Raw genomic sequence first — 60948 nt, forward strand, 5'->3', positions numbered from 1 at the left:
AACCGAAGAAGGCATTAAATCATTTAATATACTGACAGCTCACTTAATTTATTTAAGCACAGGAGTCTAATTCAAAAGAGGAGACCTTACACAGAGCCCTGTCTTTACAGTCCTGGCATACAAGGTCCTATTAATTTCAGAGCAGAGTGTTAGATGAATGTAGTTTAAGATCCCCCTACCTGCTCTCCTTTAGGGCAGCAACCTGCTGCATTGCTGCACTGGGCAGAGCTACATTTAGGAATCTGTCCCAGTTCACACCAGCCCAGCTCCACACCTTTTGCTTCTACTAATGGTTGTGGGCATCTATTCCTTTGCATTTGGCATCTGGCTTTGCTTGATCCTTGATGGACCACAGAGCAACTAGCGTGGCTGAAGCAGCAGAGATCAGCAGGGTAACAGTGACAAATGAAGCAAGCCCTGGGGTCCTCAATGAAGTCTTCAATTTAACTCTTACTAATTGGTGTTCCTGGCTCTGGAGCACTTGGTAAAGTCTGAGATATCCACTGCAATACATTTCTGTCTCAGTTTGTATTGACTTAGCCAGCAACACTCAATTCTTCAGCTCTGGGGTGATGTGTGGCAAGGCACCAGCAGCCCTGCCCTGGGAGGTGCTGAGCAGCATCAGGACTGACCACAATTGTCACAACAAAGCTGTCACATCTTGCCTGGAGCAAATCCTCCACTTGGTATTCTGGATGCTTGGCTCCTTGGACAATCAAGTCCTTGTGGCTTATTACTGATGTTCCCAGATCTGCCATAATAAATGGTGGAGAAGAAAATTGTCACCTGTGACAAAGCTCTGGGTGATATTGGGGTCCTCGATGGCTCCTGGTCTGGCTGCTTCCCAAGCCTGGTGTTGAAGCAGGACCTCAGAAACAATAGCACATTGTCAACAGGGACATCATTAATAAACATTAGGGAGCTTGATATGATCTGGCAAAAGCAGTGCAATGAAATGAGGCACCAAAGGCAAGATGGAGAGAGGTGGAAGAGACCTGAACAGGGTGTTTAATGACTCACCGGACTGTGAAATGCAGCAGGGAGCAAGGCTGGGATAGAAAACCTGTTAATGAATTCAACATGTGTGCACCCTTTGAAGGCTTAGCTCCTCATTCCCCAGTAATGTTTGACCCACCTGAAGATATTGATCATATAGCAAATAATAACCCCTAAGTAATAATAATAATAGCAATAATAGGGAGAGCAGGACCCTCATCTCCAATTCATATTTATAATCCAGCAAATATCTCACCTAAAGCCAGAAGATTTATAGGTTTGCATCTATAATTAATAACCTTCTGTAAGCAAGAAAGGGTATATTTTCATACTAATAAATCTGGTGCTCTAGACCTGGATTTTGAAGACTAATATTTAAATCCCCAGCAAGACAGGGTTATTGATCCTGTAAATGTGCATACAACAGAGACACGCCATGCACATAGAGAGAGAGACAGAACTGGGCATGTAGGTTTAAATTACAGAGAGGGGTTCATTTTTAAATGCAGTAGGTGGAGGAAAAGGGAGAAAGATGGGGAGCTTGGCTTGATGTCTGCTTCAGGCTCTCCCCGTTGCCCAAAGATCCATTTTGCATCAGTCCAGGGCTGCTCCCGGGCGCCAAGACACATAAAGGGCTTTGAGACAAAGACAATCGATCCAGGTTTAGTTTTATGGGGAAAATCAACAGTTAGGCTGATATAACAGTAAAAGGTCCAAGCAGGGTCAGGGCTAATGAAGTGACTTACAGCAGGTTAAAATCAAAACAGCTCTCCTGTTCTCTGTCCTCCCTTGCATACCTCTGCTCCAGGAGTGACTCCTGAATCTGCCCAAAATCACACGCATGGACAACAGCAAAGCTCCAACTCGTTGGAAGCTGGGGGCAGGACTTGCCTTGGATGAAGGTCTCCATCTCCAGCAGCATCCACTGAATGATGGAAACCTCTGGTCAAGGCAAGCATTGCCCTTGAGCTCTTCCTCAAGACCATGGCATGGATCGCAGCTACTGCACACTGCCAGTGAGGCTCAAAGGTGCCCAAAATCGCCCCTCCAGGGCTGAATTGGCTGCTGGTGGTTTGAGGCTTCCTTCAAGGAGATGTGTTGTGGGCTTAGAAGCTTTGTAAGTGTGGGGCTTGGTCAAAACTGTTGGTGTAAGCCCCTTGCTAGCACACAGCTGTTCAAGACCAGCTCATTCAGCATCTGCAGTCTCTGGTCTGCATTCCAGGGGAGTCTCTCCGCTCTGTGAATAGTCTCTTCAATAAGGTTTCAAAAGGTTTATTTGCCCTCTTTATTTTCTCAAGGTTTCTTTTCGCTTTCCTGAGTTGTAGCTATCAGACTGGGGATGTGCTGGGTAAGCAGTCAGACCACAACCAGGGAAGGGCAGCTTCTCTGCTGCAAGCAGGGCTTTACCCGAAAAATACTGAGAATTACTGGAAATTTAAACCTAGGCACTGTTCCAAGGTCAAGGCCCCAACCATCACCTCACTTAGTGGTGCACTTACCAACAGAGGTAAAGTACTTCTGCTGTTCTGGATCCTAAGAGTAAAGACATGGACAGAGCCCAGCCCCTTGTGTTTATGTTGTCCTAAGCTGTAGAACATCCACATTTCACTGGGACTTTACTTATTTATGTCTAAATAATATTCATTATGCAGTTGGCTCCTTAAAGGAGCTTATTGGTGATCATGTGCCACTGCAAGAGCCCTGTTCAAACCTCATGGCACTGGCTGCCTTGAGCAGGGAAGGAGCTTCTTCCCCTAAAATTACAAGCTCCCAGAGGAGACATGGGAAGGAGAGAAGTGGCAGCAGTAATGGTGCAATGCAGCAAAGTGGTGGCAAGCCCTCAGACACCCTCTCTTGAGGTGTCAGCTCCATCACCCCTGGGCTTCATGGGTAGGCAGATGTTTTTCCTCCAAACATTACTTTCCAGTGTCAGGAAGCCTCTGTGGATGGAGGAAACCTTCTGGCAAGCACACAAAGGAGCTGTGCTGCTCCAAAACCCAGTCACCATGGAAAACCTTTTCTTGTAGACATGTTGCTCACTGCACTCCCGATATGGTTTTGCCCCCATGAAGAACATGGGCTGTGAGTGTCCAGACTTGCACCTGAGGCTGTGAAATGGCAGACAAAATCATGGCTGGTGCTCTGCAAGGCCAAGCACAAATAATACAGGGACTGGGGAAGCTGCAACCAGCACGGGGTACTTAGCCAAGGCAGAGCTTTGCTGCAACTTCATTTTCATGATTTAGCATTCCTGCTGTAAATAATTGATACTAATGTAAGTGAGATAAGAGACAGGCTGTCTGTGGGCCAGGAGGAAGTAGATCCTGGTGACATCCACCCGAAAATGCACTTGTGGATTTATCTGAAATAAGAAGGGTGAAAAGCCAAACACAAAGTCTGAGAGGTGGGGAGGGAGGAAGGATAAGGAAGGTGATCTGTGGATCAGCTCTGAGGCCTCTCATCTCTTTAAGAAAAAGCTACTGATATTAATTTCCTTAACAAGAGAATTCCTGCACTAACAAGCACTTTTTAGCTCCCCCTAAGCATTGCTCTTGCGCTAGTCAATAAGCTGTGGTCATGCATTGCCAGGCAGCTGGGTGGGTATTAGCACGGTCTAAGGAAATGTCATTACAGGGGGTGTGTGGAACAAACTCCTTCTTGTAAGCGACCATGCTGACAGGAGGATGCCAGTGAGCTCAGTATATTTGATGCTTTTGGCTTTGGTTATCTACAAACCAGCTGAGTACCAGGAAGGAGCTCTCCTGCATCTTAGTCTTTGAAATTGGAGAAGGCAAAATTACGTATCTGGTGCTGCGAGGGCAGCTGTGAGACGGGCCATGGAGACGTCTGGGGTGGAGAAGGGGAGATTTCCCCGCTGAGAAATTTAAAGCCAGCCTGTCCCCGAGGCCATTGCACAGTATCTGTTTCTAAATCCCGGGGCTTGAGACTGCTGTTGGCATTTCACATCCTCTGTGCAGTCTGTGCCTGGCAGCAAACAGACATTCACCTCATCCGGCGTGATGTAATGCCTGTGCTCTTCTGCCTAGCGTATATCAGACAAGATAATGTCAGATGAAAAAATTACACACACACCCCCATCAAGCCACCTTAGGGGTCTCCACTTCTCTCCTCTCTGTCTCCACCTTTACAGCCTACCTGGTTGCACATCAAGCCAAAGACTTTCCCGTATCCACTGTAAAAGGTAAGTGTGCCTGATGGTTTGAAATCACTGGAAGATGCCACCCATAGGCAAAATTTGTGTCACACCATATGTGGAATTTGTGTCACCCCATACGTGTCACATGTGGAAGCTGCAGTGGCAACTCCTTCCTTTTAACCTATTTTAAGGCCAGGCTGGATGGGGCTCTGAGCAGCCTGATCTAGTGTGAGGTGTCCCTGCCCATGGCAAGGGTGTTGGAAGTAGATGATCCTCGAGGTCCCTCCCAACCCTGACAATTCTATGATTCTATTTCCTTGTAAACATAATGGAGGGTCCCTGAGATTGTGCATTCCCCGTGCTTAGAGCCAGCAGCTTTGTTGTACTCGTGTCCAAAAGGCCAGGACTTTACACATCCCTCTGGTACACACATGTACAGAGCTATGGATTTGTTCTGAAAACACTTCTTAACAAATAGATTTTGGTGAGGGACTTTTTAGGGTGTCAGGTAGTATAGAATAGAATAGAATAGAATAGAATAGAATAGAATAGAATAGAATAGAATAGAATAGAATAGAATAGAATAGAATAGAATAGAATAGAATAGAATAGAATGGAATAGAATGGAATAGAATAGTATAGTATAGTATAGTATAGTATAGTATAGTATAGTATAGTATAGTATAGTATAGTATGGAATAAACCAGGTTGGAAGAGACCTTCACGATCATCAAGTCCAACCTATCATCCAACACCATCTAATCAAGTAAACCATGGCACCAAGCACCCCATCAAGTCTCCTTCTGAACACCTTCAGTGATGGTGACTCCACCACCTCCTCAGACAGCCCATTCCAATGGGCAATCACTCTCCCTGTGTAAAACTTCCTCCTAACCTCCAGCCTAAACGCCCCCCCGGCACAGCCTGAGCCTGTGTCCTCTTGTTCTGGTACTGGTTGCCTGGGAGAAGAGACAGGAATGGAGCAAAACTATAAGTGGGTAGATTCAGATTGAATGTTAGGAAGTTCTTCCCCATGAGGGTGGTGAGACACTGGAACAGGTTGCCCAGGGAGGTGGTGGAAGCCTCATCCCTGGAAGTTTTTAAGGCCAGGTTGGATGTGGCTCTGAGCAACCTGATGTAGTGTGAGGAGTTCCTGCCCACAGCAGGGAGGATGGAGCTGGATGATCCTTGAGGTCCTTTCCAACCCTGACAATTCTGTGATTTTACCCAGGAAGCCAGATGAGAAGAGCTGCTGGGGAAAGGCTACAGAAGGTGCAGCGCTGACCCACCAGTGATACAGATGGAGAAGAGCTAGCGAGACTTTCTCGTCTCTAATGTGATTTTATGATTGAGTGAATAATGCAGAATTAGCATAATACTAACTAGGGAAAAAAAAATAAAAACTCCCATACTCATAATTTACTATTAATTAGTTATCAACATTATCCTATTATTAATTATTAACATTTACACTATCAATCAACCCCGGGCTGACTGATAGCTTAAAATCTTGCCTAAACACTGCTACAGCAGTAGCTACAGCCCATCACATAATGTGCTTCACAGTCAGGTTGTCATATCCTCATCTATAAAGCTTTTTACTAATGCACTTTGCAACGTATCTTACAGTACATGGATGAAGAATGTGGCTGCACCCAGTAATAATTCCATTAATTATGAATAAAGCGTTTACAAATGACATCCTTATTTAAAATTGGTGATGAACACATTCTGGTTTAATGCAGATGCACTGTGTGATTTGTAATTCCATAAAAAGCACTGCTGGCAGCATGGGTCAGGGAAGAAAGGGGCCAAGATCTTATCATCTTTACAGCAGAAAGGGAAACAAAACAACAAAACAAAACAAAAAGTGGAGAGGAGAGAATAGAATAGAATAGAATAGAATAGAATAGAATAGAATAGAATAGAATAGAATAGAATAGAATAGAATAGAATAGAATAGAATGGAACAGGATAGGGTAGGATAGGATAGAATAGGATAGAATGGAACAGGATAGGATAGGATAGGATAGGATAGGATAGGATAGGATAGGATAGGATAGGATAGAATAGAATAGAATAGAATAGAATAGAATAGAATAGAATAGAATAGAATAGAATAGACCAGACCAGGTTGGAAAAGACCTTTGATATCATTGAGTCCAACCTATCATCCAACACCATCTAATCAACTAAACTATGGCACCAAGCACCCCATCCAGTCTCTTCCTAAACACTTGCAGTGATGGTGACTCCACCACCACCCCAGGCAGCCCATTCCAATGGCCAATCCCTCTTTCTGTGAAAAACTTCTTCCTAACATCCAGCCTAAACCTCCCCCTGGCGCAGCTTGAGACTGTGTCCTCTTGTTCTGCCAAACAAAACATGGGATAAAGCCAACCAAACTCCGAAGTGGCCATAGAAACAGAATTGGTTTGGTTGGAAAAGACCTCTAAGATCATCTAATTCAACCATCAACCTAAGACTACTGATTTCAAACCTTAACCTAAGACCACCATGGACATTAAGCCATATCCCAAAGTGCCATGTCCACATGTTTCTCAAACACCTCCAGGGACAGTGACTCCCTAGAGCATAGAGATTGGAAGGGATGTTTAGAGGTTCCACACAAAGCTGAAAGGCTGAGAGACCTCGTCCAGTGACCTTGCATTGTGGTTGTGCCAATAAAACTCTCTCCTTACATTAACAGTAAGTCTATATTTTCATTGCTTTCTCTCATTTGCAATGTTTTCAGCTGGCTGGCAGCTCCCCAGGACTCGTTATCCACCTAGAGTTTGCCTTTGCAGTACCTTAGTACCACTTTGTCCTATAGGCTTTTGGAGACAGCAGAATATTTATTGCACACAATATTTCAGCCAGGCTACTTGCGTCAAGCGGCTATAAATACACTACTCTTCCTGGTTTACTTAAGGGATAAAAAGTGAGGAGCTAAGTTTACAGACCAGGCTCAGGCTCCATTACTGTGTGGCATGTTCATTTTCATATACATCTCAATTGTCTGAAATTATTTTCCAGATTAATCCTCTGAGTGGTTCTTGACTCGCTGATCATTTCCGAGCGCTGCTGGTCGAGTCGCGCTGCGGTCGTGTTCCGGTTATTCCATGTATTATGCAAGAAAGGTTAATTTCAACTCCTGATGCTTTTTGGTAATAAAGCTGTGAATATTTATGTTGGCTTAGTTTTCAGCTGAGAGCCATGAGCTGAGAGTTGCTTACACCAAGGTTCAACCATTTCAATGTCTGCGGGGATACAAAAATCCCAGCGTCTCGCTCCTGACCGCGTTGGGGGGCAGAAGAATGTCAGCAAATTCCTCCTGATGATTGGTCTCCCGGAGTTCATCAGTGTTTGCAGGAATCAGGATGAACAAGGTGCCTGGATAACCCACAGCCCATGATGTGATGTAGCTGTTAGCACGTAGCCAAAGCTGTGCGTGGTGGTGAATGCTGAGTGTGGTGCAAATTTCTGCGGAGCTGGAGAGTACAGAGGAAAAGAATCACAGAATCCCAGCATGGGTGGGGGGGTGTTGGAAAAGACCTCTGGAAGTCATCTAGTCCAACATCCCTGCTCAAGAAGGGTCATGCACAGCAGATTGCCCAGGATCACAATGTCCAGGTGGGTTTGGAATCTCTCCAGAGAAGGAGAATCCACAACCTCTCTGGGCAGCCTGCTCCTGGGTTTCAGGACCCTTGCAGGAAGGAAGTTTTGCCTTATGTTCAGATGGAACTTCTGGATATGTTCCAGTTTGTGCCCATTGACCTTGTCCTCAAAGAGACCTGGATCCATCATGGAAAGATAAGAAAAAAAGGATTGCCCTGGGAGAGGCCTAGCTTTAGTTTCAGCCAGACCTTTTAGTAGGTGTCCCATGGAGAACAGGCTGCAAACCAGAGTCAAGGCAGGCAGGAACTTCGAGTGAATGATGTCCACACTCTCTTTCAGCTTCCCATTCTTCTGGTGTTCACGGATGACAGTGCAAAGCATGACAGCTGGCATGGGCCTCTCCCCACACTTTCAAGTCAATAAGCATAGGAAAATGTAATTGTTTGAAATTGTTTTGGGGGAAAGGATAAGATCCCTCTGTTTATTGTCAGCACCATCAAAGAGGACATTGTTCAGCCCCTCTCCTCCCCAGCCCAGGGAAAGCCAGGCAGCACTGGAGGAGCTGCTGTAATTCCAGGGCCCGTTGTGCAAGGCTGCTTTGAAATTCCCAATATTTCTCCAAACCACCAGCAAGTTGGTTTCCAGAGCTGGCTGACAGAGGATTTATTTATCAAGGCTTTGGCTGTTTGCAGCAGTGGCTGGGCAGCAGCAGTTCCGCAGAGTTATCAAAAATCTATTTCCTCACAGAGTCACAAGTAAAATATCAAACCCACTCTTGAAAAGCCAAGAGCAACATTTACATTTTAATCTCACAAAACACTTTAGTTTCTGACAAACTGAGTTTTTTGGCCTGTGTGTTATGGAGAGGAAAGGCAGCAGGTTACAGGAAAAAAAAGCTCCAGAGCTCTGGGAGGGAGGGAGGCTGGTTCATATATGTGATAGAGTGGCACAGTGAAGTCCCCATTGCAGTGACAGCAGAGACTGTCACCCTTGAGCACTGCTGGAGCCAGGTGAAAAAGAAAAGCAGCCTGCTCCCAAAAACTAATGGTGTATGTGCATCTTGGTCCAGGTGGCCAAGAAAGCCAACAGCAGCCTTGATTGGCCAGCAGGACCAGGGCAGGGATTGTCCCCCTGTGCTGGGCACTGGTGAGGACACATCTCAAATACTGGGTTCAGTATTGGGCCCTTCAGTAGGTGAAGGGCATTGAAGTGATGGAGCAGGTTCAGCTCAAATGGCAATGAAGCTGGTGAAGAGTCTAGAGCACAAGTCTGATGAGGATAGACTGAGGGAACTGGGATTGCTTAGTCTGGAGAAAAGGAGGCTGAGAGGAGACCTTCTTACTCTCTACAACTCCCTTACAGGAGGCTGGAGCCAGATGAGGGTTGGTCTTCCTTGTAACCAGCAATCAGACATGAGGAAATGGCCTCAAGTTGCACCAGGGGAGGTTTAGGTTGGACACGAGGAACAATTTCTTCCCCAGAAGTGTCCAGGAAAGTGGTGGAGTCTCCATCCCTGGAGGGGTTTCAAAGCTGTGTAGATGTGGTGCTGAGTCATTCCTGACTACAAACAGAGCCAAGACAGGGATTTGAATGTGAGCTCATGTGTGGTTCATGACAGCCATCATCAGCCTTGGCTGCCAGTGACCCAAGGGCAAAGGGCTACCAGGATGCCCCACTCCAAGCTCCTCCTGCATTGTGGAGATTTTTCTAGCACTGCTCAGCAGACTGAGCATGCACTGGCAGCTCATGATTCCCCAAACCCAGCCATAGTCATTATTCCACTGTCTATCAACATTTTTGCCTACAGGGCAATTGGGATAAAGTGGAGGTGCTGGCCGGACCCAGGCTCTACAGTTTGCTGTCTGGTGACAAAAAGCCTCTCTCTCTTTTCCTTGCTATCACCTGTAGTGCCTCCATAGAACTGCTGCAGCAAGATATGAATTATGGATGAAATGAAAAATCCCAGCCCAGTGCACAGAGGGAATATGCAGAGTGCAATGCAATCACCTCTGTGAGCCTGGCTCTGTGCTGCCTTCAGGTGCCTGATGCCCACAAAACCCAGCTCAGCCTGTGACTCCCTCACAGAATCATAGAATCATTTTGGTGGGAAGAGACCTATAAGATCATCAAGTCCAATCATTAACCCAGCACTGCCAGGTCACCACTAAACCATGGCCCTCAGCACCACATCTACACAGCTTTTAAATCCCTCCAGGGATGGGATCTCCTGGGCAGCCTGTGCCAGGGCTCTGCAGCCCTTTAGTGAAGAGGTTTTTGCTAATGTCCACCCTAAACTTCCCCTGGGGCAAGTTGAGGCTGTTTCCTCTTGCCCTATCACTTCTTACTGGTGAGAAAAGTCTGGCTTCCAGGTCAGACCCCCAATAGATTCCCTCCTTCTCCCAAGGTCTTTGGGTTCAAAATGGTCAAATCCATTAATTTCAGAAGCCTTCCTTTGTGCTTTGTGGGATCTTCATGAGAAGTTATATGTATAGACAGGCTTTCCTTTGGATCTGTATGCAGAGCATCTCCAGTGGTGCAGGCAACCCTTAGGATGGGTGTCTGCTCCCATCCTGTGCTCCCATCACACATCCTGTGCTCACCCTGGGGAACTTTGGCGCGGTGCAGACCCCTCCACTCCAGATTTGCTTCTTAGCCCATTAGTGCGGGTTTACAAGAGAGGTAATGCTGAGACCTGTGGGCAGGAGCCCCCAGCCCAGGCTTGTTTGAAGGGGTGAGGATGGCCCAGCCTTGCCACGAGCTGAGGAGCTGCAGAGGCAAGGACTAGTTCCTGCCAGAGCTCCCTTCTGTGAGAAGCAAAGACATGAAATGTTGGACAAGCGCATCAAGGTACTCCCAGAATGACATTAAGGGGCTGTGATTTGGGGAAGCTGAGTCTCTCTGCTCATATCTTCTTGATCAGAGAAGGAAATGCCTTTCAGAAGGCATTTGTTAAATGTCTTTTAATTTTTAAATGCTTTAATTTCTCCCTTGCAAGCACAGCTCTGCTTTCATGCACCACCTAATAGCGCACTGCAAATGCATTTCCACGCAGCCATTTCTGAGTATGCAATATCAACATCTGTGCTAAAACCAAGCAGAAATTTTTCCCTGAAGCAGTGTTTTGCTCAGTATTATTGTTACTTTTTCTTTTTAATGGTTTGCTTGTCATGGGGGCTCTTTAGCCTCAGTTTCAGGAAAGGAAGCTTCCCTGCTCCTCCCTTCTTTTCAAAGCCAGCCCTAGCAGCCTTGTCCTTTCTGCTAAAAGACTTTTACTTAATGATCACTAAAGCTAAGCTTCACTGAAAGCACCTCGTTAAACTAGGGCTTGGCCACCTTCTTCAGCACCACACAGAGCCCAGATTGCATGCCCAGGCATGGGAGAAGGGCCACACACTGCAGCCAGGTCAGACATCCTTCTTCAGAGCTCAGCTTTGCAGCAGATGAAGGTTGGAGACTGAGATGTAGAATAGAATAGAATAGAATAGAATAGAATAGAATAGAATAGAATAGAATAGAATAGAATAGAGTAGAGTAGAATAGAATAGAATAGAATAGAATAGAATAGAATAGAATAGAATAGAATAGAATAGACCAGGTTGGAAGAGACCTTTGAGATCATCAAGCCCAACCTATCATCCAACATTATCTAATAGATAAACAGAGAGGCTGCTGCTACAAAAACATCCATAGGAGTCAATGGTTACCTGAGATGCTGCAGCTGCTGTGCAAGGTCTGCTTTAGTTAATCCCATGCAGTGCTGTTATCCTGTCCTCACCATGAGCAAACAGGATGGTCAGACTTGGTCCTGCTCCAAAAATCAGACTGGGATAACTGCACAAGCACCCATGGAATTACTAGCAGGACCTGTGCTGAAGGTGCTGAGGAAGGTCACAAACAGCTCAGCTGATTTCTGCCTGGGGAACCGCACTTAAGTGCTATTATTTTACCAGGGTTCTCCTGTAGAAGCTTCAATAACCTCCTGTGTTTGCCCTGGCTTGTTGCCTACACCCTTTCCTTTGAGAACTGCTTTTCCAGGGCATTTCATTACTCCTAGTGCCACCATGCCCACCAGAACACATTTCTTCATCAAGGACCATGACTCAAACAGGCTGTGGGATGCTGTACAGATGATAACTGCCTTCCTGAGAATAGGCTGATGAGCAAATGGCTCAAGTCTGGGTAAGGCTCGAGGTGACTGTCAGAGGCGGTCCTGGCTTGGTCTTCTCTGCTGGCAGTTTGCAGATCTGTGGTCAATGCTCTTCTCATAGAATCATAGAATCAATAAGGTTGGAAAATACCTCAATCATCAAGTCCAACCTATCACCCAAGACCTCATAACTGCTAAACCATGGCTTAAGTGCCATATCCAATCCTTTTTTGAACACCTCCAGGGATGGTGACTCCACCACCTCCCTGGGCAGCACATTCCAATGGCTAACAACTCTCTCTGGAAAGAACTTTCTCCTCACCTCCAGCCTAAACTTACTCTAGTGCAGATTGAGACTGTGTCCTCTTGTTCTGGTGCTGCTTGCCTGGGAGAAGAGACCAACCCCCACCTGGCTACAACCTCCCTTCAGGTAGTTGTAGAGAGCAAGAAGGTCTCTCCTGAGCCTCCTCTTCTCTGGGCTAAACAATCACTCATCATCCTGCGGTGTGATACACAGAAGTAGGCTGGCATGATTAATTGGTCTGTGTTTGAAAGTCTCCTTTTCAATGTGCTATATAAAAATAATAATATCAATAATTATAGCAATGGTAGCAATAATAATAATAATAATAATAGTAATCATAATAATCTTCTCTATTACTTTCCATCATGAGCACAGCAGCAAACATTCCCCTCTGCTTGTATTTCAGCTCTCCAATGTGGGCCACTTTGTTCTTAATTCTGATTATTTTAGGAAGTCCTTTAGCACCTCAAACAGTCTCTGTAGATGAGGATTTATAGGAAGGTCTTGAGAGCTGTCAGAGTAATGTTTTTTCCAGCAGTGAGAACTTAACCTCCTCTTAGATCTTCATTTCTGCTTTGTCCTGGCTTTGCCATGTGATGGTGTAGCTGCGGCAAGCGCTCAGTTACAGCTATCAGGATGAAGGGGATGTGTTGTCAGTTGTTTTATTTTTGATCCCATTTGAATGTGTCAATCAAGTGCCTGGAATCAAACAAAGGGAGAAGGAGCCTTTAATACTTCTGATTTGAAAACTTCAAGCTCACCTTTTCCCTTTGTTTCTTAACAGACACTAAGTAAATGGTTGTTGGGCTCTCGTAAATCATGGCATTATTAAATATCTCTGAGGCTCTCTGCCAAGCTGCTGGTGAAAACAGTGTCTGCTCTCCTGGACTTTTTTTTTTTTCTCCCTCTTCAGCTCACTTCTGCATTGGATAATTTCAAATCATAATGCAAGGAAAAAAAAATAACAATCAGGGACTTAACGAGAGCAGCTAACGTTGTGATTAATGGAAGCGTAATGCGAGCTACTGTACAGCCATTAGGAGCCAGTTAGCTAATTAGTGTAATCACAGAGGTGGAAATAATTAAAAGACCATAAAATAAGAGGTAGCCCAATAACAGCATTTTCTTCTGACCCAGAACTGGTGGGAAAAGGAAAAAAAAAAAAAAAAAGGATGGCTTTTTGGGTTAGGAACAAAGAAGAGCAGAGACCGGAGGGTCTGGGAGTTAATCACCGTCAATGAGGTCTCGGGGTTGAATCAGACAAGTATAAACAGAGAAGATTTTACAGCAACATGATCCAGACTGCAGCAGAGTCCTCTGGCAGCGATGCTTCACTTAGCAGCATCCCTCTTCCATCTTTATCCATTGCCACAAGTTTTGTGGCAAACGTCAAGCCACAGGTGCTTGTGGTGAGGCAGGTTCTGGCAGGCTGTTTGTTTTGGTCCCTTTCCTCTTTTCCAGGTATTCAAACCTCACTCGCCTTGCAGTCCTGAGCCCCCCAGCTTTGTTTTCAGGAAATGGAGAAATCAAAGCCCTAAGGTGCTTAAGATGAAAATCCTGTTAGAGGATTCCCTATGTTTATGTAGCTAGTGGTGTATTTGTGTGTGTTACTCACCATGAATTTCACAGGACTGTAACAGCTGGTTGAAAAATGACTTGCTAAGAGGGAAAAGTCTCTCTGGGCTAAGGAAAGCAGTGTAGTGACTGGTGAGGGTGGCAGAGCTCCTCCCAGGAGCCAGGTGCCAAGCAGATTTGCCCACCTTGTTCAGTCCTCGCCCACAGCCTTTGCACCCATTTTGGAGCAGGCAACCACAAGTTCTTTAGACTAGACTAGACTACACTAGACCAGACCAGGTTGGAAGAGACCTTCAAGATCATTGCGTCCAACTCATCATCCAACACCATCTAATCAACTAAACCATGGCACCAAGCACCCCATCCAGTCTCTTCCTAAACACCTCCAGTGATGGTGACTCCACCACCTCCCTGGGCAGCACATTCCAATGGCAAATCACTCTCTCTATGAAGAATTTCTTCCTAACATCTAGTTTAAACCTCCCCTGGCACAGCTGTGTCCTCTTGTTCTGGTACTGGTTGCCTGGGAGAAGAGACTAGCCCCTGCCTGTCTACAACCTCCTGTCAGGTAGTTGTAAAGAGCAAGAAGGTCTCCCCTGAGCCTCCTCTTCTCTAGGCTAAGCAACCCCAGCTCCCTCAGGCCAACACCAGCACGTTAGTAGTGTGGTGATGAATCCCAAACAAGCCCCAAAATGTCTGTGTGGTTCTTCTCCAAGGGTTCTCCCAGTGGGATTGTTCAGCTTCATCTCTTGTTAATGAGAGATGCTGGATGGTGTGATGAGCTGGATCTCACCCCTCATGATTAGATGTGACCCTCCTCCTGCTGATAGATGAAACAGCCCCCTGTAACAGGCTAGGAAAAAAAGCCTAACAGGTAATTTTCCAGTTGGAATGGGTCACCCCCATGGCCACCTTCATCGGCCCTTATCGTTTCTGCCACGGTTTGTGTGTGTTTCATTTGACCTGGGTGTAATGAGCAAAGAGGAATAAAGTAGCTGCAGACACACAATCAGTGATCATCTGCTGAAGCTGATGAATATGCCGAGACTGTTAAGTGGGGCTTCATTAGCTATTCACACGCCAAGAGCCATCCTTATGTATTCTTCTCTCCTAGGTGAGTCTATTTTTGAATGTCTTTTGTACTCCTCTTGTCTGAGGGGTGGGAGGTTGGGCAGAGGGTATCACCACTGCCAGGTACCCAGATGAGTTTCAGGAGAAAATAGATCACGGCACCAAGCTGGCAGCAAGCTGAAAAGAAGAAACAATGTGATGCCATTTACAGAAGGAAGGAATAATTTTCCCTGGTGACACCTCTAGTGGGAGGCAGAACTTTATCTCCTCTTTGCAGCTCAAATGAAGCATCACAGCAGAAGCATTAACTGTGCTTTCACGTTTCCAGTGTGTCTTTTCATTAACTTCTTTCTTTTTTTTATTGCTGTAGCAGTGAACACTCTTTCCAGGGAGGGTTTGCAGGGCCCTTGCTGGAGATGCAAGTCCAGGATGCCCCACTGGGTCCCCAGGCTGTGGCACATGTGGGGCAGTTACAGCCAAACAGATGAGCCTGGTGGTTTCTGCTGCATGTAGATGAGCTTGCAGTGAAGGGGAAATCTGATATATATCTAGCAGCCTCCTGGAAAGGGGCTCTTGGAGCAGCAGGTCATGGCCAGCATTGCTCCCTTTTGCTCTATCCAAACCCATTCAAGTGAATCTCATCTTGGGACGTCCTCAAAGGAAGCAGATGGGAAAGTGCTGAACCGCTGTCAACAACAGTGACTCCATGAGATGAAGGTGCCTTTTTCATCTGCACAATCCCCCTTTCCACACTGGGATCACTTAAACTTTCTGAGTAAAGCCTTTCTAGAAAGGCACAGATGCTGCTGTGCGGGGGCTGCTGGGCTGCAGATGCTTCTCACCCTCCCAGCCACATCCATCTGCGGTGAAGGCTGCCCTCTCCCGTCACACCGAGTGCCTGAGGGATGAGCTGGCTGAGCTGCACCCCAACAGTGCAAGGTGCTCAGCACCCTCAGCCAGCACCCACCCTAGTTGCAGCTGCAGCATGCACAGCTCAGTAATGTCCCAGTCCAGTAAGCACAGCCCAACATGAGCTCAGTGCAAACCCCAAGGTGGCCTGGCCCCATCATTGTCTCCTGTTGATAGTGGTCTAACCTGCATCCCTCCTCCAGCAACTGCTTAAGAAATCACCCAGAGTGCTGCATTCCCTCTGCAGGAGGAATTTTGCTTGACCAATTCCTGCCCTTCCAATCCTCCCCAACATGTTTTACTTTGTTGTTGTTGCTGGGCTTTATAATTTCACCATGAGGGAGTGGCTACCACACTCAGATCAAAGTTCTCTTCCCAGCTGAATCTATCCATCCTGCAGACTATGTGGGCGACACCCTGGAAAGGCCACATTTGACAGCCTCCTGCTCCAGGGAAGTGTTTCTATATGAGCAACAACGTGAGTCAAGCACTCCTACCTCCGGGGTTTGTAAACAGCTCATCTACGAGGGATGACTTGGTTCCCCCGCATCCCATCCTCTCACCCCTCACCCCCCACCCCCCTTGTGCTTGAAAATGAGACAACATCTAACCTTCCAGGAGACACCATGGTCCTTCCATCTGATGTGAGAACATAAACCTCCTGTAAAAGTGTATGCACTCTGCATCTCGGGGCTCTGGAACTGAGTTCTGGACACTGGAGTGAGAATTGCGGCCTCCTGAATGCCAGATTCAGAGCCTTGCAAGTCTCCAGTCTGGAAAATGGCATCCTCATGGAGCTAGTCACATTTTCCCATGGGGAAAAAAAATGGCATTTCTTAGGCCTGGATCACCTTGGGTATCTTAAAGTTTTATAGGAGAGCTAAAACCCTTCCCATCCAGCTCTGTGGGTCTAGCTGAAATCAAACACAGCTCAGAGCAACTCACCTTGCCCTGCTGCAGCCTCCCCTCACCATCTCCTAGGAGAGGTCTTAGAGGCTGTTGCATGGCTGAAATGTGGGGCTCTGCACACGATGCTGAGCGAGCACAGCCCCCAGCTCACACTTCCGACAGCACATTTCCTGAGCAGGATGCTTGTGGGTACCTAATCTTGTCTGTACAATCAGCCTTTGCAGGTTGGCCCTTCCCCCTCTGCTATTTGGGGGGACCACAGAGGCCTCTTCAGGAAGGCAATGGGGTGGCTGTGAGGCTCACTTACAGTGTGGCTGGTAGGGAGAGCTGCAAAGCCATGTCTGTACCAGGGCTGGAGCAGCAGAAAGGGTTCTTGGAAGGTATGAGGCTATTTGTGGGAAGACCTGGCTCTTGTGCTGCTCTGCAGCTTTCCACCTCCCATCCACCCTGAGTGCTTTAGAAGACATTATTTTCCTGAAGAACTCTGTGCTTTCAAAATCAGACTGCTTTGCCTGGGCTGTGTCCACCAGTGTGCAGATGATCTCCCTGTGGCTCATCCCCAGAGCAGGGACACCGCCTCCCAGACTCTGTTGCACCCAGCCACTTATGCATTTTGCTGTGTTTCCCTCTAGATCAGGCTGGTGACATTCCCAGTCCCAGTGCTGGGGAAGATGGCTTTAACTGAACCCACAATGATATGCCCTCCAAAAGCCTAAGAAAGCTAAAATTTCTTTCTGCCCGGACCTTCTTTCCTTGTTTTACCACTAGATGGGAGAGTGAGACTGGGCTAACTCAGCTGCTCCCTCCCTATTCATCCCAGTAGGAATTCCCAGAGGAGAAGAAGAACGCCTGCAGGTCGTCCTGCAGATCTTCTCACCTCTGGAAGGGAGACTAACCCCCCAAAACGCCGTGTTATTGCTAACCCCAACAGTGCGTGGCCAGGAGGCACTAATGCTTGCCTGGTGCTTTGCAACGATGCTGGTACGCCAGTGATAGCCCCCCTACCCTCCTGCAATGGAGAGACACAACACAAAGACTTGGGGTGAAATACTTCATTTTTGTGCATATCCACCCATCCCAGAGCAGAAGGAAGTGGGGAAAGTGCTTGCATTAATTTCTCTCATCCACACCCCCAATCCTTCTTCCCAGGAATTTGGGTGACCCCAAGAATTGCTTGGGGAGGTAAAGAATAAAACAGCTTTTTCTCCTCCTTTCCTTCTCTCCTTCCAGAAGGAGAATTCATGCCCTGGTCTAAGGCTGCTCACCCTAGGAGCAGCTGCAGACAAGGGAGGGGAGAGCATCTGCTTCATTAATGTCTTATTAAATTTACTTTGACTGCAGCACTTCCCTTCTCCTGAGACACCTCCCATGGCTTTACTGGGACTGGGTATGTTTGGGAAATAAATAGTTGCAGAAGCACTTTCTTAACCAAATCAGATTTCCCAGTACAACTACTTTTATTATTGCAAGATCTGAGGCTTTTAAAAATAAATGTTTCTTCCTTCCTGGAATTCACAGATTCTGAAAGAAATCTCAGAGCAGCCAAACTGTCTGCCTGCCAGTGTGACTATGGCAGAATATGACACCCCTGTAACTTGGAAATTCTCTTTTAGGATGTTTTGGTTTTTGCAGTTTGCCCAACCTTCCTAACTTGCAGACTTTCAGAGAAGTGACTCAACTGATTTGTTTAATGCCTGCCACAGTTGTGCAATCAGGTGAAATAATTCTAGTAGCCTCCCTAACTTCAGTGCCCTGCTGGAGCCTTCTGGCTTTGCCAGCACAGAAAATGTGTCATTCTCCTGTCAGAGAGAACTAACAGCTTCTTTGGTAAAGGAAGTTTGGTTTTCATGGCTCATAACTGCTCCTGTTTTCCATAAGCCACAGCCACCCCACCCTGTATGTGCAACGAAGCCACTGAGTCACCAGCGTGAAGAAATGATCAGCTTGAGCACCCCTCTGAGGACCCAAAATCCTCAACAGAAAGGGGAGAAAGGAAAAAAAAAGAAGAGCCAAAAGAAGAGGAGACCTCTTTCTGCAGCTGATAAGTACAGATGAAGAAATGTTGCCTGGAATCAATAAAGAATATAGACATTCCAGCCTGGCAGGTCTAGGGCATGTTTGTGCCAATGCAGGTTCTAGCTGCTGGGGAGAGCCTGGGGTGACAGCAGCAAACTGGAGAGCTGGGGGGTGAGCATCTCCTGCCACAAGGGGCCAGGGCTGGGGCCCATCCTGCTCTCTGTGCAAAGAAGGTTAGAGCAGCCTTAAGATGTCTCTAATTCACATGTCTGCTTCTGGCCATGGATGCCTTTGGAAGAAGATACTACCCTTGGCCAACTACCTGCTGCTCCCTGTGCTCCCCAGATGGCAAACACTGGGTAAGCAAGGGGGAAAACAGATCTCAAATGCTCAGGACCACTGCAGTCACTCTGAACTGCTTTGCACATCCAGCCTTAATATTCCTTTCCTCTAATCTTCCTCTCACCCTCCTAGAGGAAAATTAAAACCCAGAAAAAGCACTAAGAGAAGTAGCCACAAAGCACCCGGTGGCAAGGTGCACTCTCTGATGACACAGAGCATAGGAGGAGGGATGAGGACCCCACAGAGAACAACTGCAGGAGATGCTGCAGCCAGGGAGGTGCTGGAGTCACCATCCCTGGAGCTGTTCAAGAGGGGATTAGACGTGGCACTTGGTGCTGTGTTTTAGCAGTCATGAGGTCTTGGGTGACAGGTTAGACTTGATGATCTTGAGGCCTCTTCCAACCTTATTGATTCTATGATTCTGTGTTGCTGGCTAATGTCTTTCAGCATGCCAAGAGCAAAGCCAGACCTATGTCAGCAAGAAGTTGGACTGATTAAGTTTCTCTTTAATTAAAACAAGGAAATGTCACATGCAAGTGTGCTCAGGTGAGGAACGTGTGGTGATCACCAAGTTAAAGCTGTATCCTGCAAACCTTTCCAGTTTGTGAGGCTGAGTCTTGACTTCCTGCTGCTCCAGGGCCTGGGGAAGGGGAGGACAAAGGATGTAAGTGTGGCCCAAGCTGTGGTCCATGGGACTTGTTTGAGGAAGGCTCAGATACCTGTGAAATTTGAGCACTGATGAAAGGCTGGGGCAAGGTCTGGCACGTGTGTGCACACAAGGCATTCATTGCACTAGCAGGCAGCTCCAGCAGCAACAGAGAGTGTAAAGGTCAAACCTATAAAGCATCAATGCAGAGACCAGGATGGAGCAGGGGATTGGGAAATGTTGTATCCCTCTAGGTTGCTGCCAGATCTCTTTGGTGGCATTGTGGCATTATGGCATCTGCATGGACCCTCATGATGGGGGTCCATGAATTTGGGAAGGGGGCAGAGGGCTCTACCTCTTCTTTATGGTCATTTTGAGCTCCCAGTTAAGCTCAGAGGGGTGCCTGTACTGGTGAAATACATGGGATGTGTTCCATGGGGCTGGGATTTCTTTGGGTGCCCAAGAGGCAGATGCATGGCAGGAAGCACAGAGCCCAAATAAAGTGAAAACTATTATGAGGGTGAAAATCAGACCCAGGACATCAGAGCATCCCTGATCGCCCCACAGGGGCTGGCTGATGCTCACCCTGATCCTGACCCAGCTGAGATACAAGCCAGCCTTGCAGATTCAGAGTCCAAGCTTTCCTCTAGGCCTTGATTCTGCACGAGGAACTACAGAGATGGATTCTCAAAATCAACCAGAACTGGTAGGATCTAGGCCTTATCTGAAAGAGCAGCAGAATTAGCCACGTGCTTTCTTCCCTATGTTTACAGCAGCAATATTTTGCCAGAGTTCAAAGTCTTTCTCTGCAGGAAGCACATGGTGTGCTTCACAGTCAGACATACTTCTGGTGCTATGAACAATTAAAAAAATCAATCTCTGGAGCAATATTTTCTCTGTTTGTGATCTCTGAACTAATTACAGGGCTGGAAAATCAATCACTATCTGGAAATCTTTCCAATAGGGCTCACCAAGCATGCTGCACAACAGGCTGGAATATACTCCTCACAATGCCATGATGCTCATGACCATCTCCCTGATCACAGGGCCAGATGCTATCACTGTCAATAAATGGCTGTACTTCCTTACACTGCAGTGGCAGCATTAACCCAAATCTGCAGGGGGGATTGGGCAGGGCAAAGGGCAGAGTGTGTGAGATCAGGAGCCACACTCATGCCAGCATTTTAAGCCCACAACAAAAAGAGCTGAAAGCCATGGGTTAGTTCAACAGCAACCTTCAGGAAGATTATGAAACAAAGTCATTAAAAGTTCATGCCTTGCTTGTAATGGTGTGGTTTTGAGCAGGCTTCATTATCCAACAGAAAAAAAAAAGAAAAGGTAAACTCTGGTGACTGAAAAGAACCTCTTGAGTCTCCTAGCAAGAGAGGAGCCGTGTTAAATGGGTAGTTCAATAGCCATTATGCTTGAGAAACACATCGAGAGGAAGGGTGTTGCTCTGATAATGATCTCCTCTTGCTGTACAAACATGCTGTGTTGACCATGGCAACTCGCTTGGAGCCAGAGCCCAAACTCTTGTGCTGATGATCTGCACTGCTTCCTATACACTGTGGGCATTGCTGGGATCTCATTTGAGATGTTGGTGACTTACTTGCTCATGCCCTGCAAGACCTCAGCAAGTTCTTCCTTGGTACAGAAGAGTTTGTGCTGCTGCTAAACAAAGAGCTCCCATCAGACACGGTGCCCAAAGCACAGTGAGCCTGCAGGAAGCAGAGATCACAGCACAGGTGATTTCCCTAGCACCAACAGGTGGCTGAATTTTGAGCTGCCATGACACCACAACATATTTGCTCTTTCTTATTTGTTTTTATCTGATTATTCTTCATAGCTTTTTCCCTGCAGTGAATTGAGCAGAGGAGTAGTGGGACTGCTGTGCCTCCCTGCCCTCAATCCCTCCCCATGGCTGCACCCTCACCCGCAGCACTCCAAGGTGCTGAACCTCATTCAAGAGTGGAGCAATCCATGAAGGTAAGGTTCAGAGTGTGCCTTGTTCCAGTACTCATCTTAGGAGATAGGCCACAATTTATAGTCCCACTTAAGTAAGAGCTTAGCCGGTTAGTTATGCTCATAGAACTTAGATTTTGGAGCGTGAAATGAACTGGGTTATAATTATTGCTCTTATTAATTACTGTTTGTGTTTCTGCAGGATTCTCACATCCAGCTCAGAAGCTCCTGTGCATGCTGCAGCACATGGATGCAGAAAAAGGAGCCCCTGTAGCTCCTGCCAGCCTGCCCAAAGCAGCAGAGCCAGCCCAGAGCACGGCCAGGGGTGTTTATGGTAACAACTCTGCCTCGCCCCTACCAGGAACATGCACTCCCTTGGGGTGGCCTTGCTAAGCCGGGCTGCTTTCTGCCAAAAAGCAACAGTTACAAAAGAACTGCCCAGACTACAGAGCCAAAATGTCCCTCTTCCTAAGGCTGAAGTGACCTTGATGCTAACAGGGAGCCGCTGGTTGCCATGGACTGTTCAGACTCTGTGGGAACATACCTACAGCTGCAGCACTGAACTTCAATGTGTCTTCTCCCTGGATTATGGCATTTTGGGATTTTTCCATGATTCTTCCCAGTGTAATATTTCATTCAAATAAAGCTTGGAGAGCAAGACAATTCTCTTGGAGGAGCACAACAATGATGGGAGGGCTGGAAGCCCTCTGCTGTGAAGACAGGCTGAGAGAGTTGGGGTAGTTCAGCCTGGAAAAGAAAAGGCTCCAGGGAGACCTTCTGGTGGTATTTGGGTGCCTAAAGGGGCTGATAAAAAAAGGTGAGGACTGACTTTTTTAACAGGGCCTGTTGTGACAGGGCAAGGGGTGATGGCTTTAAACTCAAAATGTGGAAATTTAGACTGCAGAGAAGGAAGAAATTCTTTACAATGAGGGTCATGAGACACTGGCCCAGGCTGCCAGGACAGGTGGGATCTGCCCCATTCCTGGAACCATTCCAGGTCAGGTTGGCTGGGGCTCAGAACCACCTGCTCTACTTGAAGATGTCCCTGCTGACTGCAAGAGAAGTGGACCAGGTTGCTTTCCAACCCAAACCATTCTATGATTCTATGAAACCACTTCCATTTCCGCCCTAGGAAAGGCGTCAATGTCTATCACTTCATGGGAAAGACCTGAGAAAAAAGAGCTCAGACCCTTCAGAGATATTTCAAAGAGAAGATACAGCTCTCCCTCATCCCTTTCAAAACAAATACACTTTGTACATGCTCAGCAGCAAACTTCCTATTGTTGTTTCCCAATAACTCAGAGGTACAGCACAGCAATGCAGTTGCAAGAAGGGTGGGAGCAGGATAAGCAGGGAGGAAACCATCAGCCAACAGCACCTCAGGGACATCCTGAACTAGAGATTTACATGGAGGTTGTTGCTCTTAACAGCCACCAGAGCATGTGTCACACATGAATTTGTCTAATCCATCCTTCAATGTGGTTACACTTTGGGCTCTGCAATGCCCTCTGGCAGTGGTTGGCACTCAATAACCAGAAGCCGTGCAAGGGTTTGCTTTAAACCTCCCCCTTCATCCTTTCCTTTGCAGCATCCTTTGCTCTCACAGTAACAAATGCAGCTCTCAGTGTTGGGCAGGATGGACTGTGATGCACAAGAACAAGAGGACAGAGTCTCAAGCTGCACCAGGGGAGGTTTAGGCTGGATGTTAGGAAGAAGTTCTTCACAGAAAGAGAGATTGGCCATCGGAATGTGCTGCCCAGGGAGGTGGTGGAGTCACCATCACTGGAGGTGTTTAGGAGGAGACTTGATGGGGTGCTTGGTGCCATGGTTTAGTTGATTAGATGGTGTTGAATGATGGGTTGGATACAATGATTTCAAAAGTCTCTTCCAACCTGGTCTATTCTATTCTATTCTATTCTATCCAGAGATTTGTTGCTTGTTCTGCAACAGGAGATGTGAATCAGGGAAGTATTTGTAACAGTGATATTAGGGCATGATCATTCAGGCACCAGAAATCTCTATTAGACTTTATGTCTTTCAATAAATTGCTCATTACTATCTTAACCTAATCCTGTAAATACATGCACACTTAACTATATTAAAAATGTTCCCAGGACCAGACTTCACATGATGAATACATAACAACTCCTCTTCTTCCCTAGTCAGCTCTGTGGGTCTTGGAAAAATGAGGATGGGATGGGATGGGATGGGATGGGATGGGATGGGATGGGATGGGATGGGATGGGATGGGATGGGATGGAATAGAATAGAATAGAATAGAATAGAATAGAATAGAATAGAATAGAATAGAATAGAATAGAATAGAATAGAATAGAATAGAATAGAATAGAACTAACCAGGTTGGAAAAGACCTCCGAGATAGAATAGAATAGAATAGAATAGAATAGAATAGAATAGAATAGAATAGAATAGAATAGAATAGAATGGAATAGAATGGAATAGAATAGAATAAACCAGGTTGGAAATGACCTTTGAGATCATCAAGTCCAACCTATCATCCAACACCACCTAATCAACTAAACCATGGCACCAAGCAACCCATCCAGTCTCTTCCTAAACGCCTCCAGTGCTGGTGACTCCACCACCTCCCTGGGCAGCACATTCCAGTGGCCAATCTCTCTTTCAATGGATAGTTCCATTTGATGGGCATTAATAAGGTTTCAGGCTGCACAGCCCAGAGATTGTCAGGATCATCTCAGGTCCCATGTGGTTTACAGGAGTGAACTTGAAGAAATATCTTTCAACAGCCGCTAGTGATGGAGCAATTCCAGCTCTGGAATGCCTCCAGCCAATTGACTTGCCTTCTGTGGCACTACATTTGCATTCATTAAAACCAGAGTTTTAATGATTTATGGAGATTTATTTAAAAAAAAAATAAAATAATTAAACTGGCAGCCTGGAGCTCCTGACACTCCCAAAGCTTCTGACAGAGGTATGGCACATCATAAATCCACCCCGGCATGAAATACTGGCTGAAAACCACCGCAGGGATAGCTGCAAGTGTTAACATGAGTAATAAAATCAGGGTTTAGTCAAACTGGAGTGCTCAGGGCTTCCCAAACCTGAGGAGATAGTAATCTCTGGAGTAACAATACTATAATGATTATACTGTTGGTGATGATACAACTAATATGATTACCAGTCTCCTCGTCATTGTTTATTACCATCACTGCCCTGATAATTCTCAGCTGTAAGGACAGATGGGGCGGAGATGGCTCCATCCTTATCAGAATCCACCCATGTGCCCAACACCGAGCCCCAGCCAAGCAGAAACTTTCCCCCTCCTTCAATTTTAAGAGAAAAGCCACCAGCAGTGCCAGCCACCAGCAGAGCTCTGTATCCAGTCTGTCTGAGCCTGACATCAAGTGATCAAAAGGAGGTGGTCCTGAGATGACAGATCAGCAGATGTGAGGAATATCTAGGCCAGATGCTGTCAAGCAAAGCTGGTGCATGTTCCCAGCAGTACAGGGGACAGGGCACAGGTGTCTGTGGATCACAGCAGGTCAAGGACTATGCTCTAGCAAGTACTTTTCTAATTCTTCTGCAATACACAGAGTCATGGAATCATAGAGTTGGAAAGGACCTTTCAAGGTCATCTAGTCCAACCTCCTGCAGAGAGGAGGATTATCTTCAACTAGAGCAGCTTGCTCAGAGCCCTGTCCAAACTGACCTGGAAGGTTTCCAAGGATGGGGCATCTCCCACATGTCTGGGCAGCCTGGGCCAGTGTCTCAGCACTCCCAGTCTAAAAAAATATCTTCCTTAGATTGAGCCAAAATCCCCCTCTTTTAGTTTCAAACCATTGCCCCATCATACCTTTCCCTTCACTCCTGTTGCATACTTCTCCTTCACAGGTTTGCAGAGCCAGGAGAGAAGCAGAGCAAGGCACAATCTGAGTCCACGCCAAGCCTCAATACCCTCATGCCCAGGTCCCTGCCACCCTGCTCATGCTCCCTTCTGTGCTCATCAAGTCTCTGCCCAAATCTCACCCATCCTTTCCAAGCCTGCCTTCACCAGCTTTCTTTGCATCACACACTCTTCTTGACTTTCTAGAATGTGGGTATATGAATTTATCTTCTCCAATCCCTTAAAACAGCTACAAAAGTCTTCAGGATAAGCCAAGTCCAGGGCTCCAGAGAAGCTTTGTGCCACTCATGCAGCAAAGTGAGCATTTGCTCATGAAGGCTGAGCCCTGGGGGCCTTAAAACAGAGTTTGAAATTAAACTTGCCCCTGGGACAGACTCCTTTGCATTTACAAGTGAATCAGCAAAGATGGCAAGACTGATTTACCATGCCACTGCCCAGCAACTTTTACAGGCTTTTGCAGGAGATTTCTTTCAGGTGACCTCTGCCCTTCCTTGCCACACCTTCTCCCTTTGACACATTATCACTATTATCATTAGCTTATGCAAATCCATAGGACAAGCTCCATTTCCTTACATCTCCCTCCCCCAAGAGGTAACATATTTTGAGACGGTGAATGAAAAAAACACCACAAATAAAGTAACAAAATTGCTCTGCACCTGTGAGGACAACCTCAGCAAAGGCAGGAAGGACCAAAATGTATGTGGAAAAAGTGAGGAGAGCTGAGGAGCAGGGAAGCATCACCCTGAAGCTGGAGGCAGTGATGAGTGCAGCTTGGCCTTCAGCTGAACAGGAAACACGAAGGGGTTTCCCCAGCTCGGATGCTCTTGACACACCACCACCTCTGCACAGCTGTTCTTCTTTCCACCCTGTTTATTTCAAATATAAACAGCTTGAAACAGGGCCTTACTCATCAATGCTTGTACAGCACCAGCCAAAACAGTGTCCTAACATCACTGTACAGGGAACCAGTCTCATCAAGATCAGTGTGTGTCCATGGAGTAAAAGCTTCCTGGGTTTCCTAAGCACAACATGTCGCAAACAGCAGGCTCTCCCACGTGTGAGTTTGCACTAAAAGCTCCCAGTTTAGACCAGTGAGTGAAAGCAAAACCTGCAAGAAGCTCGTTCAGCTCCAATGGGCACAACAAGGATGAGACAAAAAGGCACCACTTTCCAGCTCCATCCCAAAGCCCTTACTTCAGAGAACAATTGGGAGGCAGCAGTGCAAGCAGCACACTGCCACAGCTTGGACACCTGCTGGTGGTCAGCAAGTTCACCATAAACCAGCAAGGTGTCCTTGTGACCAAGAAGGGCAATGGTATTCTGGGGTGCATTAGGATGAGTGTGGCCAGCAGGCTGAAGGAGGTTCTCCTGCCTCTCTATTCCTCCCTAGTGAGGCCACACCTGGAGTATTGTGTCCAGTTTTGGGCTCCCCAGTTCAAGAGGGACAGGAAACTATTGGAGAGAGTCCAGTTGAGGACACAAATATATTGAGGGAACTGGAGCATCTCTGGGAGGAGGAAAGGCTGAGAGACTTGGCACTCTTCAGCCTGGAAAAGAGCAGACTGAGAGATCTTATAAATGCATATAAATATCTAAAGGGTGAGGCCATGAGAAGGGGTCTGGGCTCTTTTCAGTGGTGGCCAGTGATAGGACAGGGGACAAGGGGTACAAACTACAACACAGGAGGTTTCACTTGAATTTAAGGAGAAATTTCTTTACTTTGAGGGTGATAGAGCCCTGGACCAGGCTGCCCAGAGAGGTTAGTGGAGTGCCCTTCTCTGGAGACTTTTAACATGCACCTAGACTTGTTCCTGCTTTAGTAGGGGGATTGGACTAGATGACCTCCAGAGGTCCCTTCCAACCCCTACCATTCTGTGATTCTCTGAGTCCATTACCCAGGTTATCCTGTGCACTCTGGATAATGAAGAAGTGATTGCACTTTAAAGAGCTGAACACACAGTGCCTGAATTATTTATCTCTGAACGTGCTGAAACAGGCCAGACTCCCAAGTGATGTGAGGCAGATCTCAGAAAAAACTCAAGTAGGCAAGCAAGAGCTGCATGGTTAGACCCTCATGCATGTAGGAGTAACATCTGCTGAGATTCTTCCTGCCCAAGTGATTTATGTCCTGGAGGGTGTGGAGGTCTCAGGCGTGGGTGCTGGCTTCGAGACTCCTCTGTGTTATCACACATGGGCACCCTCTGCTGCCTGTGAACATCCCTCTGTGGCAGCAAATCCCCAAACAGCAGAGAAAAAGGCCCAAACAAATGTGTTTATGCAAATCAAAGGGGAATGGGATGTTTGCACGGATTTCCTGCACAGCTCCACCAGCTCTGGCAGGAGTTGTTCTTCCTCTGCAGCCACGAACCTGGCTGTGCCCAGCCTCAGAATGCCTGGCATTGCACCAATAAAGATAACACCACAGTAGCTCTGTTTGTGCCACAGAAAAAATAATGCCCATGCATCTGCTCTCCAACTTCTTTCCTCCTTTTCTGTGAGCACAGCTCACTGCAGTAGCTGGAGGTAAAGACTTAATTCCTGCTACTACTATCTGCCAACACAGTGACGGATGTGGCTCCTACATAGTTTCTCCCTTCAGTCTGGTGCATGGATGCATCCCAGAACTTCTTCTTGAGCATCTGGGGGTGAGGAGGAGGATGAGAAAACTGTGATAGCCCCCGGGGTGGGGGGCAAGAGGTTAGAGGGACTGCCCAAGTCCTCTGTGGGTGCTGCAAGGCTCCAAATGCACAGTGGGATGGGACACTTGGGCGTTTTTCATATGATGCACCTGCCTCTACCCTGCTCTCTCCTCACTCTGTGTCTTCTCAAAGCTTCATCCCTCTCTTCATCCTCCCCTTGCTTCCCCCCTCTCCCTTTTCTTCCTCCTAACAAAGGATTCTCTCGTTGTCCTTCTCTCCCTCTCCCCTACTCCCATCCATCCCAGTCCCCCTCCCCCTTACCATCCTCTCCCTATCCCGTCCATCCCTCTCCCCACCCTCCCCTTGTTGCCCCTCTCTCCCTTTTATTCCCCAACACAGAACCCTCTCCCTGTCCTTCCTCTTCCTGCTCTTCCTCTTCCTCTCCCTCTCCCCCTGCCGTGCTCTCACCCATTCCTCTCCCCATCCATCCTCTCCCCTCATCCATCCCTCCATCCATCCCTCCATCCATCCATCCATCCCTCTCCCCGCTGCCTTAATCGCACTTTCGCTTTGGCCTCTTTCGCTCTGCCATTTGCCAGTTCCCCACCGGCGTCCATGTCTGATTGGAGGAGTGGCCCGTCCGTCATGGCGGAGTGCCCGCCCTCCCCAGCGGCGGGGGCTCGGTAGCGCGGGGGTGGAGGCGAGAGGGCAGCGGCGGCGACCGGTGGCAGGTACCAGGGCCTGGCGGGGAGATGCGGGAGGGATGCTGGAGGGATGGATGTGACTGCGGGGTGGGGGCTGCCCGAGTGAACACCCCCACAACCACGGCAGGATCCACCGGGCGGTGCCGCACGTGTCTGCAGGAGCGGTGCGGGGAGCCCCGGCAATGGGCGCGGATCGTCCGCCGCTCCTCGCAGCATGGTGAAAAGCCCTGAGATTTGGCTCGCAGCGGCCCTGGGATGGAGGGGTTCGGGTCTGGGGAATGGGGTTAGGTGCCCGGAGACAGTGCTCCAGCCCCGGGCGTGCGGGCTTTTGTGTGGGAACGGTGGTTTGATGGACAGAGCTCCCGCTCCGCGTTGGGCAAATCGCGTTTGATGGCAAGGGAGCCGGGGGAAGTCATCAAAATAGCCAAAGTCACTGAGATTTTTCCATTTGCGAGGCATCTCCGGTGATGCTCCAAAGACGGTATTGCCACCTTGCAACTGAAATTCGTTAGAACTGATTCACCGTGGTCTGTTTGATTTCCTTTTATCAAAGCCTTGCTTTTCTGTGGGGAATGGAACAACAACCGAAAAGAAAGAAAAAAAGGGCAGAGAAGATAAGCGAAGGGACTGTGGTGGCTTGGCAAAGTGATCCATGCAGCAAGTGGAAAGTGTGTGAATGATAAAACGCTCCCTGTTTTGAGAGGGCAATAACTGAAGTTAGGGAAGGAAGAAGCAGGCAGCGTGCTGAGCTGAAATCGGAGTGCTCATCACCTGACCTATATATTGCTTCCACTAACCTATTTGCTCGTGGGATACAAATCAAAAGCATTTTTATAAGAGAAGAGCGGGGTTCAAGTCCTGAGAGCTCACAAGGCACAAGCAGGCATTAACCACATGAGTTTGGTGTATTAATGTTTCATCACTATTTTATTGACTGCCTGATTTTCCCAGGCAACGTGCTGCAAATGTGAAGTTATCCCAGTCTGGCACCTCCTTTTATTTTGGATTTCTGGGCTTCTGCTTTCTCTGGTGCCACTTGGTTGTAAAAACACACAGTTAAAACAGCCTTTGAGGGGGAAGGCACACAAAGATCTTTAGAGGAGAATGGACTTGAGCTGTTGTAAACGTGAGGAAAAGGGTGAAAAGGATGAAGTGGTGGGGAGAGAGTGAGTCAAATAATGAAAAGGGGGGTGGGGGGGAAAGAGAGAAGAGAAGAAAAAAAAAGTAGCTATTTATATGCAAAGATGTCTAGCCTGCAGGCTACAAAAAATGATCAGAAACTGAAGCAGGCTGTGAGGGGCAGACCACATCCACCTGCCATAGAATAACTTGGTCACAACCATGCAGATGTGCAAGGAGCATGTCAATGTGTGACAGCATCATCTGAAGCCCTGTGAAACCTCTGCTGATGATAACCTTAAATCACCCCACACATGTGGATCCAGCCCACAAAGTGATGGTGGCAAAAACATTAAGCAGGATCCTGGGCTGACAAATGAGACAGGAAGCAGCAGTTCCTGTGAGAGTTTGGTATTCTTGGCCAGCAAACCCAGGAGTTACCTGTGCAAGTACTTAATAGAAATCTTTACAGAGATTAGAGATTTTCAGGCAAGAGAGAGGATGGGATCAGCCACTAACAAAAGAAATACCCACCAGCTTAGGGAGATCAGCATCCAGCTGCTCAGTGCCTCATGATTTCCGATTGCTAACTCCTTGAGGCAGCTTTAATCATTTTGTATGTGTGCCTGTACAGCATGGAGTGTGTTAAGGAGCATCCTACTCTCCTCTTTGGGGCTTTATGCCCTGCAGTAGCACAAAAAAGTGAATGGTGGCTTCGCTTTGTGCCACTTATTTTGCTCAGTCCACTCTAACAAGCAGCAGTTCTGCTTTCCTCTATTTAATTGAGTGTCTCAAGTGCATCAAGCCCAGAAACCTGCCTTTGCCTGCAGGGGCAGGCACTTGTTACCAAATTCCCAAGTATTCTGCTTTACCATTTGGGTTTCTTGTCATCCTCACCTGGTTCCTTGAGCTGCTGCCCCTAAGTTGATTCTTCAGAGCCTGGGACATTCTCATCTTGCACAATCCCATTAATGCAAGGCTTTCCCTGCTCCTGCATTTTGGCAGGAGCCCTCTCTAGCCTGGGATGTCCAGATGCAAGAGCTGCTCCTATGCTGGAGCCAGTCTCCTTTCCCTTTTCACAACTGATTTACTGCAAGACCTCCCCATGGTACAATTACTTTTCTTCCATCTTGGCTTTGAGTAACCTCCCAGCATACGAGTGGTGATGCAGAACTGGAGGATTTGAGAACAAAGAGTTTCTGCAAACACTTTGTGAGAAAAAATGCTCTGAGAGAGGTCAAGGACTTAATCTAGTTTATGAATCCTGGGCAAAAGCATCCATCCTCCTTTGATAGCTGTGATGAGCGATTGTAGGCAAGTACTGGGAGACAGCCACTAACTGTAATAGATTCTGTATCAGCCTTCTCGTTAGTACAGTGGAGGGCATGAGATGAGGCAGTGAAGTGTTTAATATTAACAGAGTAATGTTATTCTAACCTTAAACCTCTCTTCAGGCTGAAGTACCCCTAAATCTGGGGTGCAGCTATGTTGCTGCTGTCAGAAACAATGTCATTCCATGTCTAGATTGTAAATGAGTTTGAGCAAGGGGAATATTTTAGCATTGGGAAATGCTCTGCCTGTTCTTGTTCACCTCATTTGGCAGTGCTGAGCCTTTCCAGCAGTTGTGGAAATTCTTGGAGCAGTGGATACACTGGTCCCATTTCTCCTCTTGTGCTTTTCCACTGACATGCATAATTACTGTAAAATTGAATTTGATTGCTATCATTGATGTATACTGCTGTATGGCATCAGTAGTCTTTGCTCATTTGAGTTCTCATATCTTGGTTTGGCCTCTGTGAGAAAGAAAATGAACTGCTGGCAAGCTTTGGGGATGGCACCCAGTGGTTTGAAGACGTTAAGGAGTCATTTCCATGTTGAGAAATCAGGGGCAAACACTTCTCTTCCCAAAAACTACTTTGACTTTGCAATGCTCTGCTGAAAAAAATCCAACAAAAAGTACTTTTTGGCATTTTTGTATAGCTATGGCTTCCTGGTTGTGAACTCAAGTGCTTTGGGTGTGCTCTGAGATAGGAGTTTCATTTTTCTAGATGGCATTAAGAAATAAATGACACTAACCCATGACACCAAAAAGAGTCTCCAAAACATCTGAAGGCTCTGTCAGATTTTCTGTCCCCTCAGAGTCTCTCCTTATAAATTCAATATAAATCAGATTGGAAAACTGAATTAAATATTTGGTTTGCTTTAAAAGTCCCACAGAAAATAGAAGTCCAACTCTTGGCCCAGCAGTGAGGCTCCTCAACCTTGCCTGATCTGGATGGGCTTACTGAAGCCTTCCCTCCATGGCCAATCTGATCCTGCACTATGAATGAGGAGAGGGCAGATGCCATGGAGATATGCTAGCATAAAAATATTTCCCCACAGTGCTTTCAAAGCAGCTGTATGGTGTTTGTATTGCTGCAGCAGATTCAGTCTCATAGAGGGTTTAGATCCTTTGAGCCAGATACAGGTCTAGTTGCAACAGAAACAGTCTTTTTGGGAGTGCCACTACAGCCCTGACCAACCTGTGATCCCTTTAATGTTGAGTATTTTCCTCTTATTTAGTGGAAAACCTTGGAAAGAATATTTTAAGATGATGAAGAAACTGAACTAAGAGGAGTGAAAAGTCACTATCCAGCCTGTGGTACACTGATTAGGCTGGGGTTGGAGTGGCTGGAGAGCAGCCAGACAGAAAGGGACCAGGAGGTACTGATTGATTGCTGGCTGAACATGAGCCAGCAGTGTGCCCAGGTGGCCAAGAGGGCCAACGGCATCCTGGCCTGCATCAGGAATAGTGTGGCCAGCAGGAGCAGGGAGGTCATTCTGCCCCTGTACACTGCACTGGTTAGACCACACCTTGAGTCCTGTGTCCAGTTCTGGGCCCCTCAGTTTAAGAAGGACATTGAGACACTTGAATGTGTCCAGAGAAGGGCAATGATGCTGGGGAGAGGCCTTGAGCACAGCCCTGTGAGGAGAGGCTGAGGGAGCTGGGGTTGCTTAGCCTGGAGAAGAGGAGGCTCAAGGGAGACCTTATTGCTCTCTACAACTACCTGAAGGGAGGTTGTAGCCAAGAGGGGGTTGGTCTCTTCTCCCAGGCAACCAGCACCAGAACAAGAGGACACAGTCTCAAGCTGTGCCAGGGGATGTTTAGGCTTGAGGTGAGGAGAAAGTTCTTCACTGAGAGAGTTGTTAGCTGTTGGAATGTGCTGCTCAGGGAGGTGGTGGAATCATCATCCCTGGAGGTATTCAAGAGGGGATTGGATGTGGCACTTGGTGCCATGGTTTAGTAGTCATGAGGTGTTGGGTGCCAGGTTGGACTTGATGATCTTTGAGGTCTTTTCCAACCTTATTGATTCTATGGTTCTATGATTATCTGTCTCCAGCATTCTTGTTTTAAATTAATGCAAAATTTTAAATACTGCTTTTTTTCCTCCTTTTTTCCCCCTTTTTGTTTTCAAAAGGTGATAAAAAGTCTTCCTTGCCTACCCCTGCAAACCAGCCAAAATTTATTCCCTTTGAGCGCTGTCTGGAGGCAGTCTTGGGAACCCTTCTTGAATTTCTATGTGAGCAAACCTCACTCTTGAGTCAGCAGCAGTGGTAGGATCAGGGAAGTAATTTCTCAGTCCTCAGTGAGGCTGTGAGCACCGTGTCAGAAGTTCTACAGCTACTCATCTTGTCCAAAGTGCTGCATCTGATTTGTGCTGAAAGGGTTAATGTTGTGCCATCTGGCTTTGTGCTTGATCAAATATTGTTTGTGTTGTGGTAGCCAACATGAGGCCAGAGTAAGCTCTGGGTAATATGCTTGGCTAATCCAACAGAAATATGATTATGTGCCTGTTCCTGCTCCAGATGATATCTGCAGTAATGAGTGATTTAGTAACACGCAACATGGTGGTTGTGCAGACGTGGCTTGAGGGCTGTAGACAACCTGAATGTTTTGATTTCCAGCCAGTGGGCAAAGAGACACAATAGAAGTGGATAACTCCAATTAGGTACTTAACTTTAAATCAGTAATTAAGAGAGAGAGAGAGAAATCCCAGTCCTAATGCAGGATGACTTCAGGGAGTCACCTGAGATGTGGAAATTGAGGTTATTTTGCCAGAGTGATTTCCTAGGTGCTAATCTGAGGTTAAGCAAAAAAAAACCCTGGGCAGCTGGAGTTTTACTGTACTTTGCAGAATGGTCCATTTCAAGCAGAGAGTTCATTTAAGTGCTGTGCTGTTCTCCTGCTCGACAGGAATCTCAAGACCAATACCTAAGAGGATTAGAGAACATCACTGAGTGTTAAACAAGATCCAGGCTAAGCGGTGTGCACCAGTGAGCTTCTGCTCCAGGGGCTGTTTGGGGAAGCTATTACTTGCTGATGTGGAAAAAAAGAGTGGGCTCGTGTGGGAAATACTCTTCCCTTGGCTGAATCCTTCCTGAATCCTTCCTGAATCCTTCCCTGGCTGAATCCTGTCATTTGTCTCTTGTACTCACACTTGACGCAGTGTTTCCACCCTCTGCCCATCTCATGGACTTGTGTGCTTGCTGAGGATGATGATGGTTGCAGGGGAAGCTGATGATCAGCAGGTTTTTTTCTCTGTGGTGCATTTAGCAATTCTAAAGGGCTCCCTTCAGCTCTGTCTTGCCTGGTTTGAGAGAGGAATGGGTGAACCTCCAGCCCACCAACATAGGGTTGAGCTGGAGAACTTGTCATAGAAGGCTTGAGCTAAAGACAGTCATTGGCTGGTAGAGCAATATGACCTCATGGTACACAATTTCCCCTAGGGAGTCCACTTACTGTGAAAAAGAGGGGTTGAGAGGCAATCTTTTCTCAGGAAAAAAATGAAGTACAAGGTAGTTTGGATGTTGACCTCCAACCCTTTGTTCCCAGAGTGTAAAAGGGACAAGATGGAGACTACGGCCCATGCAAGATCTCTTAACACCTCAGGACATCACATAGAGTTCTTCCCACACTGCAGCAGAAATCATGGATTTAAGACTGGCATTTCATCTCCAAATATTTGAACTTTTTGATCCATTTGAAAGGAAAAGACATTAAGACCCCATGATGGAATGGTTCTTGAACAGCCAGGGGTCATGTGAAACCCATTTCCAGCAGCTGCTGGCTCACAGTCTGCAGTAGCACAGGCATAGCAAGTGTTCTGGGAGGGGGAATCATGGAAATGTGGGGTTTTTTTGAGCAATTTGCTGTAGAAAGGAGGGTTGTGGTCCGAGTTAGGGCATAAATAGTTCTGGCTTTGAGCCTGATTGTGTTTCTGCTTTTGCTGCTACAATCAAGCCAAAAATAGATTGCCGATAGCCTGCAAGAGGAGTGCAGCTTGGTGTGATGTAGGAATTGATCACTGAGTGGGGGAAAAAAAGACACATAAGGGAAATATCTCAATGAAAAGCTGTTCTGCAGCAGTGATGGAGTTGTTTAGCCTGGAGAAGAGGAGGCTCAGGGGAGGCCTCATTGCTGTCTACAACTACCTGAAGGGAGGTTGTAGCCAGGTGGGGGTTGGTCTCTTCTCCCAGGCAACCAGCAGCAGAACCAGAGGACACAATCTCAAGTTGTGCCAGGGCAGGTTCAGGCTGGATATTAGGAAGAAGTTCTTCGAAGAGAAAGTGATTTACCACTGGAAGGGGCTGCCCAGGGAGGTGGTGGAGTTGCCGTCCCTGAAGATCTTCAAGAAAGGACTGGATGAGGCACTTAGTGCCATGGTCTAGTTGATTGGATAGGGCTGAGTGATAGGCTGGACTGGATGATCTTGGAGGTCTCTTCCAATCTGGTTGATTCTCTGCTTCTATGAAAAGCCTGTGAGCAAAAAGCTTTGCTGTTCCAGCCTGACTGTTGTCCTCTGTTTGCAAGGAGGATCCTGTATACTATCCACCTCCAGCAGAGGGGCCTGGTGTTGTTTGTGCCAAAACTCATCTTCCCCACACCATTTCTTGGTCTCATTTCCTCTTGTTTACCCTTTTTGTTTTTGCTTTCATACCGATGAAACCAGGAGGATGAAGAAGAGCAGGTTTCTGTAAACCATGGTAGATGTCAGTGTTATTTGGTTATATTTATCCTGTGCTCAGCATCCCTGCATTGTGTAACACAGGATATTGCATTTTCTGCATTTTGATTGCTTCTATGTTTAGCAGCAGCAGAGGAGCGTGTCTCGCATTGCTCAGTCGGCTTGTGGTCCTTTCGTTTCGTTTCTTACATCAGAAAGGACTTGCCTGAATCTGCATCCTCTGCATGGAAACAGAGGAGGGGTAGGAACTCACTGGTAATCACTGGAGGAAGCTGACTAATGGCTCAAGCTGAAACATCACCCTGAGTATTGAGAATCCTTAAATGGGCTGTAAAATGATGGGAAATGGGGATCTTAGCAATTCTTATTGATATCTAAAGGCTAAGAGTCCAGAGGATGGGGCCAGACTCTTCTCAGCAGTGCCCAGTGGCAGGAAAAGGGGCAGCAGGCATAAACTAGAACAAAAAGAAGTTCCACTTAAACATCAGGGAGAATTTCTTTTCTGTGAGGGTGCCGGAGCCCTGGAGCAGGCTGCCCAGAGAGGTTGTGGAGTCTCCTTCCCTGGAGAGATTCCAAACCCACATGGACATTGTGATCCAGGGCAACCTGCTGTGGGTGACCCTGCTTTAGCAGGGCTGTTGGACTAGATGATATCCAACCTCCACCATCCTGGGATTCTGTGTGATTCTGTGAAAAGAAGACCATGCTGGGGACAGAGCTAAGGAAAATGCTAAGGTGGTGTGTGTGCAGAGGAAAAGCCATGGAGACACCCAGCTCCATGGCTGGAGAGCTCAGTACTGTGCCAGCGTGGAAACCTTCTCATTACTGACCAAGCTTATGGGTAGGAAAAAGTTCCTAAAGCAAGAGTGACATTAGGGAGAGGGAGTTAGGTCTTAAAGCATAAAAGAACCTTTTGTCTGGCTAATCTTTGCTATGCAAAATATAGTGACTGGGTTCAAACTGCTTTGTGCATTGGCACTGCAAGTTTTTAAGGATGGTCTAAGGCTGCTGCAGCCAATTGTGTTTGCACAGATAAGCTGGAGCAAAGAATTAAGCTCAGAAAATCTGGCTAGGTTTATCTTCAAAGCATTTCCAAGCAGCTAATTGAAAATTATCCAAGCCACCTTCCTGATTTCTTGCATATTATTGCCTTAATTTGCCAGTGAATGGAAAGTGCTTGGAAAACTCACAAAGGATTTGTGAGTGCTAAGCTTTACTCCTTGGAATTTATTTAATTATAATGTGTCCTTGCTCATGTGATAATTTCAAGCCAGTTTGTACTGCTCTCATCCATGCTTCAGACCCCACTGGGACCAACCATGTAAAAACAGGTCTCTGACATGAGCAGTAGGCCAGGATATTCCTGCTGTCATTTGCTTCTAGACCACTCTCTGTGCTTCAGCTGTCCCTGCAGCAGTGATGGTGAGCACAGTGTTGGGTATATGGTCAGCTGGCTGCTCTGTGTGTTTGTCATTCCTGAAACCTTTCCTTGTGTGCAGGACAATGCTATTCCTGTAGGAGTTGTTTGCAAAAGACTCCAAGCTGGCCTTGATGCTGATCCTGGCGATAGTAGTCTCCTTCTTATCAGCATATCAATGATTATCAACATCAGGAGGATGGGCTCAGTCTTTTTTCAGTGGTGCCCAGCAACAAGACAAGAGGTAACTGGCACAAAATTGAACATTGGATATTCTATCTACACATGAGGAGGAACTTCTTTACTGTGAGGGTGGTGGAGCACTGGAATGGGCTGCCCAGAGAGGCGGTAGTCTTCATCTCTGCAGTCGTTCAAAACCCACCTGGATGTCATTCTGTGCAACCTGCTGTGGGTGAACCTGCTCTGGTAGGGGGGTGGAACTTGATGATCTCCAGAGGTCTCTTCCAACCTCTATCATTCTGTGATTCTTACTGCTGAACCAATGGGATGCTTCTTAAAAGCATGCTAAAAAAATATGCAAGTTCCACAGTTGGAGTGAGTTGGGGAAGGTTCCCCAGCTGCCAGGAGAACAATCCAGCATTGTGTGTGAACAACACCATCACTCTGTGCTTTCTTTTATCTCCCTTTAACTGAACCAGTGCCCTGAGGACAAGCCCTATTCACAGGACTGAGATGTGGATTTATCTCACTCCTGGGAGGCTTCCTGGTTCCTAAACCAGCGAGTGGATTACATGTGATCCATATGGCGTTTATCAGCCACAACAGAAGTAATGCTGATAATCCTCTGAAGCCAAACTCTCTGAGAAAAACTCAGTGAGTCTTACCAAGAGAAATTAAATGTACAAACCCAGATGGATTTGTCTCTTTCTGGAGCAACGTGAGCTCGGTACTTGGATGGAGATGTTCACAAATCTGTTTAGTATCTGCTTAGTAAGGTCAGGGTCATCTTGAGCACAGCCCTGTGAGGAGAGGCTGAGGGAGCTGGGATTGTTTAGCCTGGTGAAGAGGAGGCTCAAGGGAGACCTTATTGCTCTTTACAACTGCCTGAAGGGAGGTTCCAGACAGGCGGGGGCCAGTCTCTTCTCCGAGGCAACTAGCACCAGAACAAGAAGACACAGTCCCAAGCTGCACCAGGGGAGGTTTAGACTGGATCTTAGGAAGAAATTCTTCATAGAGTGAGTGATTGCCCATTGGAATGTGCTGCCCAGGGAGGTGGTTGAGTTGCCATCATTGGAGGTGTTTAGGAGGAGACTTGATGGGGTGCTTGGTTGCATGGTTTAGTTGATTAGATGGTGTTGGATGATGGGTTGGACGCGATGATCTTGAAGGTCTCTTCCAACTTGGTCTATTCTATTCTATTCTATTCTATTCTATTCTATTCTATTCTATTCTATTCTATTCCATTCCATTCCATTCCATTCCATTCCATTCCATTCCATTCCATTCCATTCCATTTGTCTGTCAAGGAGAATAACTGAGCCTGCCCAATGCAGCCCCTGAGCATCACCTGGGGCTGCTCCTCCCTGGTTCACAGGACATTTTCTGATCATTTTTAATCTCCCATCCCCGTTCCTCAGCAAATATCTCCAGGTATACCATAGGACTGAAAAAAGAATGATTAAACCTGCTCATAAACCATAAACTGTGCTCAGCTATGGAAAGCAGGAGTTATGAATAGATGTTATTTGCCACAATAATACCCTATAAAAGTCAAACCCCATAGAATGAAAGGGAAGATTAACTATTATTGGGCATGCCTCAGCAAATGGAATTATTTTGCATGTCAGTTACAAGTTAATTTGTAACATTAATCTAATCATAGAGCTCAGCTGAGGCACAAAATGTTTTTAATTAGTCCTGTGACTTTTAAAATCATCACCTGATGGAAAGCTTGCAAGTTTCACTATGATTTAATGCTAAATATTAGGGAGGGGAAATCTTTCCAGATTTCAGCACGAAATACAAATCATATGCTCTTGCTGCCTTGCTGCTTTTGTGGTGTCGAGACTTGGTAATGTTGGCAGCCTGGAAGCAGCTGTACAGCTGGGGGGAAAAAAAATTGAGTTAAAGTCTTGCTGCAAAATGAGCTGCGAGAGATAATAGCATTGGGACTGATTCAATGTAAGCAAGAGATCACCAGCTGAGTCATTAAAAACAGAGATGAATGGGAAGCAATAAATGGATGGCTGGGATGAATAAGAATGATTAGGAAGTGTGTGAAGTTGTTGGTGGGGTGTTTTTTTCCCCCCTGAAGATGATGTTTTGTCCTCTAAAGTGGCATATGGCGGCTATGAAAGCTCATATTCCCAGTGAATGTGTCACTGCCAGTTTATAAATACTTCAAGAGATAAAAAGCAGCTCGGTGGGCAGCACTGAGCAGAAATGGGCATCCTGCCCACAGCACCTGGTTATGAGTCATTAGCCCAGGTCCATCAGAAGATGGCCAGGATGAGGGGTTTGGGTGCAGAGAAGGCTTCTGGGTGGAAGGAAACAGCTGCTTCTAGGAGGGAAGGCTGGTTGATTCCCTGGAACTGCTTCACTCCATGCTTGCTCTGAAGTAGGACTAAGAGTAAGCAAAGTTGAAGGGCAGGATGATGTGGTTATCTGAGGCTGGTGGCCAAGACTCCTGCTACTTTGAGGAAAAGAAAACTTCAATGAAAAGCTGTGATCTCTTTCCTGACTCATGAAACAGCAATATCTAATCAAGAAATATCAAAGGAGACATCCCAGTGCTCACAAAGAGGCAGTAGGAGTGTTTCCTCCAGGGTGAAGGTGTGCCAGTTTGGCAGCTTTTGGCTCCTGCTCACATCAGCTAATTAACAGATGGTCTTTTCCTGTCCACTGAAATCAGTGACAGCAAAATCAGTCCCTGGCCAAGCAACCTTCTTTACAAGTCCAGTCAAAAGTAATACCAGACTTATGCTGGACATGGGGAGCATGCAGCTGAAGTCAGCCAGCTGCTGTTCAGGAGAAATGTTTGATTTATACTGGGGTAACAGGAACAGTTCCTCCCCTTAGAGCTTTATCCAGTACCTAATCATCACTTCTGGCTTTAATGAAGTCAGAGAGCTAAAGCACTCTTATTTATCGTTGCCAATATTGCATCTAAAGATGAGAAAATAGATTTAAAGCTGTAAGAGCCATGAAAAAGTGAAGGAATATAACCTTTCATCCAAGTCATTATTGGATTACCCAGAGGAGTCTGGCACGGACCTGCAAAGCAGTGCCCTCCTTGCTGCCCAGCTCCCAGTGCCCTGCACAATCATCACACTCCTCCTAAAATCTGGACCCCGAAGTATTCTGTACACTCTGCTCCCCAAGCAGGGTAATTAAGATAGAATTACCTGCCAACAAAATGTGGACCTCATTTGTTGAACTGACCTTAAGGACCAGACCTGTTGTAGCACTGCTGACCTGGATATTTAACATTTGTTTGCCTATCTGGTCTATCCTCTGCCCTTCTGGGATGGGAGCAGGACCTGGATGCTGCTCTGATCATCATGTTTTGCCAAGTCCTCCTGCCCTGGTGCCTACAAGAGCTGCCAATACAGGAAAGCAGACGGGTGCTTGTACATACATTAACTACCAACAAATGTCAATAAGTTGTTCCAGCCTAACACAGATGGGTATTAATTTCTTCACCAAAGGCCTCTCTGTTCCCAGTTTACAGTGATCTGAACATGGTTCATTTTCATGGGGAAGCAAAATGCCCTTTTTACCCCGTTCCCTGTTGATGAGGCTGTTGCCATCTCATGAGGAACCTCTCAAACAGATATTGGCAAAAAATATTGGGAAATACAGGATGCTTTGAAGATGCTCTCTGATCAAAGAGCTCTTGCCTAGCACCTGTTGTGTATTTAAGTTCACCATTTAGAGATCTTTTCCAACCTTATTGATTGTATGATTCTATAGTAGTCATGGTAGCGTTGGGTTGATAGTTGGACTTGATGACCTTAGAGGTCTTTTCCAACCTTAATGATTCTATATTGGTCATGGTAGTGTTGGGTTGATGGTTGGACTTGATGACCTTAGAGGCCTTTTACAACCTTAATGATTTTATGCTTCTGTAGTGGTCATGGTAGTGTTTGGTTGACTGTTGGATTTGATGATCTCAGAGGTCTTTTCTAACCTTAATGATTATATGGTTCTGTAGTGGTCATGGGAGCGTTGGGTTGAGGGTTAAACTTTATGATCTCAGAGGTCTTTTCTAAACTTAGTGATTCAATGATTCTATAGTAGTTATGGTAGTGTAGGGCTGATGGCTGGACTTGATGACCTTAGAGGTCTTTTCCAACCTTAATGATTCTATGATTCTATAGCAGTTATGGTAGTGTAGGGCTGATGCTTGGACTTGATGACCTTAGAGGTCTTTTCCAACCTTAATGATTCTATGAATGCATTCTAGGAACCTTAATGTTTCCACCATTTACAATTCAGCCAGGGTATTTAAGAAAAAAATGCTGGTGGCTGCCTCATGATCAGGTGCTGCAGTGCACAGGAAGCAGTTGAAAGGCAGCAGTTTGCATCGGTAATCAGGTTAGAGTCAGCTGCCTGTGCCCTGCAGCTCACTCCCAAGTGGCATGTAGTCTAATTAGTTATAGAAAGGATTTTACTGAATAGCTGTAAACAGATCTGAGGGCTTGGAATCAAATCAATCTGACTGTGGAAACTTTTCAGGATAATTATAAACTGTTGTTGGCAAAGGACTTGTAGCAGTGGGGAAACTTGTAGCTCTGATGCCGTCCTCTGCAGGGGAAGGAGAAGGACAGAGGGTGTGAGGGTCCATGTCTAAGCAGGGTCTTCTTCAGAGCAGGGAGAAGGGGCTGCAGCTGGTAGGGAGATGTTCTCTCCTGAGAGTTTGGGTTTTTTCAATGCTCTTGAATGTGTTGTTCTTTTCTGTAATCATAGAATCACAGGCTCATTTGGGTTGGAAGAGACCACCACGCCCAACTGTTAATCCAGCACTACCAGGTCTAACTAAACTGTGTCCCTCAGTACCATATCTGCATGTCTTTCAAACCCCTCCAGGAGTGAGAACTCCACCTGGGCAGCCTGTTGAAGAGCTTGACAACCATTTGGGGGAAAAAATTGTTCCTAATATCCAAACTAAACTTCCTCTGGTGCAACTTGAGGATGTGTCCTCTTGTCCCATCCCTTGTTAATGGTGTCCCACCACACCACCTTAGCAGTAAAATGCTATACATATCTTAAAAGGAGATGAACAACAGTATTTGAGGGGTTTGAGCATGGTTTTATATAAAGGCATGTGCAAAAATTCTCTCTTCACAGATCAGAATGGTCCTGGCTCAGACCTTTGCCATCTTCCTACTGATGTAAGCACTGAAAATCGCATCTCCTGGATAGGCAAGTCCTCACTACCCCTCGAAGCCACCCTGGCCACCAGCCCCACCTTGATCTGCTACTCAACTCTGTGTTCCTTTTCATGGCAATGCCCCAGAATTCAACTGGAGAAAATGGCTTTTGTTTCACTCAGACACTTGACTTCTCCCACCCATCTCCTTGTCCCAGCGAGGCTGGGCAGACCTTCGATGCACTGAGTGGGCAGGAGGCCTGCAGCGCCTTGCTGAGCAATGGCACAGCATCCTCCGGTATGCCCAGCCCCTCTGACTCCTGTGCCCAGCCCCTCTGCTCCACCGCCCCAGGAGAGGAGGAGACCCAGTTCAGCGAAGGGATTAAATACGTCTCGGCTGAAGGGGAGGACCTGGCATGTGGCTGGGGGGGCTTCACCCCTGGGTGCTTACAGCTCTTTAACACGTCCAAGGGCGTCTTGTTCTTCCTGTGCGTGGCCTCCTTCCTGCAAGGCATGACGGTGAACGGCTTCATCAACACGGTGATCACCTCCATCGAGCGGCGCTTCGACCTGCGCAGCTACCAGAGCGGGCTGATCGCCAGCTCCTACGACATCGCCGCCTGCCTCTGCCTCACCTTCGTCAGCTATTTTGGGGGCAACGGCCACAAGCCTCGCTGGCTGGGCTGGGGCGTGCTGCTCATGGGCTTGGGCTCCCTGCTCTTTGCCTTGCCCCACTTCACCACGGGGCGCTACGAGGCGCGCTCGGCGGCGGAGGTGGGCGTCTGCGGGGGCAACCAGAGCCTGCCCTGTGCCCAGGCTGCCTCCAGCCTTTCCGGCTACCGGTTCGTCTTCATGCTGGGGCAGTTCCTGCATGGAATGGGGGCCACGCCGCTCTACACACTCGGTGTCACCTATTTAGATGAAAATGTCAAGACTAACTACTCCCCTGTGTACATTGGTGAGTTGAGCTGGAGGGCCAGCTCAGCCCCATGGGCTGGGTGATGGGCTGATCCATCTACCTTGGCAGACAACCATCTGCCTTGGCTCAAGGCCACCTTGAGCGGTTCCAAGAGAGGCACTCTCAGTCTTTTGTTGCCTGTAATGGGCAAGGTGGTTCTTGGAGGGATGTGGCAGCTTTGGGGGAGGTTTTGATTGTTTCCAGGCATGAACTGTAGGTGCAGCAGGGTGTTTTCACTCCTGTAGCACATGCCTTGCAGATCAGGAGGTGCCTCCTGCTCCTGGCATGGGGCCAACTCTCCAGCATGCCCCAGCGTGTGTGTGGCATTAGAATCTCTGGCAAACAACCATGAAGTCATACCCTGTCTGTGCAAGGGGACATTGCCCCTTTAGCACTGCAGCTGTCAGAATTGACTAGGATGGATGTGCAAGTTTCCCTGGGACTTAGTGTGAAAGGAAAAACTTGCTAAAACTGGAACTTCTTTCTTATGGGGAAAGACTGAGAGACCTGGGGCTGTTTAGCCTGGTGAATGGCCTGAGAGGGGATCTTAATGTTTCTAAATATCTGAGGGGTGGGTGGCAAGAATGGGCCAGTCTCTTTTCAGTGCCCTGTGACAGAACAAGGAGCATCAGGTCCAAAATACAACTCAGGAAGTTCCACCTCAACATGAGGAAAAACTTCTTTGCTGGGAGGATGCTGGAGCAGGCTGCCCAGAGAGGCTGTGTAGTTTCTCCTTCTCTGGAGAGATTCCAAACCCACCTGGCCACTGAGATCCTGGGCAACCTGCTGTGGGTCACCCTGCTGTAGCAGTGGGGTTGGACTAGATGATATCCAGAGGTCCCTTCCAACTTCCTATCCTATGATTCTATGAGCTGCCTGGCTTTGTTTCTCAGTGGTTCAGGGACAGGGGGGTGAGGTGGATGGAGGCTGAACATCCCCAGGTCCAGGAATGAATTGGGCTGGTGCAGGGGGTGCTGGGCACTGGCAGCACTGGGCAGCACCTCTCCCTGGATTGCTGCTGTTTCTCTAACAAGGCTTGTTTTCCCTTTCAGCCGTGTTCTACACTGCTGCAATCCTGGGGCCTGCAGCGGGTTATCTGGTAGGAGGAATGTTTCTAAATATTTATACTGAAATTGGCAGAGAGTAAGTGGCTGAAAAATCATCTTGTTCCTTTTCCTTTATGTTTTGTGTTGCCTTTGGGGTGAAAAGAAAAAACAACCAACAACCCAAAACCTAATAATGATCTGCAAAAATGACCTGCTGTCTGGAAACGTGCCCACGGTGTTCAGTGATGTTTCTGGGGGTGTGGGGAGGCTGAGGCTGGAAGGGTGGTTTGTGTTAGTGCTGTGGCTGGAAGAAAATTGCTGACAAACCTGTCAGCTTGGATCCCTCCTCACGCTGCACTGCCTGTGCTAATGGGGCTGTGAGCAGCAGGTGAAGTTTCTGAGTGAGTTCCCTGATGAGCTACCCGTAATGCTGCTCAGCCTCCCAGTCATCCAGCCAGGATGCCTAGTCCCCCTCCTTGCCTTGTGGTACTTGGAATTTAGTATCTCCTTACAGGCTCTTTGGTAGATCAGTGGGTTACAAAGTGGGAGAGGGCATGGAATGGGTTATTTCCATCAGTATTCTTGCAAAGGGTGGGTCTGGGGTGGAACAAGGGTTGTAGCAACCTCCAAAGTGCAGATGAAATAGAGAGAGGTGAATGTGCAAGCCAGAGATGAAAGGAGAACTAAATGTTGCAGTGTCCTGGGTTCATTAAGCATTGTGCTCTCTGGTAAGGCAGTGCTGTGGTGTGGCAAGCAGGGATGATGATGGATATGGCATCCCCTGTAGATCATAAAGGGAGAAGCCAGAGCTCCATTTTTCTTCACTGACATCCCTCCTCGTGTCTCCCCAGGCCCTGCCAGCTTCAATGAGAGGCACACTGAGCTGTCCTGCTCCATCTCAAACCACTGCTTCTCTCCCTTGTGTCCTCTTGTTTCTTGCAGGACCGACATGACCCCGGAGAACACGCTGTGGGTGGGGGCTTGGTGGATCGGCTTCCTCGGTGCTGGAGCAGCCTCCCTGCTCATCTCCATCCCCATCCTGGGCTACCCCCAGCGTCTCCCAGGTACACAGCTCGAGGGAATTTGGACAGGGCCTCCTGGTCACCCTGGGACTTAAATCCTTATGCACACATGTAGCTGGGGATGCTGGGGTAAAGCGACAGCTCCTGGCATTTACGTTAGAATTCCTAGATGGAAGAGAAGGCTCCAAGAAGACCTAATTGTGCCCTTCCAGTATCTTAAGGGGGCCTACAAGAAAGCAGGGGAGGCACTTTTCAGGGTGTCAGGGAGTGATAGGACTGGGGGGAAAGGAACAAAACTAGAAATGAGTAGATTCAGATTGGTTGTGAGGAAGAAATTCTTCACCATGGGGATGGTGAGACACTGGAACAGGTTGCCCAGGGAGGCAGTAGAAGCCTCATTGCTGGAGGTTTTTAAAACCAGGCTGGATGTGGCTCTGAGCAACCTGCTCTCATGTGAGGTGTCCTTGCCCATGGCAGGGGGGCTGGAACTAGATGATCCTTGAGGTCCCTTCCAACCCTAACAATTCTGTGATTCTCTGATTCCCTAACAATTCTGTGATTCTATGATTTCATCCCCATGGCTTTCCAGTTGCCTGTTTCCCTGCTCCTCCCTTGCATCTGTTGGCAGAGAGAGGATGTCATGTTGCATTTTCACATGCTCCTTGTTCCCATGTGCCTTTTGTCTTCAGGGTCCCAGCGGTACATCGTGATGAGAGTGTCCGAGGCTCATCAGCTCAAGGATGGGAGCCACAAAAAAGCATCAGATCCAGACTTTGGGAAGACAGTTAAAGATCTACCTCGGTGAGAAAACCACCCTACACCTTAGGTTCAGGGAGCCCTCCCCAAAAGCAAGAGCCATGGGCTCCAACTGAGATTGCTTTCTATGATGCTAGCTAAAAGGTTTGGCCTGTCTCCAAATGTGCTTTCTCATGGGGAAATTGCAGAGTGCCTGCTCCCATCAGTGGCCAGAGGCTCTTAGCAAATGGGCTGAGCTAGAAATTCTGCTGGGGATCATGTGGAAGAGGAGGGGACAAGTGGCTGGTCCTGCCTGTGGTTTTCAGAAGCTCATGTCTGTGTGTGATGGACCATGTGTGATCCACCTGCAGTCACAGGCATCGCAACAAGTTTCACTGAGAGTGGCTTGGTGCCAGCTCCTAGGTGACAGGAGATGCACAGACATTGTCACTTCATTCCCTCTCCCTGGCAGTATCATTTCCTCCTGTCTGCTTGTGTTGGCCTCTCCTGGGCAATTGGGTGTTGTCCAAGGTCTCCTTCTCTCTATGCCCTCGGGGCTTTTCTTCCCTTCCTCTGCTTTTACCTGTGTTAAATTCCTGTTCTGTTCTTTTAATGTGAAAAGAGTGGAAACAAAACCCTCAGCTCTTTCAGCTCCATTCCAAACCCAGGGAACAAGATATCCTGCACTGGAGCTTTCAGTTCCCTTGTTTCCTTTTTTTTGTTGTTCTTCTTTCTTTTGCCTTTTCATCTTGCAGCTACGTTTTATGTGTTACTACTTCTTATCTCTCCTGCAGAGCAGTGACACAGCAGTGTGTTTGATCACAGAGCTGCTGCTTAGCTCTGAGGTGTGGGTGAGGACCAGAAGAGGTTTGGTAGGAAATGGTTTAAAGGGATCCTGGCTAGAAACAAGTGAGGGACCAAAATAAAGTGTAGTCTTTTAAGCTGGAAACATTTGCTTTGAAACTCTTTGATGCTGAGTTGTATTTGAATGAAGGCCAGAGGGAGACAGTCTGCCTTATTTACAGCTTGGGTTTAGCTGTTGTTTAGTCTGGATGCTGCAGAGATCTCTGAGTTGCTTCCAGATCTTGCAATCAATCAGAGGATTTTTCCTGTTTGGCATTTTCTCCCAGGAATGTTAAGGAAGAGTTTGCATCCACGTTTGAGGGCTGCCCCATGCAAAGGCAAGCACTCACAGAATCCCAGCATGGTGGAGGTTGGAAAGGACCTCTGGGAATCATCCAGTCCAACACCCCTGCTAAAGCAGGGTCACCCACAGCAGGCTTCCCAGGATCACAATGCCTAAGCAAATTTGGAATCTGTCCAGAGAAGGAGACTCCACAACCTCTCTGGGCAGTGGGCTCCAAGGCTCCAGCACCCTCACAGCAAAGAAATTTTTACTGCTGCTGAGGTGGAAGTTCTTTTGTTCTAGTTAATGCCAGTTGCCCCTTTTCCTATCACTGGTTACCACTGAAGAGTCTGGCCCCATCCTCTTGCCCCCTTCCCTTTAGCTCTTGCTAAACAGCTCCAGGTCTCTCAGCCTTTCCCCCTCACAGAGATGCTCCAGGCCCCTCAGCATCTTCATGGCCCTTCATTGGACCCTCTCCATTGGTTCCCTCTTTCACTTGAACTGGAGAGTGCAGAACTGGACCCAGGGCACCAGATGAAGCCCCACTAGGGCAGAGTAAAGAGGGAGGAGAAATGTTGCCAAACCCTGTGCCTCTGCCAGCAGTGACTTCTGAACTTCAGTTGTGGTGTTGGCCTTTGTGCTGGCAGAGGAGGTTTGCAGCAGGTGCTCAGCACAGGAGTTTTCAGCAGCAGTCACTCTGTGTTGTGTCAGCATAACTACTCACATTGCTCTGAAAGTCTTAGAGATTTCATAGGAAGTTTCCCAGGGGCTAAGGCAGCTTTATGATGAATATTACATTGAAGAGATTTCAATACTGTTATTAAATGGCATTCTTGACTGGCTGCCATGTTCCCAGGTCATGGCTTATTCTCAGCCAGGAAATTAAATTCAAACCCTGCATTTAAATAATGATAAGGTTATGACTAAACCAAGCAGACACAGGGCAGCAGAGAGGGATGAAATTCAGTGGTTGATGCTTTGCTTGCTTATCTGGAGCAAAACTCTCACCATTTCTTGGGTGAAGGATGGCTGACAGGAGGTACAGAGGCAATCCTTCTCCAGGAGCATCTTCCCTTCACCCTTAAGGGAAAATACTGAAGGTGAGCAACTCATCTCAAACAATTCAGATCAGCCCAGTCCTTGGTGTGGTTATCATTTGAAAGCTGAATCCCAACAGACATTTGTGTTCCCTGCTTTTGATTAATAAAAGGGAAGTGCCTTCAAGGCTTGCTCCCCTGGAAACTTGCACTACAGAGATCACATCTGTGCCTACAGCTCATGGGGACACATGGACCAGGCTGGGGAACAAGGCCAAAGGATACTGTTGCTTTTGTTTCAGTAAGGGATGGGGTGCTACACGTTTTCACACAGTGGGGACAGTTAGAGTCTCACAAAGATAAGCAGATGAAACAAAATACTATCCCGTGCCATCAAGTCCTTTGTAAGCAAGCTTAATGAACTGCTGGATTCGCAGTGCTGCCCAAGGGCAGGAGCTTACAGGAATGCAGCCCCTGCAGCTTAATCCTCTGCCCTCAAGAGGCTTCTGTCTTAATTCTTGGTTTGAAAAGGCCTGATAAAATTGCATTTTCCTTTCTCTGGTTCCATATGATTGCTCTCATGAAATAACCTCTGCTGTCAGTGCAGAGGGATTCGAACAGAAGACATGTGGAGCTGTGCCAGGAGAGGAGGCTTTGTCCTAGTGAGCTGTAGATCAGCATTTGTGAGGATCACTCACTGCTCTGTCAAGCTCTCACTTCAGCATGAGAAGCTACAGTCAGTGTTTCACTCATCCCTCCTGGATTAGTTGGCTTTGCTTTGTCTCATGGCTGTATTGCAGCTTCCTGTGTCGTAAAGTAAGGTTGGTTTATATTCCTGTGGTGCTGTCCTGCCTTCCCTTGGTGGTGGTGCCAGCAGATGTCATTTTGTGCTGGAAAAGATCCCATTCACATGTTCTAAGATTGCATCAATATCTGCCTGTCATTAGTGACTTGATAGCTTGTGGCCACACTCTGGTATGTTTTGGGATGTCCTGGGCATGCAGGTGTTCCTCAAAGGAGCAGGCTCTGGTTACACAGATGGTTCCAGCTCGCTCAGCAGGACCATTGCCTGAGGAAAGATACCCCTATGCACCCATATGAGGATCAGGCTTTTAGAGATGGTGGGATTCTTCTCTTGGCAGTGCTGAGCTTCCTGAAGTCCCTTTGGCTGCGAGAACTGAGACCAGTCAAAGCTATCAAGAGCTAGGTGTTTCTGTCTGGAATTGTGTTGTGTAATTAAGAAGGTGTTGGCTTTGATAAGGTTTTATATGCTGTAGCTCCTCACAACTACACCTTCTGTCTACAAACAGATTAAACTACATGAGTAAATCCTTACTCCTAAGGCTGAAAGGAGTTCCTCTGCATTTTCCTACCTGCAGGTCTAACCTGAAACTTTCAGCCAACAACAGGCATGAAGTCACACTAGTGCCATGGAACAATTCCCCTCTTTTCTCTTGAACTTTAAAAAGGTGAAGGCATTCTACCCTTTCTACATCACAAGAAGTGTTTTCTCTCCGAGGGGCTTGGCTTTGTGCTTCCAAATAAAGCACAATCAAAAAGGTCTTTCCTGGAAAACAGTTCAGCAAATGAAACTAATCCCAACAGCTAGACAGTGGTTGGTGTAAAGCTCCACATAATCCAGAAGTAAGAAGAATGTGTGGCATTTCTGTCTTTCAGCTTCTTTGTCCTTTTGGTACAATGAAATTCTCCACTTTATGTGGATAGAGTTGCATAAACCTGATGCTGAGCCCAGCATGTCTCTCACTCACAGTCCAACTCCCCTGCCAGAGGAGGTTCACCTAAAGCAGCTTGCACAGCATGGTGCCCAGACAGGTTTTAAATGACTTTAGAGATGGAGACTCCACCAGCTCTCTGGGTAGCCTGTGCTTCCAGTGTTCTGCCACCTTCTAAGTAAAGAAGTCCTTCCTCATGTTTAGATGGAACTTTCTGTATTTAAGTTTGTGCTCATTACCTCTTGTCCTGGGCATCACTGAAAAGAGACTGGCCCTATCCTCCTGACACCCACCCTTGAGCTATTTATAAGCACTGATGAGATCCTCCTTCAGTCTTCTCTAGGCTAAAAAGCCCCAAGTCTCTCAGCCTGTCTTCATAAGAGAGATGTTCTAGTGCCCTAACCATCATTGTGGCCCTTTGCTGTACCCTCTCAAGCAGTTCCTCATCGTTCCTGAACTGGGGAGCCCAAAACTGGGCACGGTATTGCAGATGAGGCCTCACCAGGGCAGAGTAGAGGAGAAGAACCTCCCTTGACCTGCTTGCCACACTCTTCTTGATGCCTCCCAGGATACTCAGTCACAATACCACAGCTGACTTCCTCCGAAGCAGTAGGTGTTAAATGCCAGTGCCATTCAACCCAGCAAGCACTCCATGGCATCCCCATTGCTGCAGGATGACAGGGTTGTGCCTGTCTCATAAAGAGGTTGATCTGTGATATTGGTCTGGGCTTGGCTTGGGGAAAGCCACAGCAGCATTTCAAGCTGGTTACCAAGCGCTGCCTGCAGAGCGGTGTCAACACTCTCAGTCCAATATCTGAGAGAGTGGCAGATAATTGAGACCATCCCATGTGCCTGAGGGCCCTTCTGTGTCTCAGAGCTGGAATCATTCCTGCATCATCTTTCTGCACACAAATGACACGTGGCAATTTTTAGCTATATCTCTAAATCCCAATGGGTTGAAAAGAAAATGTATTTACTCAATTTATACACTAAGCTTGAAGTGTGCTGAGACTGTGGGAGAAAGCATGCTGCCTGTTTTCTAGTGGGATAGAAGGTGCCTTGAAGGTGTTTCTTACATGCAGAAAAGCTTGCTTGGCATTTCCCTCGAGCTGCAAAAGATCCATGGTTGTCAGAGATTGTTATTCTCATGAAGATGTGGGTGTGCATGAGTAGTAGGTGTGTATGTGAGGGTATAAGACCGCTTTGGTCCCTGCTCTTGGTTGTTTGAATTGGGAGTCCCAAGATAACTACCATCAGAATCACAGAATCACCAAGCACAGACTGTTTAAGGACAGGCTGTCTCCCCCAGAACACCAGCATCTCCTCCAGGCAGGAGAGATGAGGGTGTCCTCAGCATCCTTCCTTGGCTGGTAGGACATGATAAATATAAGTGGAGAAACTCACTGCTCTTTCAAACTCCAATTAGCAATCTTTGGGTTTTTCCTTCAAAGAGATGCAGCTTTCTCTTGCATATGATCCTTCTGGCTGAATCACAGAATCAACCAGGTGGAAAAGGCCTCAGGCATCATCAAGTCCAACCTATTACCTAACATCTAACACCTTATGACAACTAAACCACAACCCCATGTACCACATCCAATCGGTTTTTGAACACCTCCAGGGTCAGTGACTCCACCACCTCCCTGGGCAGCCCATTCCTGATATGAGGCAGATCTGAAATCAGAATGTGCCACAGTGATTCAATTCCAGTGTGTTTTTCCTTCCCAGCTCAGTACTGCTGCTTCTGAAGAACCCTACCTTCATCTTCCTCTGCTTAGCAGGAGCCACTGAAGCCACCCTCATTGCTGGGATGTCCACGTTTGGACCCAAGTTCTTGGAATCTCAATTTAGTTTAAGTGCCTCTGAAGCTGCTACCTTTTTTGGTAAGGAAACCAGGTTTTAGCAACGTTTTCCCCTTCTGCTTGCCATCAGAAGAGCACCATAGTCTCATTTAGAATGGAGACAAACACTCTTTGCAGTTCATTTACAGAGCAGTTCCCATCTTCAGCTATTAGATACGATCGTTTCCCGTCAGCACATCTGCACCAAGTGCATTTTCAGAGCTGTATCTACTGACATCAGGAAGAAACATGTCACTTCTGTAGCCATCTGTTACCCTCTAGAGGAAGGCAGAATTACTGTAGGCTGCTCCATCACCAGAAAGCATTAATTAGATGTTTTCTTTAATGAGGAATATCCAAACTGGGAGAGTTGTTTGGTCAGCATCCTGAAACTGGGAAGATCCTCACTTAGCTGCTGCATTGTAGACTGAGGAAGTGATATCCATCAAGAATCAGTACTTATGATGTGCTCCTCAAAGAGTCTGGTTTATGAACTCTGGGTAGGAAAAGCAGCCTTACTGGGCTCATAGCCCATTGCATGAGCTGTTATGGAGGACCACCTACTGTAGCAAAGTCCATTGAACTTCCACCAAGAAGTCACACAGCCTCCAGGGGGTTACTCTCATGCCAACTCTTTGCAGCCAGCATATTTAGACATGAAAACTCTTTGCTGACATTTCTAAACTTGCTTGTGGCTTTTTTTTCATTCTGTTTTTGTTTTCCCCCAGGTTACCTGGTGGTTCCAGCTGGAGGAGGAGGCACTTTCCTGGGAGGATTCCTTGTGAATAAATTTAAACTCCGCTGTTCAGGCATCATCAAACTGTGTTTGCTCTGCACAGTGTCCAGTCTGCTGGCTATATTCATTTTCTTTATTCACTGCCCCAACATGCCAATGGCAGGAGTAACTCAGATGTATGAGGGAAGGTAAAAACAGCCATCTTCTTGGTCTTGTGCTGCATGGGCCTGGTCAGAATAAAAGGATAGGTCAACACATGGTGCTGGTGGTAGTCATATGTGGATGTGTTGGTGATGTCTAGTCAGTCTCTCAGGCAGATACTGAGGGTGAGAGACAGAGTATGGATGATAATTTTTCCATCTAGTTATGGAAGAGGTTCCCTCTTTAGTGTGGGAGGGGAGATCATTAGTGTGACATGCTTCACTCTTCAGTGGGATAAACTGGATAAACTAAAAGTGAGTATCTCCTTTGCAAATGGAAGTGTCTCCCTCTGAGCTGATTGCTTGAGTTTCAGTGACCTTGGTAGCTGTGGGAAAGAGACAGCTCCAGGACACAACTCCTGTTCATGGTTAAAATTGAGTAAGATGAAACCCTTCTCAAGGCTGGCTTTATGCTTCTTGGGGATGCACCATATCTCTTACCATCTCACTTTCTCATTCTCTTACTTCTACCCATTTCCTCCTGTAAAATGCTGTTCAGTGTCTTCCCACTGACTGCTCCTGTGTTTCCCTTAGTGCTTTGCCTGGTGGCCACCTAAACCTGACAGCAGCCTGCAACGCCGAGTGTGGCTGTCTACAGGAGACCTACAGCCCTGTCTGTGGGAGCAATGATGTTATGTATTACTCTCCCTGCCATGCTGGGTGCAAAAAGGTGTCTGAAAACCTCAGGAATGGTAAGAAGGTAGGTCTGAAAGCACTGTGTATCAACAAGGTGAAAGTTTTGGCCAGCTCTGCAAGCCTCCACAGGTCTGAGCTTTGCTGCAAATCAATGTAAAAGCATAATGCAGGATGGATGCTCTTAAGCACCACCTGGAATGGAGGCAGAAGCTATCCTGAGGTCACCCTGCTTTGCTTCTCTCAGTGTGTCCAGTGGGTTTTGCTTTGCTGTGGGTTAAACTGGGTTGAAATCTCTGATAGGTCTCACAGGCAAGTGGTGAGGTAATTCTTGCCCCAGGTCTTTTTGGGGTCTTCAATGAGCATGAAGCACCTCGTCATCTTTTTTGCATGTCACTCACAGAGACAGGCAAAGGCTTGAGAAGAGTCATGGTGACATTTAGCATTCAAGGGCAGCCTGGCAAAATTAATTTCTCATATTGAAGAACCTGTTTTGAAACAGAGGTGTGTTGAGAATGCAGCTTGATTTCAGCTTTGCTCTGCTCTGGAGGGAAAACCAGCTGGTTTCTGTCCTCCCTGAGCTTCATTCTGTCTAAAGCTTTTACTTTCTCCATGCTCTGCCTGACAAACCACCCACTGACCTTTCTTTCTCAGGTCTATCACGAGTGTAGCTGCATTGAGAAAACCCTCCTGCCTGGCCCTGGTGATGCAGAAGCAGGGAAATGTGGCTCCTCTTGTGCCAAAAGACCCCTGCTCCTCTTCTTCATGTTTGTGGTGATCCTCTTCACCTTCCTGAGCAGCATTCCTGCCCTGACTGCCACTCTGCGGTAAGAATGGAGTCATCTTATCCTACACCAGTGCTGAAAGAAGCCCAAATATTCACCACTCATAGAATCACAGGAGGGTAGGAATTGGCAGGAACCTCTGGAGATCATCTAGCCCAACCCCTCTGCCAGAGCAGATCAACCTAGGGCACGCCACACAGGAATGCATCCAGGCCAGTTTAGAAAGCTTCCAGAGGAGACTCCACAACCTCTCTGGGCAGCCTGCTCCAGGGCTCTGTCAGCCTCACAGCACAGAAATTTTTCCTGATGTTGAGGTGGAACTTCCTGTGTTCCAGTTTGTATCCATTGCCCCTTGTTCTATCACAGGGAACCACTGAAGAGAGACTGTCCTCTTCTTGACAACCACCCTTCAAATATTTGTAAACATTAATAAGATTCCCTCTTAGTCAGCTCTTCTTTATCCTTCTGGCCCAAGCAGTGGGGAAAGTGTGTTGGGAACCAACTCATTACTGGCAGCTTGAAAACATCAGGACCAACTCCCTTCCTTGTCTAGGTGGGAAAGAAAATTTAGCATTGGCTGCTCTCTCCTCTGATGGGACACAGAGGTGTGCATCCTAGTTTGCAGCAGTGATGGGGGCACACTGCACTGGGATGAACCTCAGTCTCCAAAGGCAAAGCAGGTCTCAAATATGCTGGACCTGAGAGTGTGGCATTGTGGGGTGGTGCCATGCAGTTTGGCAGCATTTTTAAACCATTCCCTTTCTGTTCCCCAGGTGTGTCTCTGACAGGCAAAGGTCATTTGCACTCGGGATCCAGTGGATCGTGGTACGAACACTAGGTAGGGATCAGGGTGAATCTGTGCATCAGCATGGGCCAAGCTGTTACCCAAGACTAAAACACCTTGGGTTGGAAAAGAAGTGAGCAGGACATGAGCTGTTGAATGCTTTCTTTTGTTTGATGTCATTCACAAGAACCTAATTTGCTTTACAAGCTGAATGAAAGGCTCTATGGCATGTCACAGGTGAGGCAGTGGACCAAAGTCCTGGCAATGTGTCCTTATTTTCAGAAAACAAAAAGGGGCAAAGGTGAAGAAGTTCCTGTGTATGTCTTTTGGCTCTTGTAGAATGGGTAGGTCAGGTTGGTCAAAAGACCCATAGGATTCTCAGGTGTATGTGCTCAGCATATTTTGGATACCTTATGGCTCTTGACATTGCAGGATGAGTTTGCTTAGTCCTGGTAGTAGCAGATCTTGATGCTTTTCTCCAAGGCTGGACTGGATGAGGCACTTGGTGCCATGGTTTAATTGATTAGATGGTGTTGGGTGATAGTTTGGACTCCATGATCTCAAAAGTCTCTTCCAGCCTGGTTAATTCTATTCTATTCTGTTCTATTCTATTCTATTCTATTCCATGGATGCTACCCAAACTGAAGGTCCACTCTCTTTTCCCACAGGAGGCATTCCTGGCCCCATTGCCTTTGGGTCCATGATTGATAAATCCTGCCTGCTGTGGCAGGACCAGTGTGGCGAGCAAGGTTCTTGCTACGTGTACCAGAACTCAGCCATGAGCCGGTACACCCTCATCGCTGGACTGGTCTACAAGGTGATGCTGCCTGTTCCCTTCACTCCCTGATAAAGCCAGCAGGTCTTCAGGAGATGTGTGTTTTGCCTTGGGATAGAATGTTACCAAATTAGCTTTTCCTGATCTGTGTCCCCCCACCCCCAGCTCAAATTAGATCTTCCCACCAGAAATGTTCCCAGGGAAGGCATAAGTTCCATTTGGTTTTGGCCAGGTAATGGTGCTCCAGGCACCATCATTCTCTTAAAATTCACATTATTTACTAGGCTTACAGCTTCTGCTGCACCATATGAAAGAGCCTCCTCTTCTCCCAACAGTTGCCAAAGTGATTTTTGCTAGAAATGGAGTAAAATACACAACTGCAGTGTGTTAGTGAGAGTGAGGGATGGCATCGTGGGCAGGCTGTAAATAACCATTCCCCGATCACTGCTAGAAAATAAGAGAGCTTAGCTCTATGTTTCTTATTTATTAGCTGAAAACCATCATTTTAACTGCTCCCAAGCAAGCACTTACCCTAGATAGTGTTGGTTAGCAGTTGCTGTGATAAAAAGGTTTTCAAAAGCCTTTCAGCACATGGCTCAGGTGGCGTCGATCCACAGCTCTGTGCTCTGGGTGGCCGTGGGGCTGAACAGCTTTTGAGGGTCTCACTGTCCCGCTGCTATGGGGCTGGCTAAACTCAGATTCTTGCCCCCTCCAGCATCATCTGAGAGGAAGTGACCTCAAATTGCACCAGTTGCAAATTGGATATGAGGAAAAGTTTCTCCCCTGAAAGGGTTCTTTAACAGTGGGACAGGTCCCTCAGGGAGATGGTTGAATATGCCGTCTCTGGAGGCGTTTAAAAGATGGAGAGATGCTGTGCCGAGGTTTAGCACCAGACCAGATGATTGGACTCAGTGAACTTAGAGGTCTTTTCCAGCTGAAATCATAGAATCACCAAGGTTGGAAGAGACCTCAAAGATCATCAAGTCCAACCTGTCACCACAGACCTCATGACTAAACCATGGCACCAAGTGCCACGTCCAATCTCCTCTTGTACACCTGCAGGGATGGTGACTCCACCACCTCCCTGGGCAGCACATTCCAATGGCTAACAACTCAGTGAAGAACTTTCTCCTCACCTCAAGCCTAAACTTCCCCTGGTGCAGCTTGAGACTATGTCCTCTTGTTCTGGTGCTGCTTGCCAGGGAGAAGAGATTAACCCCCTCCTGTCTACAACCACCCTTCAGGTAGTTGTAGAGAGCAATAAGGTCTCCCCTGAGCCTCTTCTTCTCCAGGCTAAACAACCCCAGCTCCCTCAGCCTCTCCTCATAGGGCTTATGCTCGAGGCCTCTCCCCAGCCTCGTTGCCCTTCTCTGGACAGGTTCAAGAGTCTCACTGTCCTTAAATTGAGAGGTCCAGAACTGGACACAGTGTGTGGCCTAACCGGTGCTGAGCACAGGGGCACAATGACTTCCCTGCTTCTGCTGGCCACACTATTCCTGATGCAAGCAGCAATTTCTTCATCAGCTCCAAATCAACCTGCAAGAGCCCTCTGCTCAAAATGCCATTTAATCCAGCTCTGTGTTAGCCAGCCAACAAGATTTCCATTGATTTCAGCTTTTGGATCAAACCCTACCTGGCTACAACCTCCCTTCAGGTAGTTGTAGAGAGCAAGAAGGTCTCCCCTGAGCCTCCTCGTCTCCAGGCTAAACAATCCCACCTCCCTCAGCCTCTCCTCACAGGGCTGTGCTCAAGGCCTCTCCCCAGCCTCATTGCCCTTCTCTGGACATGGTCAAGTGTCTCAATGTCCTTCTTAAACTGAGGGGCCCAGAACTGGACACAGTACTCAAGGTGTGGCCTAACCAGTGCCGAGTACAGGGGCACAATGTATGATTCTATGATCTCTTCTCCAAAGCCTGGTCAGCAAATCTCAACCCAGGTGAGAGGTAGGCAGCTGGTTGTGGGGAGAGCAGAGAGTAACGGTATGTGTTCATGGCTGCAGGTGCTTGGGACAACCTTCTTTATAGTCGCCTATTTACTCTACAAACCTCCACCAGCAGAATCAGCTCCAGGCAGCTCAGACACCTCTGAAAATGGTAACAGTGACCTCCAGGAACACAAAGCTTCACTGCCAGCTGAAGAGGATATCTAGTGCTGCACGTGTGCAAGTGACTTTCTCAGCCTCAGAAATACAACGAGAGGATGTTATGCAGTAATATTATCACTTATTTCTTTTTTGTAGTTCAAGATAAATAATTTAAATTAGCCACTGGTGTGCTTGTTATTTTCCTAACAGCAGAAGCACCTTCCAAATGGTGTGCTGATGCCATAGGCAGTTATTTAATTTAATTTAAAGAAAGGGCTACCCTAGCTTTACCTCTGTGACAAGCCAGGACCACATTCTCCACTCGTGGAAATAAGCACCAGTAACTCCAATGGAGCACATGGGATTTAAATCAGCAGAGGATCTGGGCTCTAAATATCTCAATTGTAAAGTCAACTGTAGCAAAACTTTTGCTGGGACTTCCTAAGCCTGCAAGGAGCCCTGCTGTCCTGAGGTCTGCACGGCAGAGAGGACAGCTGGCCCTTAAAACTACTGTATGCAAAGCACATGGCCCCGACGTGTCCTCCTCCTTCCTGTGACACAGAACATTCCTCCTTTTGTTCAGGAGCAGGTTATCTAATTATGCAAATTTGTCTTACTGTGTAATGGGAGATGGGTCTGAGAGGGGATTTGTCTACCAAATTCATCAGTACACTACAGGCAGCCAGCCCCCAGAGCTGCTGAGTGCTGCACATCCACTGCCTCACTTCATCGCAGGGTTTACACCGTGGTGACACTTCCGTTTCTTTCATTCCAAGCTGATGCCTTTTGTAATGTACTGTGCAAAACTTGAACTTTCCTCTTGCTGTTTGTTGGGTGTGGGAAGACATGGGGTACAGATCTATGCATGGTGTGGGATGACATGGGATACAGATCTATGCAATGCTTCTCTGTGCTTGCTTCGTGAAGATGTTGAGTTCAGGCAGGTGAGAAAAGTCAGAATGGGTTGGATTTGTCTCTTCACCTCTTGCCTAAAGGCTAGCTTGCCCTAAGGACAAACTGCCTTGAGGACAGGGGATGCTGACTTGTAACTGGCTTGCTTGTGAGTAGAGAGGGCAGTGTTCCCCAAACGACCTTTGAATGTGCACTTGCAATATTGACCAGGACCTTTCTCAGGGGGGAAAGGTGGGATTTGGGTGGGTGTATGTCTGGCTTCCCTCTCAACCTAGCTCAGGTGAGGTTAGTGCTTAGCATGCCTGTGTTTGCACAGCCACTCAATCCAAGTACAGCTCTGAGGGAGGGCTGTGGCCAGCCCCTGGACACCTACACTGTATACATTGTGTTCATGGGGACAGGACCTGAGCTGCAAAACTGTCCCTTCTTTTGTGCCAGCTGCTACTTTGCAGATGTTTTTGTATATTTTGTGTATTTGTGCTTTTGTAAATGGACACAGGATGGGCATTTGTTTCCTTTGTTAGCAAAGGAGCAACTCTCAGAGAAAAAGTGAAACCAACCCTGTTGCAGACAGGGATGGTGACACTGGGAGCGTGGTCAGCCTTCAATGAGAAGAAAGCAGGTTCTTCCATTCACAGATTCCACTCCACCAAAGCCAGATAGTGGTCCTCTTTCTTCCAAAGCCCATGCTCCCCAGCCTCTGTCAAGTGCTGGGGGATACTTCAGCATCCCCAGTAACTGCTGGATAGACTAGAAGGGCTAAGGGTGAGATAGGGAGTGGCTTTTGGCTGCTTGAACATGGGCAGCTGGTGCAGCTTTGATGGGGCACAGCATGCAGGAGAGCCCTTTGATTTTTTACTAGGGAGGCAGGGTTCCCTGATGCAGGAAGCAATCCTGACACCATCCAAACACCAAAAGCTTCTTCACAACCTCCACCTGGGTTTGGAGTTACCTGCAAACATGAACCTGCCTCCAAGCCTTGCCCAAAAATTGCCCTTCCCAGCTTCCATACACTTTGGGTGCAAAGCCAGGGATCTCAGATGGGGAAAATGCACGAATGTATTTGGGGAACACATTTCATGTCTGATGTATTTATGAAAGGAAGAAGGTTTTCCTAATATATGTATGGATATTGCAATGCAATTCCAGTGTTTATAAAATGAGCTTTATCTGAGTGTGATGTTTCCAGAGCTAAAGCAAAGAACTCCTGGGATTCTGTTGTGTTGCTTTGGGACTGGTAAGTCACGGGTTTAAGCAGGCAGCAACAAGGTGTTCCTGTCCCATAAACAGGTTATGTAGTTGTACAGGTAACTTAAGATATTTGAAAGTATGTTTCCCAGTCTCATATGAAGTGTTATATTGCTATGAAAGCATAGAAATATAATCAGTATTTCACAGGAACTTGTGTCTGTGTGTTTTTTTTAACTCAGTTGTCACCCTTTCCCAGATGCTCTTCTCAGCAGAGGTGGGCTGGATCTGTGCTACCTAGGAATCCCATCCTGCAGCTAATAGGGTCCAGGCCACCCCATGGGCATCCAGCCTTCACTGTAGGTTATCAAGGTGTCTCCATGGAGGGCCAGGCTTCAATGCAGGTCATCATGTTTCCTCCAAGGTAGGGAAAACACTTCAGACAAAGACCCCCCTGCCTCCCACCACCACCCCCCCTCTTCATCTTCCCAAAGCAGCTCCTGCTCCCTCCACACCATCCCCCACACTGCCTAAACAGCTCCTGCTCCACCACCACCATTTTTACACCCATCCCAGAGCAGGGGGCAAGACCCTCAACCA

The 60948-nt window shown here is 47.2% G+C and overlaps 1 protein-coding gene across 1 annotated transcript; it reads left to right on the top strand.

Moving 5' to 3' along the window:
- Positions 1-28859: 28859 nt before the first annotated feature.
- SLCO4A1 (solute carrier organic anion transporter family member 4A1) lies at positions 28860-60372 on the top strand. Its single transcript, XM_054173664.1, has 12 exons — positions 28860-28908; positions 42733-43712; positions 44765-44855; positions 45701-45822; positions 46470-46581; positions 52140-52294; positions 52981-53176; positions 53723-53888; positions 54476-54648; positions 55380-55444; positions 56059-56207; positions 58165-60372. Exons 2-12 carry the CDS (start codon positions 42887-42889, stop codon positions 58312-58314), a joined length of 2205 nt encoding a protein of 734 aa, XP_054029639.1. The 5' UTR covers positions 28860-28908; positions 42733-42886; the 3' UTR covers positions 58315-60372.
- The last annotated feature ends 576 nt before the right edge of the window (positions 60373-60948 follow it).

This window comes from Dryobates pubescens, chromosome 26, assembly GCF_014839835.1.
Source record: "Dryobates pubescens isolate bDryPub1 chromosome 26, bDryPub1.pri, whole genome shotgun sequence".
Lineage (NCBI taxonomy): Eukaryota > Metazoa > Chordata > Aves > Piciformes > Picidae > Dryobates > Dryobates pubescens.

Coding starts and splice junctions, on each gene's coding strand:
- SLCO4A1 (XM_054173664.1), top strand. CDS start 42,887: ATGGCAATGCCCCAGAATTCAACTGGAGAAAATGGCTTTTGTTTCACT. Junction 54,649..55,379: donor GCCCTGACTGCCACTCTGCG/GTAAGAATGGAG, acceptor TCTGTTCCCCAG/GTGTGTCTCTGACAGGCAAA. Junction 55,445..56,058: donor GATCGTGGTACGAACACTAG/GTAGGGATCAGG, acceptor CTTTTCCCACAG/GAGGCATTCCTGGCCCCATT.